The sequence below is a fragment of the Oncorhynchus mykiss genome, chromosome 5, assembly GCF_013265735.2.
Source record: "Oncorhynchus mykiss isolate Arlee chromosome 5, USDA_OmykA_1.1, whole genome shotgun sequence".
Classification (NCBI taxonomy): Eukaryota; Metazoa; Chordata; class Actinopteri; order Salmoniformes; family Salmonidae; genus Oncorhynchus; species Oncorhynchus mykiss.
In genome coordinates this window covers 25,506,084-25,578,172 of record NC_048569.1, presented here as the reverse complement: position 1 = coordinate 25,578,172, position 72,089 = coordinate 25,506,084, and the positions used below count along the sequence as shown (strand labels likewise).

General features: G+C 42.5%; 1 protein-coding gene across 17 annotated transcripts; it reads right to left on the bottom strand.

Annotated features, from left to right (window-relative positions):
* Positions 1–17,159: 17,159 nt before the first annotated feature.
* Positions 17,160–49,264, bottom strand: LOC110523494 (histone-lysine N-methyltransferase EHMT1). Of its 17 annotated transcripts, none has more exons than XM_036977125.1 (28): positions 49,114–49,171; positions 45,177–45,353; positions 38,519–38,599; positions 36,379–36,917; positions 36,037–36,193; positions 35,685–35,809; positions 35,416–35,580; positions 35,138–35,215; positions 34,812–34,923; positions 34,595–34,702; positions 32,636–32,772; positions 32,306–32,449; positions 31,781–32,016; positions 30,819–31,028; positions 30,485–30,567; positions 30,219–30,325; positions 29,821–29,943; positions 29,462–29,563; positions 28,500–28,604; positions 28,198–28,352; positions 27,866–28,024; positions 27,497–27,641; positions 27,043–27,120; positions 26,848–26,963; positions 26,492–26,578; positions 26,265–26,373; positions 25,858–26,033; positions 17,160–19,006 (listed from the first exon to the last, which is right to left on the bottom strand). In XM_036977125.1, the coding sequence occupies exons 2-28, from the start codon at positions 45,244–45,246 to the stop codon at positions 18,829–18,831; spliced, it is 3,885 nt and encodes a 1,294-aa protein (XP_036833020.1). In that variant the 5' UTR covers positions 45,247–45,353; positions 49,114–49,171; the 3' UTR covers positions 17,160–18,828. The 17 variants fall into 17 exon arrangements, with proteins under 17 accessions (XP_036833020.1, XP_036833030.1, XP_036833024.1 ...); XM_036977135.1 differs by lacking the exon at positions 49,114–49,171 and adding an exon at positions 44,686–44,901 and having other exon boundaries at positions 38,519–38,606; positions 45,177–45,318; XM_036977129.1 differs by lacking the exon at positions 45,177–45,353 and having other exon boundaries at positions 38,519–38,606; positions 49,169–49,264.
* Positions 49,265–72,089: the final 22,825 nt, after the last annotated feature.

The following is a 72,089-nucleotide window of genomic DNA, read 5'->3' as shown; positions in this document are numbered from 1 at the left end:
TGCATCACAACTACGGAGATAATTGAGAACAGGAGCAGGTGACTACATTTGAGGGGAGTCATTAACCTTATCTCGCCAAGCTGTTGCAGCAGAGCCTTGTATGCCTTTTCCTCTATTTTATACAGACTCCCAGGAGTCAAAACATCCTTAAGACCGATCTGTGAGCTAAGTGCTGAACAATGTAATGCTATTCTATGCGTGTCCTGACTGAAGACGCTGTGTTGGAGGATTGTGGTGCTGTTTCTCTAACGGCTACGTGGCAGCCCCTCCGGCTTCATTATTTCACAGCTTAAAGTGAAAAGATACCATTTAAGCTTTTTACAGTTTAAACGGTATTGGTTTAATGACTCGACTGGCAGAGTGCAAACGGGGGTTTAAGCTACGCGTGTGAGCAGGTGGGGGAACAAGGGGCCTGTGGAGGAGAAGGGGGGGGGATCAAAGCCTGCTCAGTGCGAGGCTCAACTGACTTACAGAATGATAGCTGGGAGGAAGGGAGACACACCATGCTTCCAGTAACTAATAAGGAAGGGTTGCTGCTCTCCCATGTACTGGAGGTGTGTGAGACTCAGGGCCATCTGGGAGGTATTGTTAGGGCTGACTGGACTGCCTCATCACAGAGTTCAAGTGGTGGAGAGCTCAAAATGAGCAAAAAGAACAAACATTCCACACTTTTACAGCAAACAAACAGAAGGCAAAACTGTATAAGTATATAAATTGTAGCACTAAGTAAAGTTATAGAAAGTGTGATAGGTATTGTTATCATAGGCTGTGTCCCAAATGGAATCCTATTCCTTACATTGTCCACTCTGGCTCCTGCGTGTCGTGTTAGAATGACACCATCTGACGGAAGACAATGGGGAAAAGGGTGCCATTTGGTACACGACCATCCATTTGGGACTCAGTGTGATGAGTGTCTTACCAGACGTTCTGACATGGGGGTCTTGTCATTGGCTGGTAGGTGCTGCTCCAGAGCCAGTACGATGCAGTTGGCGATGATGGTGGCCAGGATCAAGTACTCAAACGGAGTGTGCAGGTTAAGGAACACAAGCCATGACAAAGAATTTCATGCACAGTAAAAAAAAATAATAATAACTCCGACATGTAAGTTTATTAGTCTTAACCCATAGCGGTAAATATCTCTGTATTGACATAGAATAACCTAGATTTTAAAAAAGATAGGCAAATACCCAAATTGTGTAAAGGCTGGTGAGAGTTGCCTCAACAGTGTTTACGTACAATGAGCATCACTAAAACAGTCTCACTGCCACCACCCACCTGAGGTGCCACAGAACAGATTGATCTATTTGGATGAGCAGAACATATATTCAGCTTTAGGAAGTCACTGACTCATTGAGCTCAGTTAACCAATTAATGACATTGACTGAACAGGAGTCCAATAGATATCCTAATTCACACAGCATGGCTACACATGGACATAAATAAAAGATGGTAGGCTAATCCCACACACTACAACAATAGACAATACTCTGCCCATGCAGGGTTGCTAAGAACCTGGGCTGTAGAGCCTTGGGTTACCATTTCAATCCGTTTTCTATGGTTGAATCATTCTACCAATTTTTTTCTGATCATTCGCCGGGGGGGAGGCCTTTGTGGAATAGCGAGTCGGGGAGGAATGGGAAGGTTTTACTGACCCATCGACATATCACCCTAGAATCGTGTGCCCAGGGCCCGCCAGAAGCCTAACACTGCACTTTGCCCTTGCAAACAGGCCATAACGAGCCTTACTCGACTGAGTGGACAAATACGAAAAATTAATGGTGGAATCTGCCCTTTAGGGGAGGCGTTTTACAACAACAGAGCCAGCGGTCTCCAACTCACTGGGCGCTCACCTTACCATGGAAACGGACAAATCGGTGAACAGCAACAGTTGAAAAGACACTGCTAACAAACAGGCAATGTGCAAACGAGACGGAATACGGAAAAGGTGCCTTAAAAAACGAACCCTAATAATCCAAGAGAAGCAAGCGCTGAGATAACTAAAAACATACATACACATTGCAGAGATTAAACTCGCTCATTTACAATTGTAACTGAAAACTGAATCTAGCGAATATGTAGTTGGCAATTGCGAATCACAACCAAATATGTTTGAAGTAAAAAGCAGTCGTGCATAATTCGTGAGTGTGTACACGGTACATAGGACATCTTGCCAAGTCATTAAACTGTATATGCTAACACTATTATTGGATGAAAATCCTTTCTCGTGTCCAATCAGGCAGAACACTGAGTGACAGGTGTACCAGAGGTTAAGCAAAAGGTTTAATGAACTAATAATTTACACCAGAATAGGCTTACTTCCTATAATGTAATAATCGATTGAGTACACTTACAGATGAGCTTCGAAATGGTGACAAAGGGCATACATGTCATGTTCAGTAAAATCATTGAAATAAAATAAAAGCGCTTCACTCCCTGTGTCATGTTTCTAAATGAAAATCTACCAATGCGTGTTTGTCAAATAAGGATATGTGCGTTATACAAATACAAATGTGTAACCTGGTTTTGCGTAGGAAAGGATATGGCCATTCGGTTATTCGCTTAGCATACTTCCTAATGAGATTGTCCTCTCGAAAGATGAACAAGGATCGGTTGACAGTGAAGCAGTTCTGTTTGACAGGGTTAGGGTTGTATATGGCCATTGTCCTGGCTCTCTGAGCCATCGACTGCTTGTACATCCTTTGGCCGCCTGGAGGACCACCAGCCCGGGCGCCCCCTCTGCCTGCGCCGGGCGCACCTCTGCCTCCTCCACCTGCTCCAGCTCCAAAGCGGGTGGGTAGACCTTCTGCGAAGCGAGCCATTCTGGAAACGCACAGATCCAACAATAAAAATCCAAACTGGTGTCAGTGGAAATGGAGGGCAGAAGCATTACAACAAACACACTTAGCCAGACCACAGGTTTGCATTAGTGTATGGCTTGTGTTTTAAGAAAATACATCGATTTTCTTTGGGTAAATCCTTTCCTTTTTGTCCATTCTCAAAGAAATTCGAAATATAATTAAATAAAGTTTGCATTCAATCGCAATATGTGCCAAATGCACTTCAACCTATCGAATGATATATTCTCCAATTCATTCCACATATCACATCCATGTCAGCCTGCTCCAACTAAATAGATAATGCAGCCACGACAGGAAAAATGCCGAAATGAAACACACACGTGTATCTTTTCGGTAGTGGCTACATCTTGTCAATGTTGAAAGACCACAGAAAAAGTATTTTGAGTCTCCAGAAGAAGAGAAAAGTACACAAAACAGTTATGTTTTGTCTGCAAGTGTCAATTATCGATTCCAATAGCATAGCAATCAACCATTACGGGGTTGTTTCCTCCTGATTCTCACTTGATCGCTCGCTGTCTGTACAACGCAACCAATTCAGTAGACTCCGATCCAATAATTTACTGGTCCCTAACTAATCAGCGCATGTGACCAAAATTAGCCTATCGGTACTCGACCTGTTCAGGAGCGCTCTGCGGATGGAGGTGGATGGATGTGTGACAGAGAGTTTCTAATAATTATTTACTCAGGACGCATCAAGAGCCTATATTGAATTTGTGTTTAATAATGTATTCGATTAAACATTAAGCCTACATGAAACATGTATAATACGTTAGGATTTGTTGGTAGGCTAAACATATACAATCATACTGTCATATAGTTTACTGGGTTTGACACCAGTGGGCATCCTTGATATATGACGTCACTACTTGAAGTGAAAATCGTTGTATCTAAGTGGCCTGAAAAGAGTGCCCCTTGTAGGCTATTGTGGCACTACTGATTATAGAAAAGGTCCACATTGTGTGCAACTGTCAACGCAGGAGAGCTCTACTTTTTCTGGACTGAATGATGCGGATTATGGAGCTGCGATCAGAGCATTGAATCTTCTTCATTCCACAAGTTAACACAGCATTTGCCTGCCAAACATTTCAGAAAATTGCACAAAGGGAAGGTGAGACTGTACAACATTTAGCACTCGCCTTAGGCAGGGTGCAAGAGACAGATTTTTCCGGTGATACTGAGAATCAGATCAGGAATGCTATTCTTAGCTAATGTAGCCTACATCAGACCATGCACAAAGTTACTGGAGGACGGCGCAAAGCTAACGCTAGCCGGCATTGGAACTATTTTCTCAGTCTGAGAGAATCGAGGACCCAATGTCAGCCATGTCAATGACCGTTAAAGCTGCAATCTGTAAATTGTTTTATTATTTGTTTATGTTCAAAAGCACTAATAAGTCACCATAGGTCATCCAATGTGATTCAAACGTTACAATATCGCACCTCCCGTCTGCCTGAACCTCTATTCAATTTCCCTGTCTGGTCCGAGTTTGCAGCCATATTTACAGCGGCATAATGAATGGGCAGTTTCTGGAGGCAGTGCCAGCTCAGACAGATTTGAATGGATATGAATGGGATGTAGATGCCCATATAGCAGATAAGGGTAGCAAACAACCTGAACAAGCAGCTCGGACCCCATCTAACCCAAAGAAATGGGAACTGGAGGGCCAACGGGGGGAAACGATAGATATGAGCCAGATAACTGCCAAAAGTTTGAACGTATGTATTATTAAACTCGTAAGAAAATCCATACATAAATTGTTAGGATTGTAAGAAAATCCATGCGTGAAACATGAAAAGTAACCGTTAAAATAGATACGTAAACGTTTAAACCATATGTTACGACTATGAATCAAAATATAATCGTTTAATTCTTACTTACGTCTCGCTTTACTCGGATACAGATCTTTTTTATATGTACAAACTTTTGTCAGGAATGTGGCATCTGCAAAGGACACGAAACAAACGTAGCTAGTCGAAGTTAGTTAGTCAATCAAGCAACTTCTAGACCAGATGATAGTTGCTTTGCATCTTCTGGTTTAATGATCAAAATAAAAGTAAAGAGCTTGTTTTAGAACGGCATTCGATAAAGACGTTATACCAGTAGATGACGTAGTATAGGCTTGGGCCTTCAGCAAATTACTATTGTAAGAATGATTCTATAAAGACAGAGAAGAGCCTTGTCTAGAATAACGGCCTGAGCTGCAAAATAGAAAGTAAATCTGATTTAGGCTAGGCCTATTCCACTATCTTAATATGCCATGCTGTTGTGTGTTATTTAATGGCTATATAATTGCATAATTTATTTTTATAGTCGGTGGGGCTGTGGTGATCATGTAACCTAATGAATCACACTTTTTCAGTATTTAGCAGCATGGACTGCAGGTCTTATATTAGGCATTTTGACTGCTGTATTAGCGAATTCCACTCTGTATGTAGGCTTGTTATAGCCATTTGCATTGCACAACCCCATCACGAAGAGGCTATATTCATATCAATAAATGAGACAAAACAAAATATTGATTAAGTCTGGGCTATAACCTGTCATGAGTGAAATAGCCAAGGGGTCCCAAATGATCAAGACTATCTATAGCCTATAATTGTTTATTTTTTTTATTAACCCATCCACCACCCCCACTCTACGGAGGACAACTATATTTTTAGTTTTTTTACAGCTTTTCTGACATATATACAGTGGGGCAAAAAAGTATTTAGTCAGCCACCAAATGTGCAAGTTCTCCCACTTAAAAAGACGAGAGAGGCCTTTTATTTTCATCATAGGTACACTTCAACCTTGATGGACAAAATGAGGAAAACAAATCCAGAAAATCACATTGTAGGATTTTTAATGAATTTATTTGCATATTATGGTGGAAAATAAGTATTTGGTCAATAACAAAAGTTTATCTCAATACTTTGTTATATACCCTTTGTTGGCAATGACAGAGGTCAAACGTTTTCTTTAAGTCTTTACAAGGTTTTCACACACTGTTGCTGGTATTTTGGCCCATTCCTCCATGCAGATCTCCTCTAGAGCAGTGATGTTTTGGGGCTGTTGCTGGGCAACACGGACTTTCAACTCCCTCCAAAGATTTTCTATGAGGTTGAGATCTGGAGACTGGCTAGGCCACTCCAGGACTGAATGGAGATGAGCCTCCCCCACCAGCTCACTGCTGAAGATATTCCCTAGGAAGTCCTGTGTTTCCCAACTAGGGACTGTGGGTGGGATGGCAGTGGCCTGGTGGGTCTTTCTGTGCAACCATGGTCGGTCTGTCCCCCTGTGCCAAAGACCCTGTTTGAGCTGCTTGGGTGCCCCCTGGTTTAGGAGCTTATCTCCCTCTGTGCCGGCTTGGCATCACTGTCACTTACTATCCTCAAGGACCACTGGAATTCAGGTTTTCATAGCCTATACATCAGACTGGTGGGAGAAGCTATAAGAGGACATAATGGAATAAATGGAAAGGTATCAAACATGGAAACCACAGGTTTGACACCGTTCCAGTAATTACATTCCAATGACTCATTCCAATGAGCCCATCCTCCTATAGCTCCTCCCACCAGCCTCTGCTATACATTTATTGAATGTGTTTAATTGACCTCATCTATGTAAGAGAGCTATTGATGGTATGGTACAAGCTCAATGTTGCAATAAATCCAACAGAACAGCCTCTTAGGTTGATAGAAAGAAACTTTGAGAAATGCCTGTGCGTAAAAGTGCCTAATAACTCATGGCCTGTGTTTGATTTGTAGATATCTAGAGGAGTTGAGTGAGGTTTTAATCCCTCTGGTGGCTGCAATTATTTATTGCAACAGAATGAAAATGCAAATTAATAAGTAACCCTTTCAGTGATATTAGAGACAAAATATCCCTTGCACAAACGCTACTGGGAAGAAAGCCTCTATATCAAAGTTGTCAAAAGTGTTAATCTTCCTCAGGTCATTGCGCTAGCCTAGCCTGAGAATACCATTACTGGGTCATTCGACTTGTTCTATCAATTTGTTTCATTTTGAGATGTTTAACTTGGTGGCAAATACTTTATTTAATAAAATTTTAACATTTTGTCATAAAGAGCTCATGTTTGACTTGATAAAAAAACACGTTTTCCCAGAGAGTAAAAAAAAATACTATTAAAGTGCCTATTAAGTGGAAAATAAACTAACAGGGTTGACAGCTGTAACAGGGTGGATGATTCATCTTAAATCAGGCAGAAATCCCCTTGTGACAGGGGAAATGGAAGCTTGTTGTGTGCAACAGAGTGGCAATTGAATTTGTTAAACATTTCTAGCCTGTCTATCAATGTTGATGTATTATGCTCGACTCACTCAGTTTTCCACCACAAAACACTAGAAAATTGCCAAAAAATAGTAGAACCATCTCAACTGCTTTTACACTATGCTTTGAAGTATTAATGTTCAATGTTTTTTTTTAATTATTATTATTTAAAAAGGAATAGTTTCACCATATTAAAACGAATGGAATGATCAACATTATTATTCTTAAAATTGGTTATGAATCACTAATTACATGATAACAATCTTCAGACATAACTAGTGCTTTATAATGATGGTTAAAACTTTGAGAAATGTTGCGGTTACTTGGGTTTACATGATCCTGGAAGTCACAGAGGGTGCACAGAGGGACATGACAAAATGCTGAATTTTGGCACTTTAGCAAATCTGTATTTATATAACAAATCTAATTTATTTAATTCTCTATGTAGTCTATATTAAAGGGAACTTCATTGAATATCACAGGCTTTAAAATGTCAATATTGGTGCACAATTTCCACTTAAAATATCAAACTATCAACTTTACCTGTTAGACTTGGACCATGGCGTGCTATTGAGTGCTTCGTGTGTACGAATGATGTTATGATTACCACGACTCCCTCCTGAAGCTGCTCTCTCGTCAAGGTGCAGGATGGCATCATATTGTTGAGGAACGTCCATCTGCTGCTCTCTCCATGACGGGTCAATGTCGATGCTGTCCGTTTCTTCAGCATTCTCGCTTATCACTGCCTGTCGTTGACGAAGGCTTTCAGGAGACTGGGCCCATGAGCTGTATTCCGTGCCCAAAGTCAGCATCCTCCACGAGCCGAATGTGGCAGAGCGCATTGCTTGTGGGGTTAACAAAATAAAATACATCTTAACATCACCTTATGGTTTTTACAAGTATACAATTATTCTAGCTGTGATTGTAGGCTACAGTAGGCATATAGGCTAGTTCACATATTGCCTGGGACTCTAATTGAACTGGGATTTTTTTTACTGCTTATTTGTTTTTATGAGATATGGCCTACAGATACTTGTTGCATCATATCTGGTCTTGTAGCTGTTTTTTCTTGGCCTGTCCTATTACTAATTTGAGTCAATCCCATGCAAATTTGCCCCAAACCAGCGAAATAAAAGGCAACTCTAATCCATTATGCCTGCTTGTGCATTTTATTGAATTGAATTCAATGTTAGCCTAATATTGGTTAAAGGCCCAGTGCAGTTAAAATTCGTTTTTTTATTGTGTTTTGTATTATATAGTTGAACAGCTGATGAAATTAACGCTGTAAAAGTGTTATATCCTGATAGTTGCTGGTTGAAAATACAATCTGCACAGGACCTTCTAATCAGCAGGATTTTTGCATGTCATGGGGCAGGTTTTGGCATGCCTCATGACATCATCAGGTGGTAAATGAGTTAATGAACCAATAACAAAGAGAGTTACAAACATCTCTGCCAATAATGGCAATTTTTCAATTTTCCCCTATCCACTCAGACCACTCCCAGACAGTCCAAGCTAAATTCTTACTTCTGGAATAGTTTTTTGACAATTTTAATAGAAAACTATTACAATAAGGTACTTAAAAACTGCTGCATTGGGCCTTTAATAGTGGTTCAATGAGAATGCACACAATGTATTGGCCAAATGTGAGGTGCCAATACATGCTGTAGTGTCCAAATAAATATTTCAAGTACAAAACCAAGTTTTATTTAATAATAAATAATAGAAGGAACCACAAATAGGGTTGAAAAAAAGTGACTCATTGTCTGACACAAAAGCAAGTGGAGTATCACAGTGTTGCGATGTTGAGGAGTGAGTGAGGAAGGCAGCCAGAAAATGAAGAAGCACCATAAACCAAGTCCCATCATGGATGCACCTTCGAGGGAAGCTTTGCAATTTAAGAATCCTCACCTACCATAAACCACAGTGGATCGCCTTTCTGCCCATTTGGAGTAGTTTGGGGCCCTCCTCTCCATGACTGCTCCCTTACTAACCGCTGTGTCTGTAATCCAAGGTAAAAAATGAAATGGCTACAAAAGCAAGCCAACTAACATTTCACTTCTACTGTGTATATGCCTGCTTACAGGGACTTCTCTACGTGGCACAAGGACTGGGGGCACAAAAGGTTTTGCCCCCATGGAATGCGGAAAGGCTGTTTCCTGTTCGGCTAGTTAAGAGCTTTGTTATCAGCCCAAATGTCTTCAGTTCTGAAGGAGAAAATTCTCCTCTGATTCAATGATCAACGCTTCTTTCTCCCTCTTTCTCTGTAATCAGGAAGGGAGCAATCATCGTCTAGTTTATGAGACCTAAAAGGACTGCTGATTCACAATCAAAGTCACTTCCTGATGTGTTCTCGTTGCTTGGTTTCTTCTGGGGACATTTTGAGTTCAAGCATCAGAGGCCTTTCTAAGCCATCAACCAATGCCTATCTCTGAATGCAAAGATATCAGAGAGATAAACAACTGTTTGAGTTCAATGGGATCAACCGTCAAGCATGGTCTCATAGACTAGACATAGCGTAGTAAATGGAAATGGAACACCAAAAGAATATGAAATGTAACATTTGGTATGGTTACATAATACAGATGGTTACTTCAGGCAAAAACGAAAGGATTGGGTGGATGGGTGGGCATATAACGTGAACGCCTATCAACCCAAAGGTTGCGAGTTTAAATCTCATCACGGACAACTTTAGCATTTTAGCTAATTAGAAACGTTTTAACTACTTACTACTTTTGAGCTACTTTGCAACTACTTAGCATGTTACTAACCCTTCCCCTAACCTTAACCCTTTAACCTAATTCCTAAACTTAATCTAAACCCTAACCCCTAGCCTAGCTAACATTAGCTAGCTAGCTAGCTAACGTTAGCAACCTAGCCACCTCGCTAGAATTCGTAACATATAAGTTTGCAAATTCGTAACATATCATACGAAATGGGTGATTGACATCCACAAATCAATATATACCATACGAAACATATCATACTAAATTAAGTGTCGTGGATTCATCTGCAGAATAATATGAACATGAGACCAGGTTGCAGCATCAGGTCCTGGCCTATATGCCACCCTAGGCCAGACAAAAAAAATATTGCAACCTCCTATCCCGCAAAGTAGAATAGTAGCCTAGGCTATACAGTGAATTCTTCTTGTCTCAACATTTCTAATTATACTCAAGACTTGCTGGCTTCCCAACTAGGCATAGGCCTATGCTCTTGTAATTTGAAACAATCCACAGCAGGAGTAATTAGATAATTTTGACAAATGTATTTCAAACGCACCATCTAGTCTATTGTATCTGATATTCAGAGCTTGAATAGCCAAAATGATTCATCTTAAATCATTGTCAGGTATCAGGGCTATAAGCCAATGCAACTACAAACCACATGTATAGAGGCATTCCCAATAAGTGCATTGCAGGCCGACACTGAAGAGGGGAGGGGTGGGTGGCGAAGATATAGGCGCATCTCTCCAGAATGCGCTCAGCTGTCTCCCACCAATTCCTGCTGCATTAATTGTTTCATTGTGTGTATTGCTTGCCCTTTGATTGTTTATTTTTTATCAATTCCCCATTACATATGTCACCAGTAGCCTAGTAAATGTACCGTTAATCACCTCATTTGGTTAGGCCTACAAATGTTAATTTAATGCATGTATTAATCACATTTACCATTCTCCAGTGGTGTAAAGTACTTAAGTCGTTTTTTGAGATATCTGTACTTCACTGTACTATTTATATTTTTAACAACCTTTACTCCACTACATTACTAAAATGACAAATAAACTATGTACGTTTTAATCCATACAATTACCCTCACACCCAAAACTAATCGTAATGGTTAGCAGGACAGGAAAATGGTCCAATTCACACATTTATCAAGAAAACATCCCTGGTCATCCCTACTGCCTCTGATCTGGCGTTACTCAAACGAATTGCTTCGTTTGTAAATTATGTCTGAGTGTTGGCTATCCGTAAATAAATTAAAACAAGAAAATTGTGCTGTCCGGTTTGCTTAATATATGGAGTGTGAAATTATTTATACTTGTACTTTTACTTTGGATTATACACCCTCCTGTTGTGTTCGTTTCATGTTAATGATTTCTGTGTTCCCTGTCCAAAATGACCGCCTCATTATAGCTGATTATAAATCCATAATACATATATTATCACCTAATATTGTGTTAGATCTTTTTATCATCTTAAGTTCTTGTGAACATTACAAGTTTTGAACTTCTGTTTGCTATTTATAACCTGTAGGCCTCATTGACCTGAGCTCATACAACTCGTTTTTGAGAAAATAAATAATAATGTATGGATCATTTTTACTATAACAAATACTCAGATGAAACATATTGTGCTATATTTATCACAGACGACTTTGTGTCAAAGTTTAACAAGGACTCTCTCCTTAACAGTGTCATGATCAAGATATGATCAAGAGCCTCACATACATTTCTAACCTTTCAATGTCTTTCTTGCCCTACTACAGCCTTGTGCATGGCCATTTTGCATATTCAAAGCGGTCTGTCTGACATGTATTATCTATCTATACCACAGAGGAATGATCTTTAATGGTAAACTCACCGCAGATGTTGAGATGAGCGTGATGAAAGGACTGCTCTCAGAGTATATTGAGCATGTGCACAGGTGCGCTTCACGCTGCTACGAAATGGAAGCTACAGGACCAAAACAGAAAAGTTTTCCTTCCTATCGTTTGGTCATTATGCTGCCACAGAATTAATTGTGAGCAAGGCCTCAAAAAAGCTTTATATGCCAAAGCTGCGAGAAAAGTTCTATATGTTATTGAAACAATGTTGCGATTGTTTGTGAGAATGCCAACAGGTGTGGTTCCCGTGGGGGAAAGATTCTGTTGGGGAAAGGTTCCCTTGGGGATTGCCATGGAATCCAGGAAGGGGAGTGAGGTGTGTGCTCAAACACACATGCATGTGGGGGTCTGGGAGAGGAAGTGTGTCCATCTGATGAATGGGCTTGTGCCTGAACTCAATTTTATACACTAATTGTAGTCTCACCCATTCATGTCTAATGAACCGTCATTTTTGACTGGGGTACACCACAGGTGTACAAAAGTTAAACAAAAAACCCAAAATTCAATGAAAATCATCTAAATGTATTTCTGTTCAGATGCCCTGTGCGGACAAAGTCATGGAACCTTATGACAATCAGATGCAGTGAACTACATTTTTCAGAGAGATAACTTAGCAATTACATTTACTTTTGATACTTACGTATATTTAAAACCAAATACTTTTAGACTTTACTTAAGTAGTATTTTACTGGGTGACTTTCACTTTTACTTGAGTCATTTTCTATAAAGGTATCTTTACTTTTACTAAAGTATGACAATTGGGTACTTTTTGCACCACTGCCGTTCTCATTCTCGGAGAGGAAACATTGTTTGCAAAGTTCACAACCTACTACACTTGTGAGGAACACGTTTTGCTTTATTTCATACCATCGTATAAGCCCTACGAGTTTTGTACATTTTTTTATGATCTTATGTTAGGAGATCTCCATGTGAGCATATGTCTGGTCTGGTTTATTTCTCTGTCCTGTTAATGTTAACGTAGTGCGCACACCTGAGCACGATAATGTAGGCTACCTGGCTTGCTGCGCACAAATGTTGGAAAGTGCACATTTGTGGATGTCTGATTTCTCACAACCACTAATAATCTGAAATGTTCAGTCATTTTTTCTTCACCTCATACAGTATGTCAACATAAAAACATAAATTGCGAATGTTAGGCTAATAGGCCTAGTTCCTCGAAGTATTAAAAAAAAACATTTCCAACACTCCCTCCCCCTCGATAATAACCAAGCCTCGGTGTGAAAGAGCAAAATGTTATGCTCTGATGATCCCACATATCCTGTAGAAACATCAAAAATGCCTGAACACTTTTCCCTATGAGGGCCCGGAATAGGCTAGTTGATACAATGTTGCAAGTTGGCTAGCAACGAGCTTCAGGATAGGCCAGGTTGATTGATTTGATACAATGTTGCACTTCACTAGCCATAGCTCAAGTCGAGAAAGATAAAGAGAGGCAGACAGGCTGAGTAGATAGATGTATGTGATTGAAAGAACCTGAATTTTCATCAGGATATTTTCTACAGTTTTATTTTTGAAGTGTATGTATTTTCACTTAGTTGACAATGGCCTACTGCTGAATTGTCCAATTGTGCCTATAGGCTATCTCTGAGTTCCATGTGCTCATTTCTTTAGCCGCCAATGGCTCACCTTGTAGGCCTATTAATGTGTCAATAATGGCAGAGGCTGGTAGGACTACTCTCGCATTAGCTGAATGTTAACTTTGAGATTTTTACCATTTTAATTCAGATTTTTATTATTAACCACGTGACAATGATGTTGAGAAACGGAAACGTTATTATTGAAATTAAACTGTTCCACGATAATGCGAATACGAAAATCATAATTGAAGCAGATTGGTAGAAATGGTAGGACACATTATTTTAGCTTCCCCAAACATGAATCTCACGCGTTGTGCCGCCTATGACTCCTATAAGCCTACCTACCAACGTTTATCAGGAGTTGCGTTATCTTGGATAATGCAGTTCTTATTTTCTGCTTTGCCATGATCAGGACAGAAATTGAGGAATAGCAACACTTTAAACACTTTAAATCGCAAATTATCATACAAATTTATCCCACTGAGTGAAACTCCCAGACAGCATTCAGTGCATAGGCTATTGTCCATTTTACTTTGATATCGTGTGTTTGTTAACATGTTAATTCATATTCACATCGAAGCCATTTTTTTTTTGTTGATAGTGCCATTTAGGCTATTTCATCCGAGACACGCATGCTGTAAAACGTGTCTGTGACAATGTCATAAATTAAATGTAGACTACAGAAAAGGCCACAGATGCCACGATGCCTTCAGAAAGTACTCATACCCCTTCACTTATTCCACATTTTGTTGTGTTATAGCCTGTATTCAAAATGGACACACAATACCTATAATGACAAAGTGAAAACATGTTTCTAGAAATTTTAGCAAATTTATTGAAAATGAAATACATAAATATCTTATTTACAAAAAAATATTTCAGCCCTGAGTCAATACTAGAATCCCCGTTGGCAGCGATTACAGCTGTGAGTCTCTAAGAGCTTTACACAACCTTTTTTTTTTTCTTCAAGCTCTGTCAAATTGGTTGTTGTCATTGCTCGACAGCAACTGTAACTAGGCCACTTTGGTAAGTCTTCTTGGTAAGACCCTACAGTGTATATTTGGCCTTGTGTTTCAGGTTATTGTCCTGGCCCTGCTGAAAGGTGAATTTGTCTCCCAGTGTCTGTGGGTAAGCAGACTGAACCAGATTTTCCTTAAGGATTTTGCCTGTGCTTAGCTATATTCTGTTTATTTTTATAGTAAAAAAAACACCTTAGTCCTTGCAGATGACAAGCATACCCATAACATGTTGCAGCCACCACCATGTTTGAAAATATGAAGTGATACTCAGTGATGTGTTGTGTTGGATTTGCACTTTGTATTCAGGACATGAAGTTAATTTCTTTGGCATTTTCTTTGCAGTTTTAGGATGCATGTTTTGGAATATTTTTATTCTGTACAGGCTTCCTTCTTTTCACTCTGAAATTAGGTTAGCATTGTGGAGTAACTACAATGTTGTTTATCCATCCTCAGTTTTCTCCTGTCACAGCAGTTAAACTCTAACAATTTAAAGTCAACTGAGTTAGGAAGTACACCTGTATTTTTCTCATGACTGGGTGTATTGATACACCATCCAAGGTGTAATTTATAACTTCACCATGCTCAAAGGATAGGAAGGACGTCTGTATCTTTGTAGAGACAGTCTATTCATTACATATACACAATATAAAGTGTAATGAATAACTTCACCATGCTCAAAGGGATATTCAATGTCTGCCTTTCTCTATTTTTACCCATCTATGCTGGGGTTAAAGAAAAAAAAATCCCATGACTGAAATTTATAATTGTTCTCAGACCGATTGTCTAGGGCTAAATTAACCTCCCCTTTCATTTTTTAAATTTTACCTTTATTTAACTAGGCAAGTCAGTTAAGAACAAATTATTATTTTCAATGACGGCCTAGGAACAGTGGGTTAACTGCCTGTTCAGGGGCAGAACGACAGATTTGTACCTTGTCAGCTCGGGGGTTTGAACTTGCAACTTCCGGTTACGAGTCCAACGCTCTAACCACTTTAAGTCATGACCATCATGCTTTTAGGTGAAAGAGGATACTTTTTTACAAGTATTAAACAGCAAGTTTGCCAATTCCAGTACCCTTGATTAGGGGGTCCGGGGTCCTCCCCAGGAAAATTGGACACAACACCCTGATTGTTATTGTTAATTATTATTATTTTATAAATATGAATAAACAATTATTAATTCGAAGGAAAAAAGTAATTACAAGGTGTGTCATTGTCCTTTTAAGACAATATTGCACCTTTTAAGAGCTCTGTTTAGTACCTGCGCCTAAACCATGCTTGAAGCTCCGGTTGCAAAACTGCATTTGTGAAAACAATGCCACACGTGCAATTGAAGCAGTAGAATATTAAACGTGGTATGAATGCAAAACTGGGGCCGCCCTCTTTTTTTAAACAAGGGCAAAAACTACTTTCAAAATACATTTGCCGAAACTGCTTTTCCCACGATTGCATTAATAATAGTGCATTGTCTGATAACTTGTTTTAATAACAGCTAAAGTAGGCTACACACCACTATCTGAGTTGAGCGCTGCTGTGGTGCGCATTAAAGACCTTAATTCCCTTCATCTGAACATTGGAATGTCATCAACAATCATGCATGCCAGTTCAGCGCACACATCCTAACAGAAAATAAAATATTGGAGAATACATTTCTTTGGGAATATAGTATATTTCGTAGAACAAATATGCTTGTCTGTCTGTATTAGGCTGTCATCTCCAAACCATCACCCCCCCCCCCCCCCCCCCCCCCCTTGCGGATCTACACTGATCCAAAGATTATGGATATACTGACAATACACTGTACATCTGCCCAAACAATGGGAGTCGTTGTCCACATAACGGCACGCGGGTTGTCTTGCTCCCGCCTTTGATGAGGGTTGTTGACATCAACCGGCTGTATACTGTGGAGAGAAGATGCTGTGCTACTAGCCTCATACCTCATGAAATAAAATAAATATATAAACAAAATACCATGAATATGCATAGCCATCTCGAGGCAAATCCGATAGTGTTTCGCTAATAGTTTCCGGGATGTCACGTGTCCTACTTATCAGTACACAAACTCCTCAAGCATTACGTCCCTTCTATTCGATCAAATAAACCTCACCTAGGAAATAAGCCAAATTCGACACTAATTGACCTCCATATAAAAAGTAATTGCTTGGTGGGAAAAAACGCCACCTGCTGGACACAGATTTTCCGCCGAGTTGGGCTTCTCAATTCAATTTCAAATCATTGAGGGCTTTATTGGCATGGGAAAAATATGTTAACGTTGCCTAAACAAGTGACGCAGATAAACGGTGAAATAAACAGTAAACATTCTTTTGGAACTTTGTGAGTAAAGACATTTCAAATGCCATACAGTGTTGTAATGACATGCAAATAGTTAAAGCACAAAAGGGAAAATAAATATGTTGTATTTACAAATGGTGTTTGTCTTCACAAGCAACTGAGCATTTTTATGCTTGCAATAACAAAGTGGTTGAATACTTGACAAGATATTTCGTCTTTTCAGTTTTAATTCATCTGTAAACATTTCTAAAAACATAATTCCACTGACACAGGATATTGGGTGTAGGCCAGTGACAAAACAAAATCTAAATGAATTTAAAATGTATTAAAGACTAACAACAAAATGTGGAAAAAGGTCATATACTTTCCGAAGGCACCATCTGCCTCAAGCTTCTGTCTCCAGGTGTTTCTCAGGCTTCCTCTTAAATCTTCTCTTCCAAAAATCCTCATCCCCCGGAACCTGTCTGGTGTGGCCCACCGCACTCATAATGCTCTTAATAAAACCTGGCAGCCATATCCATTAGTAGTAAATTTATTGAAAAAGAAAGATACAACCAATTAGATGGATGTTTCACGGTCCAGAAATATGTAACAGAAAGTAAATCATTTTGTATAACCTTTTTATATTCATACCTTTGAAAATGTGCACAAGAGTCACTACTGTACTAACCACATTAAATACATAGGAATAATGTGTAGGTTTCCATCAACATGAAATGGTGTAACAAAATTGATACAGGCTAAACTACAGTAACTACAGATACAAAACTGAAGTTAAATGTAAAAAGAAAAATAATTTGTAAAATCAACAAAAGGAAAAGAAAACATTGGCAGCAGAATTTGCTTGCATCTCACCCCATTAACAGTCAACCCCAATGCAGTCCCTCCAGAATTGTGTAAAATGTATTTAAAACTTAATATTCAAGGTGTCAGCCTTAAACATGCTTAAAAATCCTGCAGATAAAAAATAAAAAGCCACCCGCTTTAATTTTGTAGGTACAGTATAGTACATAACTGTACAGCTTAGTCAACTCCCACCTCAACCCTTTTGCAATCTTGACACCCTTACAGTTGGGCAATTTGATGTCACACCACCTTTCACATACGCACATACCGCTTCCAGAAGAAAAGTATTTAATAGAAAAGGACCATTGTGTTGAAGAGAAATTCATGCCAGAACTGACAGAATCTGCCACTCGTTTGTGGTCAAAACAGATTGCACCTGCCTTTACTGGTCAGTGTCAACTTTACTTCGCCCATCGAAACAGAACAGTGAGATGATTGGTTAGTATTCTCATCGACTTCAAATGTTGTACTCATGATCATTATCAAAAGGTCTTTCCATAACCTGATTCTGCATACAATACACTTGACTAAATGTAACAGAATATAACATTAGATTTCAAATTAGATTTGAATATAAAGTTAATTCAAAAGTATTTTTTGTTTTCATAATTGATATGTAGCACTGACAATTATTTTCCTGTAGAAATGCTCAAGAGAAGAAATCCAGTAGAAACATACATGATTGTGACCTAAGTCCTCTGTCCCCTTTGCAATCAAAACTATAGCATGAGGTAAATACATCAAACGTCTCAAATTGTGCATGAACATTTCTCATTTCTGTGGTATCATGTGAGAGGGTAAGGGCACTCCTATGCTACAAATGCCTTTCGCACAGTGGAAATATTTTTCATGGATAGATATACATTGTTGCTTAGTACAAACTTAATTCAGACCAAGGGCCAGGAAACACTATTACCCAGAACAGAGCAAAGCCGGTTTGAGAATGACAATGGGAAACAAAACAAGAGCCAGGCTCATAGTAGTGTTTTTTTCTTCTCATGAAAGTTGTTCATAGTGCCTTCGGACACATGTCAACAAACAGACTGGCTTCCTGTCCAATATGTCCTGCTCTGAGGGTGAGTTTTAGCAGAAGTTCAGAGTTTGTGCTGGTAAGGAGGTGATGTTAGAGCTGGTTGAAACATGAAGCAGGTGGGTTTTCTGTGGGGTTGATTTTAGGTCTCAGTGATGGGCTCCACAGGCCTGAAGGTGATGATTAAACTGGGGATGGAGGTGGGGCGTCTGGGGACGTACGGCCTAGGGGTGGAGGTTGCTGTTTGGGGGAATGGAGACATATCTCCACTGGTCTGGAAGTCCTTTTTGTGGTGGTGGGAGAGGGGGCTCAGAAAGGGGTGGTGGAGGAGCTGGTGTCAGGGAGGGCGCTGGACTGCTGGTCCAGGGGTGAGCTGTCTGCCTGGCGCAGGGCGATGGTCGCTTCCGAGTGCTTGCACTTGGGAGAGCCGCACTCACAGCTAAAGTGCTGTCCCTTAATTTCCCAGAAATTGTCACCGTAGTCAAACCTGAGAGATGAGGGGTTGGAGAGAAATCTTAAATCAAGCAACCTAATCTTGATTTTAGGGGGAACAAAATTATTAAAGGCCAAAAAAAAACAAAAAACAGAATTAAACTTAAATATGCTTACAGGGTAATAACTTGACCGTGTGCCAAGTAAAACATATTAAAGTGCCTTCAGAAAGTATTCACAAGGTGGGATTAAAATGGATTTAATTGTCATGTTTTGTCAACGATATACACAAAATACTCTAATGACAAAATGGAAAACTTCAAAAAAACAAATCCTTTCACACCCATTAAACCCTAACTGTTTTAAAGTCACTATTGGCCTCATGGTGAAATTACTGAGGTTACCTTCCTCTCCGGGCAACTGAGTTAGGAAAGACGCCTGTATCTTTGGAGTGACTGGGTGTATTGCTACACCATCCAAAGTGTAATGAATAACTTGACCATGCTCACAGGGATATTCACAGTACCCTTCTTTGCGAGGCATTGGAAAACCTCCCTGGTCTTTGTGGTTTAAACTGTGTTTGAAATTCACTGATCAACTGAGGGACCTTATACAATTATCTATATGTGGGGTACAGAGATGAGATTGTTGAATTACTACCATGTTAAAAACCTCTTTGGGATAGACGTGCCGCTAGCACCCCACCTCGACAACATCTGGTTGAAATTGCAGAGCGCAAAAGTGTCTTACATTGTTTAAAAGCTTAATTTCTTGTTAATCCAGCCACTCTGTCAGATTTCAAAAAAGGCTTTACGGCGAAAGCACACCATGTGATTATCTGAAGAAAGCACCATGCACACAAAAGCATTACATACATTTTCCAACCAAGCAGAGGCATAGCGATAAAATAAATCACTTACCTTTGAAGATCTTCCTCTGGTTGCAATCACAAGGGTCCCAGCTACATAACAAATTATCCTTTTGTATATCCCATAAAAGTCAGTTTAGTTGGCGCGCTTGACTCAGTAATCCACCAGTTTCCCTTGTTCAAAATGTATATAAATGAATCCCGAAAGTTACTAATGAACTTCATCCAAACAAGTCAAGCAACGTTTCTAAATCAATCCTCAGGTACCCTAATATGTAAATAAATGATAACATTTAAGACAGAATAGTATGTTCATTACCGGAGATAAATAATGAAGTGCACGCCCTCACTGACGCGCACCACAACACTACAGCCAAAATGGGAGCCACTTAGAAAAACTACAAATTCCAGCTAATTTTTCAAAAAACAAGCCTGAAACTCTTTCTAAAGACTGTTGACATCTACTGGAAGTCCTAGGAACTGCAATCTGGGAGGTATTATATTCATATTCCCATAGACAGCCATTATAATGAGTGGTGACCTCAAAAAATTCCCGGACGGATTCTCCTCGGGTTTTTACCTGCTATATCAGTTTTGTTATACTCAGACATTATTTGAACAGTTTTGGAAACTTTAGAGTGTTTTCTATCCAATATTATATGCATATCCTAGCTTCTGGGCCTAAGTAATAGGCAGTTTACATTGGGCACCTCTGTTCAGGAGTAAAAATGTGCTTACTTAGGCTTGTCATCACAAAGGGGTTGAATACTTGACTCAAGAGATTTCAGCCTTTCATTTATGAATTTGTACAAATTTCAAAAAACATAAATCCACTTTGACATTATGGGGTATTGTGTGTAGGCCAGTGACACAAAATCTCTATTTAATACATTTAAATTCAGGCTGTAACAACAAAACGTTGGAAAAGTGAAAGGATGGGAATACTCCTTCCTTTTTCCACATTTTGTTATGTTACAGCCTTACTCAAATTGATTAAATACCATATTTACATAAGTGTTCAGACCCTTTGCTATGAGACTCAAAATTGAGCTCAGGTGCATCCTGATCATTTCTATTGATCATCCTTGAGATATTTCTACAACTTGGAGTCCACCTGTGGAAAATCCAATTGATTGAACATGATTTGGAAAGGGCCCACACTTGTCTATATAAAGTCCCACAGTTGACAGTGCATGTCAGAACAAAAACCAAGCCACAAGGTTGAAGGAATTGTCCATAGAGCTTCGAGACAATCTTGTGTCGAGGCACAGATCTGGGGAACGATACCAAAACATTTCTGCAGCATTGAAAGTCCCCAAGAACACAGTGGCCTCCATCATTCTTAAATGGAATAAGTTTTGAACCCGGCCAAACTGAGCAATCAGGTCAGAAGGGCCGTGGTCAGGGAGGTGACCAAGAACTCGATGGTCACTGCCAGAGCTCCTCTGTGGACATGGGAGAACCTTCCAGAAGGACAACCATCTCTGCAGCAATCCACCAATCAAACCTTTATGGTAGAGTGCCCAGACGGAAGCCACTCCTCAGTAAGCTCCCGAGTGGCGTCACTACAGACCCTGGTTCGATTCCATGCTGTATCACAACCGGCCGTGATTGGGAGTCCCATAGAGCGGCACACAATTGGCCCAGCATCATCAGGGTTAGGGTTTGGCCGGGGTAGGCTGTCATTGTAAATAAGAATTTGTTCTTAATTGACTTGCCTAGTTAAATAAAAGGTTACAACAACAAAAAACAATAGGCACATGTCAGCCCGGTTGGAGTTTGCCAAAAGGCACCTAAAGGACTCTCAGACCATGAGAAACAAATTCTCTGGTCTGATGAAACCAAGATTGAACTCTTTGGCCTGAATACCAATCGTCAGGTCTGGAGGAAACCTGTGACCATCCCTATGGTGAAGCATGGGTGCAGTAGCATCATACTGTGGGGATGTTTTTCAGTGGCAGGGACAGGGAGACTAGTCAGGATCGAGGGAAAAATTAACGGAGCAAAGCACAGAGAGATCCTTGATGAAAACCTGCTCCAGAGCGCTCAGAACCTCAGACTGGGGGTGAAGGTTCACCTTCCAACAGGACAACGACCCTGAGCACACAGCCAAGACCACGTAACTTCCGGCGCCGACAGAGATGGCCGCCTCGCGTTCCTAGGAAACTATGCAGTTTTTTGTTTTTTTACGTGTTATTTCTTACATTAGTACCCCAGGTCATCTTAGGTTTCATTACATACAGTCGAGAAGAACTACTGAATATAAGATCAGCGTCAACTCACCATCAGTACGACCAAGAATATGTTTTTCACGACGCGGATCCTGTGTTCTGCCTTACAAACAGGACAACGGAGTGGATCCCATGCAGCGACCCAAAAAAACGACTCCGAAAAAGAGGGAAACGAGGCGGTCTTCTGGTCAGACTCCGGAGATGGGCACACCGTGCACCATTCCCTAGCATTCTTCTTGCCAATGTCCAGTCTCTTGACAACAAGGTTGATGAAATCCGAGCAAGGGTAGCATTCCAGAGGGACATCAGAGACTGTAACGTTCTTTGCTTCACGGAAACGTGGCTTACTGGAGAGACGCTATCCGAAGCGGTGCAGCCAACAGGTTTCTCCACGCATCGCGCAGACAGAAAAAAACATCTTTCTGGTAAAAAGAGGGGCGGGGGCGTATGCCTTATGACTAACGTGACATGGTGTGATGAAAGAAACATACAGGAACTCAAATCCTTCTGTTCACCTGATTTAGAATTCCTCACAATCAAATGTAGACCGCATTATCTACCAAGAGAATTCTCTTCGATTATAATCACAGCCGTATATATTCCCCCCAAGCAGACACATCGTTGGCTCGGAATGAATTTTATTTGACTCTTTGCAAACTGGAAACCATTTATCCGGAGGCTGCATTCATTGTAGCTGGGGATTTTAACAAGGCTAATCTGAAAACAAGACTCCCCAAATTTTATCAGCATATCGATTGCGCAACCAGGGGTGGAAAGACCTTGGATCATTGTTACTCTAACTTCCGCGACGCATATAAGGCCCTGCCCCGCCCCCCTTTCGGAAAAGCTGACCACGACTCCATTTTGTTGATCCCTGCCTACAGACAGAAACTAAAACAAGAGGCTCCCACGCTGAGGTCTGTCCAACGCTGGTCCGACCAAGCTGACTCCACACGCCAAGACTGCTTCCATCACGTGGACTGGGACATGTTTCGTATTGCGTCAGACAACAACATTGACGAATACGCTGATTCGGTGTGCGAGTTCATTAGAACGTGCGTTGAAGATGTCGTCCCCATAGCAACGATTAAAACATTCCATAACCAGAAACCGTGGATTGATGGCAGCATTCGCGTGAAACTGAAAGCGCGAACCACTGCTTTTAATCAGGGCAAGGTGTCTAGTAACATGACCAAATACAAACAGTGCAGCTATTCCCTCCGCAAGGCTATCAAACAAGCTAAGCGTCAGTACAGAGACAAAGTAGAATCTCAATTCAACGGCTCAGACACAAGAGGCATGTGGCAGGGTCTACAGTCAATCACGGACTACAGGAAGAAATCCAGCCCAGTCACGGACCAGGATGTCCTGCTCCCAGGCAGACTAAATAACTTTTCTCGCTTTGAGAACAATACAGTGCCACTGACACGGCCTGCAACGAAAACTTGCGGTCTCTCCTTCACTGCAGCCGAGGTGAGTAAGACATTTAAACGTGTTAACCCTCGCAAGGCTGCAGGCCCAGACGGCATCCCCAGCCGCGCCCTCAGAGCATGCGCAGACCAGCTGGCCGGTGTGTTTACGGACATATTCAATCAATCCCTATACCAGTCTGCTGTTCCCACATGCTTCAAGAGGGCCACCATTGTTCCTGTTCCCAAGAAAGCTAAACGACTACCGCCCCGTAGCACTCACTTCCGTCATCATGAAGTGCTTTGAGAGACTAGTCAAGGACCATATCACCTCCACCCTACCTGACACCCTAGACCCACTCCAATTTGCTTACCACCCAAATAGGTCCACAGACGATGCAATCTCAACCACACTGCACACTGCCCTAACCCATCCGGACAAGAGGAATACCTATGTGAGAGTGCTGTTCATCGACTACAGCTCGGCATTCAACACCATAGTACCCTCCAAGCTCGTCATCAAGCTCGAGACCCTGGGTCTCGACCCCGCCCTGTGCAACTGGGTACTGGACTTCCTGACGGGCCGCCCCCAGGTGGTGAGGGTAGGCAACAACATCTCCTCCCCGCTGATCCTCAACACTGGGGCCCCACAAGGGTGCGTTCTGAGCCCTCTCCTGTACTCCCTGTTCACCCACGACTGCGTGGCCACGCACGCCTCCAACTCAATCATCAAGTTTGCGGACGACACAACAGTGGTAGGCTTGATTACCAACAACGACGAGACGGCCTACAGGGAGGAGGTGAGGGCCCTCGGAGTGTGGTGTCAGGAAAATAACCTCACACTCAACGTCAACAAAACTAAGGAGATGATTGTGGACTTCAGGAAACAGCAGAGGGAACACCCCCCCTATCCACATCGATGGAACAGTAGTGGAGAGGGTAGCAAGTTAAGTTCCTCGGCATACACATCACAGACAAACTGAATTGGTCCACTCACACAGACAGCATTGTGAAGAAGGCGCAGCAGCGCCTCTTCAACCTCAGGAGGCTGAAGAAATTCGGCTTGTCACCAAAAGCACTCACAAACTTCTACAGATGCACAATCGAGAGCATCCTGGCGGGCTGTATCACCGCCTGGTACGGCAACTGCTCCGCCCTCAACCGTAAGGCTCTCCAGAGGGTAGTGAGGTCTGCACAACGCATCACCGGGGGCAAACTACCTGCCCTCCAGGACACCTACACCACCCGATGTCACAGGAAGGCCATAAAGATCATCAAGGACATCAACCACCCGAGCCACTGCCTGTTCACCCCGCTATCATCCAGAAGGCGAGGTCAGTACAGGTGCATCAAAGCTGGGACCGAGAGACTGAAAAACAGCTTCTATCTCAAGGCTATCAGACTGTTAAACAGCCACCACTAACATTGAGTGGCTGCTGCCAACACACTGACACTGACTCAACTCCAGCCACTTTAATAATGGGAATTGATGGGAAATGATGTAAATATATCACTAGCCACTTTAAACAATGCTACCTTATTAAATGTTACTTACCCTACATTATTCATCTCATATGCATACGTATATACTGTACTCTATATCATCGACTGTATCCTTATGTAATACATGTATCACTAGCCACTTTAACTATGCCACTTTGTTTACATACTCATCTCATATGTATATACTGTACTCGATACCATCTACTGATCTGCCTATGCTGCTCTGTACCATCACTCATTCATATATCCTTATGTACATATTCTTTATCCCCTCACACTGTGTACAAGACAGTAGTTTTGGAATTGTTAGTTAGATTACTTGTTGGTTATTACTGCATTGTCGGAACTAGAAGCACAAGCATTTCGCTACACTCGCATTAACATCTGCTAACCATGTGTATGTGACAAATAAAATTTGATTTGATTTGATGTAGGAGTGGCGTTGGGACAAGTCTGAATATCCCTGACTAGCCAAGCCAGAGGCCAGACTTGAACATCTCTGGAGAGACCTGAAAATAGCTGTGCAGAGACACTCCCCATCCAACCTGACAGAGCTTGAGGGGATCTGCAGAGAAGAATGGGAGAAACTACCCAAATACAGATGTGCCAAGGTTGTAGCGTAATACCCAAGAAGACCCAAGGCTGTAATCACTCCCAAAGTACTGAGTAAAGTGTCTGAATACTTATGTAAATGTGATGTTTTTTATTTGGAATATATTTGCAAACATTTCTAAAAACCTGTTTTTGCTTTGTTATTATTGGGTATGGTGTGTAGATTGATGAGGGGGAAAAAAACAATTTAATCCATTTTAGAATAAGGCTGTAAAATGTAACAAAATATGGAAAAGGTCCAGGGGTCTGAATACTTTCCGAATGCATTGTACATGACCCTTACCCTAGCTCTTCCCCAGCCTTGATGGTCTCGCAGGCGAAGAAGGCGATATGGGGGAAGCGCAGGTCCTGGTGTGCCGTGAACACCCGGCAGGAGAATAGGTTCGGCTCGCACATGTGGTTGATGAACCGGCTGATGTTGCCATAGAAACGGGCATCTATGCAGTACACGTCACCCACCTGCAACCAAAGAATACCCATAAATGGATGATAATGAATAAAGCAGGATCTGCTGTGGTAGAGATAAAGAGAATAACAAAGACAATTATCAGAAGAATAGAGTGTTTTAGAATCCCCACAAGGATAGGCCTCAAGCGACAGGAATATAATTAATTTTTGATCACTGGGTAACAGATTGAGTTGAGATAACGAGTTACATTTAGGATTTGTCCTAGTAGCACTGATCCCTACCTTGCTATCCAGGTTGAACAGGTAGGAGTCGTTTTCCCTGACATCTGCCTCTGCATCAGAGATGATCTCCCCCACGTACCTGTGGACAAGAAGTGGGGCCCGGACCCACCAACACCACAAATATCAATGCAGCACTACACAGATGACATTGCATGGGAAATCATTAAGAACTTGCAGCAAAATAAAGCTGAACTATGCATTGTGAAAGGGGTACGTCTGGGACTCACTCGCACACAAAGGTCCCCTGAGGAATTTCCTGCAGTGTCCGGACCCCCCAGCCCATCCGACTGGTCCGGAACAGCTGGAGCCGGACCCTGAGAAAAACAAACTTTTTCAGCATTGATGTTCTTACAACACACTCATCTCCCAAACATCATCCTCACATGGATTTGGGAAGTCAAATCCATGAAAACTTTCACATGAAGGACTGCTGATTGACTGTCATTAAAATACATTTTTTTGATTTAGATGTTCTTATCAATAGGGTTGACAAGTGTTTGCTTGGTTTCATAAATATGGTAGCATGTATAGACAGGAAATTTGGCCGTCAGTGTGGCCATGTGAGGCGGTCTTGGTACGGTACCTCAGTCCGTTCTGGACCACACGGTTCTTGCAGGTTCTCCAGCAGGAGCAGGCGTGGTTACACTCGAAGATAAGGGGCGGTTCCTCACGATAGAACTCGGGGAGCAGACGACCATTCTGAGAACAGTCACGGAACAGACATGACGATCATGCAAGATCATCACTTTGTCAACAATAGTGAAGTACTCGGCCTTACCTTGTCATACCAACAGCGTAGGCTGAGCTGGCCACACATGCAGCTGCTTGAGGAGCAGTTGTCTTTACACACACAGTACTGTAGACAGTAGGGATGAAAAGAGATGGTCATTTAATCTTTCATGACATGCTATCCCAGGGGTGGGCAGTAAAAATTGTCTTGAGCAACACATTTTTGAAATCCCATTCAGCAGTAGGCCGCAAATATTTCTTCAAACAGATTTGTTTGTCAAAAGCAATTTGCGGGCCAGAAAAAAAAAAAAATCATTTAAAAGTATAGGTTCCTTATAATTCGACATACTTAATCTAGTTTTAGACAGGATTTTTTTTTGTTTTGCCATTTACTTTGTTTACCCAAACCTCCCACGGGACAGATTGAATGGGTATGTTGCCCACCCCGGTGCTAGCCTGTAAGCATGATCAACTATGATGGTCTATCCAGAAACATTACCCACCTGTAAGTGTGTGATGTTCTTGTCTATGTTCATGGGGGAGGTGACACAGTTGTCTGGCACGTATTTATAGTTGTCCGGACAGGGCTCACTATCCACCGAGTTGACACAGGGGACTGGAACTCTCTCATACCCCCGGGCTATGTCTCTGTAGTGTGGAGGGAGATGGAGGTTCAAGTCCCAGTGGACTCAGTGTTAGACTATCAATGCATTATTATCAAATTATCAAAACAAAGGAGGTAGCCACAAGTGAAGGAGAGATAAAAGGAGAAGAAAGGGTACCATGCATGGCCGACGAGAGAAAAATAATGTCTAAGAGCGTAATGCAGGAGATTATTGTGAGAGAAAATGAGAGAGAACAAGGGATTCTACCTGTTGAGGACCTCCTCCCCCTTGCTGCTCCTGGCCTCCCTAATCCTCCTGTTTGTTTGAAGGGTGAGCCACACCCTGGAGCTGCGGCTGCAGCAGTCCGGCGGGGTCTCCCCCTCGCGGTTCTTCAAGTTGACATCCACCCCACGAGACAGCAAGAGTCTGAGGGACCACAGACTTCAACACATCACTTAAGTGTACTAGATGGAATAGTCCTGATATGGCTACAGCCTTGGTTATAATAATGGAGGCTACATCCATACCAGTGCTGTAGATGGCGATTTTATTACTTATTGCTGAATCACCAGAGCCATTTCCCCTCAACCTTTACTCACGTGACACATTCAAGCCTGTTCTCCCGCGCGGCGATGTGCAGAGGGGAGTCTCCATGGATGTTGACAGCGTGGAGATCACACTTGGCCTCTAGGAGGAGCTCAGCAATCTCCACACTGCCAGAGAACGCAGCCCAGTGGAGACAGATGTTCTCCTCCTTCAAAACGACAGCAAACAGCAGCAAATTCACAAGTCAGACAAAACAAAGCCATAACAGTCATAGACATAAGTCAGACACAAAGCCATTGAAACAATTTGGCTTGGGGGAGGTCATGAGGACCTTCAGTTGCACATGGTTACTGACCTTGTCCCTGATGTTGATGTCAGCCCCTTTAATGAGAAGCAGCTTCACCTGGTTTAGGTGCTTATACTCCGTTGCCCAGATCATGGCCGTCCAACCGCCATCGTCCTAGAGAGTAGCAACATCATAGCTTTAAGAATAAGCCCCTACAGTACAGGATTGGTTTAAATGACCTGGATATAACGATGAGCAAGTTCACTAACCTTCTCCAAGAGATTGTATTATAAGAGGGTGAGGATGTATTTCTATTCAAGAGCTCAGAGACCAAGCTTAGGTGGCAGGGTTACCACCACAAGGACAAAGAATGCCATAATCGCGCAATACCTGTAGCAAGGTCAATCACTTCAAATACTACACTGGGGTTCTAAACTGTGCAGTCCCACAGGCATATGGCGTCAGAGGGCCTTTGATGGTGGCATACAAAGGACGAAAGATATCTCCTTTTGAAATGCTAAAGCATCCCTGCCACACGTCATTGATATGAGATACATTTTTAGAGGCAAAGAGAAACAACCGTTTTGGAGAGATGGCCAGAATAGAGGTCAAAGGCAACTTACTCGGCAGTGTATAGCTTTACACAATCAAATAGGTTATCACACAGCAGGAGAGCTGCAATCCTAACTAATGCATGCTGGGAAAGAGCTGATAATTCCGCAGCGGCTGCAAAGTAAGAGAATACCATTAGGGACACATGTCGAGTGGATGGGGGCAGCACACCCACCGGGAGGAGAATCAGACCTCTACAGAAAGGCCACTTGTGAGAGGATGACACACAGGCCAGAGGAAAATAGAACTGGATCAACATGAAAGCATTCTTGGTTGTGGTTGACTTCAGTAGTACAACCAACATGTGCCATCCTAAGCCATAACCTTCTTGAGGGACTAAACTTGATTGTGCAGAATTCCAATTATGCTCAAATAAACTTGGATTTCACTGGTTTATGACTGAAAAGGACAGAACTCACCTGACAGTTGATGTCTATGAGTCCTGTGGAGAGGAGATGCTCCACGATGTTGTAATGGCCAATCTTAGCAGCTAGGTGGAGACACGTGAACCCCTCCACATCCTGGAGAACAGAGGGAAGTCAACACACATTGCTCCTGTCATAAGATGTGCACTGTAATGCAATGCAACCATCTAATAACCAACCAACAGTGCTTGCATGCTATCAAAATACCCTTACCTCGGCCTAAAACAAGAGCGGCACCTACATACAGCAGCATTAAATCCACTACGCCCCATGGAGCTATACATCAATAAAACAAATTTGGAGGATGATGTGGAAGTGATATAGTGGTGGAAAGAGGGGGTTGGTTGACCCACCTTGTGGCTGGCGATGGCTCCTGCACTCAGTAGGTAGCGGACTGTCTCCAGGTGGTTGTTCTCACAGGCCTCCATCAGGGGTGTGCGCTGGTCCTCATCACAGATGTCCAGGTTAGCACCAGACTGGTAGGTAGGGAGGGACATCCAAACTGGATCAATCTACTTATCAATACTATGGACATGTCCTTATACAATGTCAAAATATGAAAATATTGTCTGATCAAAATTAACACGAGTCCATTATAAGATGTCAATCTATGTTCAACATGATAAGCTGGTGAGTCACACGACAGATACCAGTGAACCCATTCTGAAAAGCTCTATTCTGCATGTCCAAGTAATGCATTGTCTCCCCCATCACTCATCCACTGCCAGGGGGAACCATAGCCAACCATCACCTGAACCAGCAGGTGACAGATCTCCTGGTGGCCTGCCGCAGCTGCTACATGGAGGGGGGTGCGTCTGCTCTGGCTCTCCATCTTAAAGTTAGGGTCCATCCCATCCGCTAGTGGACAGAGATGCAGAAAGATATATATATTTTTAATCACAAAATCCCAGCCACAGAACCAGTTATAAAGAGTGAATGGCCAGATAATGACTTTTGTTGATTGATTAATATAAACATCCTGGCCCACTGAGGTTTTACTGAAGGCATCTCCCTCACCCAGCATGAGAAGGACCTTCTGTAGCTCGCCCTGTTTGGCAGAGATGAACAGCTGCTTGGGGTGAAACCGCAGCTTCTTGGGTCTGATGCACGACACATGGAGAAAGTCAGTCAAAGGAATACACACACCCTCACAATAACAGGAAAATCTTGATAGAAAACAGATAGATAATTGAACGTGCATAAACATGAGCAAAGCACACAAGAACGTCAAAAGAATGTACTGTACAATGCACTTTTCACAATACTAATAACAATCTGAAACAATTTAGCCTAACAAGTGCATAGTAGAGCAGCATTCTTCTCTCAACCCTGAGTGTTGGTAGTGTCTTACTTCTCTGTGTCCAGTGCCAGCAGGATGCTCTCCAAGGTCTCTTTAGGGGTGGTGCCCACTCCTATGCCCATCCCAATCCCCACCGCAGGAGGCAGTACTCCGGTTCTGGAGCCCCCAGGGAAGGAGGTGTCCAGTGTGTGCCCAGGGGGGATGGAGAGAGAGCTGTCTGCTCGGCCACTTATATCACCTCCCACAGAGAAACAGGATAGACTGAAACACACACAGAATGCCTGACTACTACAACAGAAGAGTGATACGGTTCAAAGTACCAGTGAGCTCTTCCCAGACTGAAAGGGAGGTGTAATAGGAAACCCCCTCTTTCCACCACTATATCACTTCATCATCCTCCAAATATGTTTTATTGATGTATAGCTCCATGGGACGTAGTGGATTTAATGCTGCTGTATTGAAGTGCCACTCTTGTTTGAGGCCGAGGTAAGGGTATTTTGATAGCATGCAAGCCTTCTTGGGCCACAACAACCCAGAACAGCTTCAATGGACCTTGGCATATATTCTACAAGTGTCTGGAACTCTATTGGAGGGATGCAACACCATTCTTCCATGAGAAATTCCAGAATTTGGTGTTTTGTTAGAGGTGGTGGAAACCGCTGTCTCAGGTGCTAGAATCTCCCTTAATTGTTCATTTGGGTTGAGATCTGGTGACAGACGGCCATGGCATATGGTTTACATCGTTTTTATTCTCGTCAAACCAATCAGGAACACTCATGCCATGTGGATGGGGGCATAGCCATGGTAGCCAAAATAATGGCCTGCCCAGCATTTTTATACATGACTAAGCATGATGGCACCACACCTGTGTGAAAGCACCTGCTTTCAGTATACAATGTATCCCTCATTTACTCAAGTGTTTCCTTTATTTTGACAGTTATATGTATTGACGAAAATGCTATAGACTGCAATGGATCCCCCCCCCATTACTCCAAACAGTGCTGTGAACCTACCCCCCAGTGGTGGTGTCTGCCCTGCCCTCTGTAGCCCCGGGGGTGGCAGGGCCGTGTGCAGCATGTGTGGCGGGCATGGTGGAGGTGGTGTCGGCCTTGGCAATGGTGACCTCCTTGGCCTTGCTGGCCTCCTCTCCACAGTGTGGACAGAAGGTTTGGCCCTTCAGCACCGAGGCACAGGCCCGGTGGAAACGGTGGGAGATGTTGACATCCAGTTGGCACTCCATGAAGGTCCCCTACAACCCAAACACAGGTAGGTCAGTTTGACTACAGCTGGAAAATCCCAGTAGAACTGTTACGTTTAGGAACTTGATCACAAAATTAAGCCCATCGATAGTTCAGTGGTTTACATAGTGCCAGGGGTTTTTCCTAAACACAGGACATGACCAGGAAAACATATTGGTGCCCTAACAAGAACCATCACTATAACCAAAGCTTTTACTGGCTTACTACAAGACACTTTCTACTGACTCAGAATTAGATGGTGTTTTCCCATTCCCACCCCAGGGAGGTTCCAGTACTTACAGCCCTGCAGAAGAAGCCACAGCCGGGGCAGCACTGGTGTTTGACCATGCCGGCCCGGTGGTCCTCACACAGCACCAGCAGCTGCACAGAGTTCGAAGGACGCATCATCTCATGCTTTAGAACCGCACTCTGACATCTGCTTAGCTGTGGGGAGAAGGAAAGAGATTTGAGTGAGAAACAAAGGCTGCACCCCAATTTCCCAGCATTTTCCCAGTGTAGAAAATAATGGAGAATCAGGATGCAGCCAAAGATACAGGGAGAGAATGTGGTAAGTGAACATACGGAATGGAATAAGTATAAAAATAGGATGAGGCCAAGCGTCAGGCTCACCTGTCGGTCAAAGCTCTCCGTGGCCATGCATTTCCTGTCGGCCAGTGTGAGGATCTCCCGGCTCTTGGGTGTCTCCATGCGACAGCTGCAGAGGGGTAGCTCCTGCACCATGTCTTCCTCCACACCTCCAGTAACTCCTGCACAGAGGACCATCAACTCAGCTCAGCTCATCTCATCCAACAGATGTCAATGTGACCCTTCCTAGACACAGGTTTCCTGCTCTTTCCAAGAGTTTATAGAGATTCATTTGTAAAGACACAAATATACCGTAAAGAGCAAAACTCGTCCCCTTTTCAGGACCCTGTCTTTCAAAGATAATTCCTAAAAATCCAAATAACTTCACAGATCTTCATTGTAAAGGGTTTAAACAGTGTTTCCCATGCTTGTTCAATGAACCATAAACAGTTAATGAACATGCACCTGTGGAACGGTCGTTAAGACATTAACAGCTTACAGACGGTAGGCAATTAAGGTCACAGTTATGAAAACTTAGGACACTAAAGAGGGCTTTCTGCTGACTCTGAAAAACACCAAAAGAAAGATGCCCAGGGACCCTGCTCATCTGCGTGAACGTGCCTTTGGCATGCTGCTAGGAGGAATGAGGATTGCAGATGTGGCCAGGGCAATAAATTGCAATGTCCGTACTGTGAGACGCCTAAGACAGCACTACAGGTAGACAGGACGGGCGGCTGATCGTCCTCGCAGTGGCAGACCACGTGTAACACCTGCACATCCGAATAGCACAGGTACAGGATGGCAACAACAACTGCCCGAGTTACACCAGGAATGCTCATTCCCTCCATCAGTGCTCAGACTGTCCGCAATAGGCTGAGAGAGGCTGGACTGAGGGCTTGTAGGCCTGTAAGGCAGGTCCTCACCAGACATCACCATCAACAACGTCGTCTATGGGCACAAACCCACCATCGCTGGACAAGACAGGACTGGAAAAAAGTGCTCTTCACTGACGAGACGGTTTTGTCTCACCAGGGGTGATGGTCGGATTAGCATTTATCGTCAAAGGAATGAGCGTTACACAGAGGCCTGTACTCTGGAGCGGGATCGATTTGGAGGTGGAGAGTCCGTCATGGTCTGGGGCGGTGTGTCACAGCATCATCGGACTGAGCTTGTTGTCATTGCAGGCAATCTCAAGGCTGTGCATGATAGGGAAGACATCCTCCTCCCTCATGTGGTACCCTTCCTGCAGGCTCATCCTGACATGACCCTCCAGCATGACAATGCCACCAGCCATACTGCTCGTTCTGTGATTTCCTTCAATATAGGAATGTCCGTGTTCTGCCATGGCCAGCGAAGAGCCCGGATCTCAATCCAATTGAGCACGTCTGGCACCTGTTGGATCGGATGGTGAGGGCTAGGGCCATTCCCCCCAGAAATGTCCAGGAACTTGCAGGTGCCTTGGTGGAAGAGTGGGGTAACATCTCACAGCAAGAACTGTCAAATCTGCTGCAGTCCATGAGGATGAGATGCACTGCAGTGCTTAATGCAGCTGGTGGCCACACCAGATAGTGACTGTTACTTTTGATTTTGACCCCCGCTTTGTTCAGAGACACATTATTCCATTTCTGTTTGTCACGTGTGGAACTTGTTCAGTTTATGTCTGTTGAATATTGTTATGTTCATACAAATATTTACACATGTTAAGATTGCTGAAAATAAACGCAGTTGACAGTGAGGACGTTTCTTTTTTTGCTGAGTTTACAATAATGTTACAGTTCTAGACTCTACCATCTCGTCACATATTTTGTATTTCTATGACAGACATCACCAGCAGGGGGGGGCTCAGCACTGCTCTGATGAGTCATCTGGCCCAGTGAGGGAGGACAGAGGCCTTGTCCCTTAACATAAATAGAAACTCTTACCAACAGGCAGTTCAGTTCTCAACTATACCACTAACTACTTCTCTTACTCCCCCATCACCAACTCCTATAAGGCCTCACTCACCTGTGTGCTGTGGGGAGAGCAGCATTTCCTTGGCTTTAAGGTTGAGTGAGTGGAGGGGAACCTCTGTGTAGTCCTTACTCAGGCCTGCCTGGCCCTGGGGCCCTGTGCCTGAAAGGGGAGGAGAGTTAGCTAGCACAGGGAGCAGAAAGTCAGGGGTAAGAGATATCTTCAAGTCTTTATTATAGTCCTCATAAGGCAGAAAGATGGGTTTCTGTACCAGGGAGTCCCTCAGTCTTGGGCTTCCTATTCCGTTTCCTGGATGGCCGGAGCAAGAAGTAGTCTCCCTTTGATTTCTTTTTCAACCTCTTCTTCACGCTGGATTCCGAGCTCTGTGTGAAAGCAGATCAATTGAGATGTGTAAAGTTCTATTCTCTCCAATGACCATCAATATATTCTTCACTCTGATGGTGAAACAGACAGAGAAAATGACTGTTCATTGATAATGTTTGGGTTCAGAAAAACACTCCTTCATGCCATTGGATGATGGTCTAATCAGCGGACTCAAAGAAGGTTAAATTGTTGTCAATGATTGTGTGTTCTTACCAAGTCTGACTCGTTCCCCTCTTCTTCACCTTCCTCCTCAGCTGATTCCTCAGAGTCCGGCTCCTCTCCCAGCTCCCCCTGAACAGACAAGTATCACAACACACAATGTCAAAGAGGTTTGGCCATTTGGAAAGGGGGGTGGGGGATTTAATGGTCTACATTATTTGTGATTCGATACCTGTGATACCTATGAATGTAAAAGGAGCATCATTTTATCAAAGTTATCAGCTGGGGTCCAGGTAAAGCAAACTAAGATAATGAAGTCAATAGGTTCCCACCTGAAGGGCAGGGCCTGATGTTTGACTCTTCTCCAGGGCTGTGGGGACACCTTCCTCTCCACCCCGCTCCACCTCTTCCTCCCACTCCTCTCCATCCTCCCACCCTTCCTCCTCCTCCGACTCGTTCTCCACCCTTTCCCCGTTCACGTGTGATACCTCTTTAGACTACGAGGAGGAGCAGAGTAATATTACAACATGACACATAGCTAAATCTCATAATTACAATACATTTATTCTAAAACAGTTAAGATAGTCTACAGAAGTGAGACCTGTGCACTTTGAGTTGATTGAAGTTGACTAAACACCTGCAGCACCGTCCCCTGCCTCAGCACTTTCGTTTTCTTCCTGGGGACCAGACTGTATGTTCCCATCTTCCGTTTCTTCTTCCTCGATGCTGGAAGAGAGCGTTCAATTGAGCTCAAGGAGCCATGAACCTCTTTACAGAAGCTCTCATTCATACTCCTCTGGCTTTTGCAGCCTTGAAACAAGTAAATAGCCTTCAGTAAGCAGTAAGTCCTGCCATTATATAACTGCATTTCCATTGTTGTGTGTGGACTGTGATGATTATTTGGCTTATACCCCTGTCCCTCCCCTTCCAGGGCCCAGTACGGTCTGTCTGACCTGTCTGGGACTTGGCCGTTGCTGCAGCCGGCACAACGCTTTGGCTCGGAGGTAACTGGTTCTGGGAGGGGGACGTCTGCTGGGACTTCTCCTCCTCCGGTCCATTCTGACTCTCCTCGTCTGCACCGTTTGGTTCTGTTAATTTCCTGTTTAGAAGCTATGGGGATAAAAAAAACAAACAGCAGTGAATCAAGTGGTGGCTATGCTTGATATTGTTGTTGCGCTTCCCTCACCAGTTGCAGAACCAATAAAACATGCAATCACTGTCCAATGTGGACTATGTCTCATTCAAAGACGAAAACAATTAATGGACTACCTCTTTACTAGGCTAAAGTTAGTTACCTTTAGTGTCTGGTTGGATGCTGGGATGGACATGGTTTTGCGTGCTCGGTGTATGGCGATGGACTGCGGGGAAGGGGCGGGGGAGTCGTTAGCGGACGTGCCGTTTTTAGTCTCTGCGTCTGAGGTCCCCTGTCCCGACGGGGACCCGGCCTGCTGGGTGTCAGTCCTTATTGCGCCCAGACTGTGGCCGCACCCGTCTGCCAAAGACGGGAAAGTTTTGGCGGCGTGTCCAATCATGGTGGTGCCTGAGGGCAACCAGCTAGTCCTGTGTGGGGCAGCCGTCGAGCCCGTCGAAGACCCCCCCTCCTGCTGCTTGCTGAGGATATATCCGTTACTACCGGTGGTGGAGCCGTGAGGCAGGTCCGTCTCCATCATCCCATTCTCTGTAGCCGCCTGTGACCCGTTGGCCTGGGAGACCAGGGGGGTGGGGTTCTTGTGTCTGTTCCCCAACTCTGCACTCTCATAGGTCCCATTTTGCTCCGCCTCTGCTCTGGGACTGGACTGCAGTCTGGCAGCTACCTCCTCGTCTCTTGATGCATCTATAATAGTAGATATCAGTCACTCACAGTATGGCCTTACAGTGCCTTGCGAAAGTATTCGGCCCCCTTGAACTTTGCGACCTTTTGCCACATTTCAGGCTTCAAACATAAAGATATAAAACTGTATTTTTTTGTGAAGAATCAACAACAAGTGGGACACAATGATGAAGTGGAACGACATGTATTGGATATTTCAAACTTTTTTAACAAATCAAAAACTGAAAAATTGGGCGTGCAAAATTATTCAGCCCCTTTACTTTCAGTGCAGCAAACTCTCTCCAGAAGTTCAGTGAGGATCTCTGAATGATCCAATGTTGACCTAAATGACTGAGGATAAATACAATCCACCTGTGTGTAATCAAGTCTCCGTATAAATGCACCTGCACTGTGATAGTCTCAGAGGTCCGTTAAAAGCGCAGAGAGCATCATGAAGAACAAGGAACACACCAGGCAGGTCCGAGATACTGTTGTGAAGAAGTTTAAAGCCGGATATGGATACAAAAAGATTTCCCAAGCTTTAAACATCCCAAGGAGCACTGTGCAAGCGATAATATTGAAATGGAAGGAGTATCAGACCACTGCAAATCTACCAAGACCTGGCCGTCCCTCTAAACTTTCAGCTCATACAAGGAGAAGACTGATCAGAGATGCAGCCGAGACGCCCATGATCACTCTGGATGAACTGCAGAGATCTACAGCTGAGGTGGGAGACTCTGTCCATTGGACAACAATCAGTTGTATATTGCAAAACTGATAGAGACATACCCCAAGCGACTTACAGCTGTAATCGCAGCAAAAGGTTGCGCTACAAAGTATTACCTTAAGGGGGCTGAATAATTTTGCAAGCCCAATTTTTCAGTTTTTGATTTGTTAAAAGAGTTTGAAATATCCAATAAATGTCGTTCCACTTCATGATTGTGTCCCACTTGTTGTTGATTCTTCACAAAAAAAACAGTTTTATATCTTTATGTTTGAAGCCTGAAATGTGGCAAAAGGTCGCAAAGTTCAAGGGGGCCGAATACTTTCGCAAGGCACTGTATGTTAGTTCAAGAGAAGACATACAGGTAACTGCCAAAATAATGAAAACACTTAAGTGAATGAGGGATACAATGTGTATTGAAAACAGGTGCTTAGGTGTGGTTCCTGACTTAATTCAGAAATTCAAATCACATCACGCTTAGGGTCATGTATAACATTGCTGGACATCCCATTATTTTGGCTACCACGGCTATGCCCCCATAGGTTGACAACGTCCCCACCCACAGGGCATGAGTGATCACTGATTGTTTTAATGAGGATGAAAACCATATGCCATGGCCGTCTCAGTCACCAGATCAACCCAACTGAACACATGGGAGATTCCAGAGCAGCGCCTGAGTGTTTTCCACCACCATCAACAACAAAAAAAGAATTATGGAATTTCGAGGAAGAATGGTGTTGCATCCCTCCAATAGAGTTCCAGACACTTGTTGAATCTATGCCCAGGTGCATTGAAGCTGTTCTGACTTGTGGTGGCCCTATTAAGACACTTTAAGCTTCCTTTATTTTGGCAGAGTACACCTTGCCATGTTTAGCTGTGATGACTTAAAAGATGAACTCACCTCCCTCCTCCGCTCGGTCCCCAGGTGACTCCATCCCATCCTCCATGGACTCCCCTTTAACCACTCTGCCTTTGGCCAGACCTGTGGGCTGACAGCACACATATACACTTAACGCCATACACAGCGTCAAGAACACAACTATGGTCAGAGAACGTCCTATACAGCAGCATGCTGGAAAATAAGCAGCCCTGCTATGCACTAACAGAGCCTGTCTCCACATACACAAGTTACAGACTAACATAATGCACTCATTAACCTAACCTAAGTAGCCAGTCCTTTACAATTTCACCTGATCTTTTAACTTAGCCTGAACATTTCAAAGAATGCGGTAGGTTGAAGTATTATTGGAAGCGTATGATCCCCATGGCTGAAATAGCATACAGCAGTAGGAAATTAATCAAACAGTGTCTCCACCTCCAGAGAGCTGAATTCTGAAAAGCTTTACCTACAATGTCTCAAACCTCCAGAAGAGGAATCTCATGCTCAAACAACTTATCGGAGACCTAAGACAATGTGATTGGTAAGGTTAGCACCAGGACCACACATCAAATATGATGGTTATGGTAAAGACCTATTCAGGGAAAACTATCCATCTTCTGTTCTTGTTTGCCTTGCATCATTCTGCCTCGTTTCAGTGATGCACCTGGCCTCTCTTTCAATACAAGGTAATGCAATTTTCCATCAGCACCAGAAAACAGCAATGGAAGGAAATTCACCATCTTCCCCTCCCCCGTGACAACCCAGGCCGGCCCCCAGACAGCATTGGCCATGGAGCATTTATGGTGATAGGGCCTCTGCAGAAGTCGGGGCAATATTGCGCTTCATGGAGCAGCGCAGAACTGTTGTGAAGGAAGTGAGTTTGTGTTTATACAGGACCTCCTGCCGACACCTAGCATCAACCAATCATGTCAATGCAGAGTTATAAGGAGCCCTCCGCAATGTTACAGAATTTGAGAGGTGCACAGTGATGCGCTACAGAGTTCATTTTGGTCTCTGCATGCCTCCGGAGGCTCTGCAATTGCGTCACACCATCCATATGGCGCCTCCGACCACATTTTCAGATCAACCATGAATTGGCTTTAAAACCACTACAAAATGTCTACTCTTAAAGCACCCTTCTCTCAGTCTCCAGCAGGGGAGCCACTACACAGAGTCTTATATTAGCTCAAGTTTGTGCTTTGGTTTTGGAGGACATAGCCTAGCCTAGCATTAGCCTTCTTCACCAGCTGTCCACGGCCACCCTCCCCCAGTCACCTCAGCCACAGAACGGCCCCCACCTTTTGGCACACAGCTATCAAAAGCTGACGAGGACTGGATCTATTGGATCAGTTACAGAGGCCTCTCGTTTCAATGTGTCCTTCAGGATTAGCCTGGCCAATGCCTGTCAGAATAAAAAAAAAGACACCTCAGCCTAGCTGCTAGATTTGAGGGAAGAGGTTTTTGCCATGAGACCCTGCTCTCGTGACCTGGATGCATCTCTAGAATCTACAGGGAGCATCACCTGACAGAGAACATGATGCTAAGGCTGATAATTCACCATAGAAATAACAAGCAATATAATTTTTGAAGGTAACCCAACCAATAGGCTAATTTCTTAAGGTCTGAGCAAAGGGATATGTGAATTGCCTATGACCACTGACACTCCAGTGGACAAAGACACTGGTGTCCTTTGCCAGGCTTTTGACAATGTAGTGATCTGTCTGTAGAGCAACACTTGTAACTCAGTGGTTCTACAGACAAATCTATTAATATTCGGAGCATTCTCTAACTTGTATCCTCTGGGTTATGAGAGAAATGCAATGAAGAAATGAAGGGATGCTCTTTGACTTAGATGTTTTATGAAAAATCACAACCATATAAAAACTAAGTCTTCCGACATTAAAACAGATGTACATTTAGCTTTTTCAACAGTTACAGGGTAAATGTGGCTTACTCGTCTGAGTGACTAGCAGCACCCAAGAGCAAGCTGATAACTGTCAGACTGAGGCACCCAAAGAAGAAGGATCTCCAAGGTATTCAAGGAGTTCCAAGGTGTGTGGTTCGACACACATCTATATGGGAGGAGGAAAACCCTTTAGTCTTCCTTCATGGTATCAAGAAACCTTCTCTAATCGTGCTTCTCCATGTCCTTAGTCCTCCCCCTAGTGGGTAAAAAGGGAACGTGCCCATTGGAGAGAGAAGAGAGGGGGAGGGGAGAGCTGTCTGCAGAGCTCCGCCATTTCCTAACCAGATTGTTTACTGACACAACGTGGCCAACGCTGCATTTTTCCACTAGGTGGGGGACATAGTCAGGATTTGCGTGGGTGGGGGGGGATGGGAGCTCAAAGGCAGATCCACCTATGGGTACTAAAATAATTAGCGCACATTAGAAAAGACAGATCAGAATCATTACAAATGTAGGCTACATAATAAAATCCTGTACAAAAATATATAACTAAACCCAAACAAATTCTGAGATATTGTAAAAAATATAAAAAATTTAAGACAGGCTTTTAAAATGTTGATATCAGAGTCAGACACTGTCATTTAAACATGACTGTGCTTCTATCTGCCAAGTATTTCTTGCCAAAAATCTATCTAATTGCAGTGAGGTCAGTGCAGCCTATAGGCCTAGCTATCTTGGGTTGTTTCTGATGCCAGACTCCTGAATTATGCTCGTCTAGCTAATGAAAGGTGGTGAACGAATAGAAAACATCTACTAACACAGTCCAGCATAGTAAACAACAATTAAGCCTTCTCCTATTGCAGGTGTTAGACTGCCCATGACAGCAACACCCTAAAGGAAAGTTGGTAGCATGAACAAACAGTGAGGATTTTTCAGTTTGGTGTAAATCCAAACTCAACTATTGTTACAAAGCCATTTTGAGTGTAAAATACAGGCACCATCACACTGTAGAGTGAACATGGTACGGGACAGCAGAGGCTAGGCTATTATAAAGACCTGGGTCCCAAGGCTGTCCATTGCACAGAATTATCCTGAAGTCATTCCTCTTTCTTCTGTTTCTATCCAATGTCATTGACCATATGGGACATTTTCCCTGCAGTACCTTATTGGCCCGTTCCTGAAGGAGAGGGTAAGGCTGCAGAGGGAGAAAGAGAGGATTGAAAAGAGGATGGGTCTCAGTCCTAGAGTGCCTGCCTGGCAGGAAGGAGAACCATTCGAGATTACCAGGAAGTCCGATCTCTGCCCTGCACGCAATCATCTCCAGCCTACTGTAGCCTGCTCCTTTCCCTTGTGTCAATGATCCAAGCACAGCTAATGAGTCCCTTTCGCACAATACGCAATCAATCCATGGAGATTTCTCAAACAGCAGGATCGGCGAAACACCTCGGTGAGACAAAAAATACATTTTCCTAACCCCTGACCCAGGTGAACACAGTGCGTTACTAACCATTTCACCACAGGGTAGTAGAGGTTTGCTTCCATATGAAATGTTGCAATCAAAGATCACATAAGGCTGAAAATTCCTTGATTACTGATCAAGCGCTCTGTTCAAGCCCTCTGTCATGGACTCTGGCTGCACCTCCCAGGGGCCAAAGAACTGCCTCCTTTGAGCAAAGACCAGACCAAGCAACCAATGACAGACTAGCAGCCTAAATGTCAATGGCAGAGACGACAAAGCCACAAAAAAATACATGGAAATACAGAGCAAGTTCAATGTGTCTCGACAGAGGACGATTCAAAAGCAACCAAGGGGAAAGTGTAGGCTAACGTCTCCTTCCCTGTGGTAAATATGCGCTTGCAGCAAGCATCATACCTGCTTTCTCCTGATGGGCTCCATTGAGGAGAGTGGTTGAGAGGGACAGAGAGAGCGAGCAAGAGAGAGAGAGCGGGAGTCTCGAACGGATTATTCCTCTTTTCCTTGTCCTCCCCACTTGCACACATTAATCTTGTTGGTCATGTGACCCAGCAGCTCCCTCTGTTGGTCTCTCTCTTAAGAGGGCTTCCGCAGAGCATGCTCAGTCAGTTCAAATTTCAGTGGCTCTTTTTTCCCCCGTCTCTCTCGCTCGCAACCTGTTTGCTAATGAATGCGCGCAGCCATTTCAAGAACAGCAACAAAAAATGAGGAAAGGTAGCTAGGCAAGGGGCCAAAGAGGAGAGCTGCATGTGAGTCAGAACCCTAAATACCCAACATATGCTCTCCTTCACAAGGACAAAGAGCCCCAAATGTAACCAACATGGGAGCGACTTTCAACCATCTTACCTCTGTCAAGGCATTGGTCTCCACAGAGCCTCAGGGCAGGAAAAGGAGAAGATAACAATGATATCAGGCCTAACCAACTACTGTAATGCACCTGTGAAATAGCCTAATGATGCCCACATCACTGTATAGGCTAGGAGAGAACAGAAAAGGCCTCTAGCTCCCACTGTTCTCTGACATGAATCAGACAGATCTCATGTTAATTCTATTGAACAAAATAATGTAGCAATGATCAGGGGCATTAACAGAAAGGATAGCTCAAAGATGAGGACAATCTCTGAAACATGACCATAACCCCCCCAAAAAATCTGTCAAAAGCATGGGCACTGCCGATGATCTGTTGCTACCTTGCGGCGCAATAATTTTTCAGTTTGTGTATAATGCATAACACCAAAGCTTATTCTAGGATCTACTTCAATGCCATTGATTCACACTGCTGGGTAACTGGTCCACCTCTCGAGAGATGAAATGCATTATCCGTGCATAGTCAGGATCTCTCCCTCTTCCTACTCTTGCTTCCTCTCCATCTCTAAAGGGTGGGAGGCATCAACACTTCCTCTCTGACTACGGAATTCATTTCTTATCTTCAGGCTGAAAACCACAAGGCAACACCACACAATACCTCCCAGAAGAGCTGGGGAAACTAGCATATATCACAACAACACAGGGTCTTCTTCTGATTTCAAATGCACATTTGTTTTCCCCATCCTCTTTTTGACCTCTCCAGAGTAAAGTCTTTTCATTTGTTGTGGTAAATGAAAACACCAAAACAAATTGTTTCCCGCCAAGCTGATGTGAAGTGGAAAGTATTTCAAGGGAGGATAATATGGAAATATCTCTTTTCTCAGAGATAGTTTGATAAGGACACTCAAGATCTGGCACACGGGCCTAGTCTTTCAGAATGTCTAATGGCTATTCTGGGATTCCCTGTTATGAGTGGAGTGGTTGGAATTTTTCCCAAAAAACTTTACTAATAACAAACCTTTCTCCAGAACATGAAGATAATTAGCCTAGATAGGCTGGGAACTCAACGGTGCTCAACGCTTCTGCCCTCTGTGTTCACGCTTCTCTATTTCCATGGCGGTTTCAGGCTGTCAACATGGCACCACAAAGCAGAGTGAGAGTCAGTCTACTGCGCATGCTCAGTAGAAGGCATGTCAGCCATTTTGAAGCTATGAACTAGCCAAGTGGCAAGCGGTGGAATAGGATCTGATAAACCCTGGCAGTCCCTTCTCTCAAAATAGTCCATCTTTACACATCGCCGAACAAAAAAAATCTGTTTCCGTTTTCAGTTGACAGGAATCAACTTGTTTTCTTCTGCCTCGATAGAGCAAGAGGGGGAGAGAGAGAAAGAGTGCATGAATGAGAGCAAGAGCGTGATGGAGAGAAAGAGGGAGCGAGAGAGAGAGAACGAAAGAGCACGAGAGAGAGAGAACGAAAGAGCACGAAAGAGTTGTTACAGGAGCTCTGGCCAGGATAGGATCTCTGTCAGTCTACTAGCAGCAGTGTATGCTACCACACACCCACAGAAAGCAGGGGGCCCACTGCCAATGAGACATTTAGTCCTTAGCTCTTCTGGCTAAAGCCACTACAATGAGTAGAACCTATGCACATGCATGGCAATTGAGGCTACCAGACATCACTAGTACACTAAAATAAACTATGCTAAAAGCCTTGAAGAAAAGGACTTCACAATTACTCTTCTACATTCGGAGAGTTTCTACTGTACTCGTCTGCCATCACACAAGTTATCATATTTTAACACCCCATCTGCAATAAAACATAGCACCATTAGTTGCTGAGATTGGAGGATTCTCAGGATTACATGCAATGTTTTTAGGAGAGCATACAAATCAGCTAGATTTGGAAACATCAATGCTGTTCATTGGGAACAAAGTCCTTTCCCAGATCAGCCCCCATTAATTAAATCAATGAGTCAGAGTGGAACACAGGACTTCTGCTAACCTGTCCCTGCTGAGCTGAGCTCCTGGGGTGGATGTGGATTTCAGGCCCCTCTACATGGAGTATTCAGATGATAGTCCCTCAGTCTTTACCACAGGAATGTGGCTTAGCAATAGCCACATACTAGGCATAGGCAGCTGATCAAGTCTTGCTGGTGATCTGGTTCCCGTGATTGATACTAGAGCATGTTTGGTCTACAGGTAAAAGACATGGCCCAGTCTGGAAAGTTGACAGAATTACATCGATTAGCCTAATTAGCCAATTAAATATTCCATTCGTCCATCATGAGTTTTCGCTTAAAAACAAAGAGACAAAGGAAGGATATTCAATTCCCAAACTGGTTGTAGAGAATACTTAAAAAGGACAGAAGTCAGGCAGTGAAAGACAACACGATCCATGTGAGCAAGCTGCATTTGAAGATACTTGAAAATTGAGATTGTTATAATGCTGTCCTTTTTTCTTTAAGTTGAGCCCCCAGGCAACCATTGAAGTACCTGGATAAAGCAGTGAGTGTCCAATAATGGGGGAGGAAGAGGGCGAGAGTTGAGCTCCACACTCCAACATCTAGCGTCCCACACATGCAGCGTCCCAGCTCAGGTCACATGACCAACTCTCAGTAGAAAGCTCTGCCATGGCCCTTACTGGGCATGCTCAGATGGAGCCCTGCTGTTCTTCATGGAGAAGGAAGAAGAGGAAAAAAAACATTGCAGCCATTTCGTGAAACAATATCAAGAGACAATGGGTAAACTGTCAAGGGGTCTAACACTTCAGAATGTTCATGTCTAGTCATGAAATCATACATTTTTTACGCAATCAATCGGTGACACGCAATCCCAAATATTATTTTCTGTTAATAAATCACATCAACAATATTTTCCAGAGGATTTAGGATTAGGATGGCCAGAAAAGTTTTTGGGGTTGAATATCAGGGTAACATCTGACCAAGTCCTTCCTACTAGATCTAGCATACATTTGCAGAGAGACAATAGCCTCTTCTGAAAGAGCCTAAATCTTGTTCATTTACCTAAAAGAAAGATCTTCTTGGAAGTGTACCATACTGTAAGAGTAGGATATCACCTTAATGGAAACAATGACAATGCACATGTCTAAAAATACGAATTATACTGCCCTATGTCCATCTACCCTATTACACTACCCTACATAGCCTAACGCAATAATCACTTTCCAGTCACAAACTTGGACCCCTCCAGGGGCCAAGAAGTTCACAATTCTTTATCTGGATAAACTATACTGAGGTAGGCCTAAAACGAAGAGTCCAGATGGGTCATTGTCGGCTGTTTTTTTACAGATTAACACTAACAGGATATATCGCCCAACAACCTGAATGGTGTTGATAACTGCCTTATGATTAGTTGACAGCATCTAGAATTACATTGATTAAATTGCAATGCAAATTATCTGTAGAACACAGCTATACTCACTTTACATTAAATCATTGTACTGCTGCTGGGTTTATTTAATCAAAAAGTAGCCTGAACAACAAAAAAAATAGGCCTCCCCATTAAATAAATGTTCCATCAAAAAGAGGCATTGCATTTTTTCCATTTAAGAGTAGGATCTGTGTAGATAAGCTGCATGCTCTATCATGACCCAAAAAACAGGAATAGGAGGCTTTTTCCATCACAGAGTCTTCAATCCAAGCAAGATCGATAAGATGCATCCCAAAAATCACCCAATTCACCCACTCCTTTTGCCACTTCAGATATCAGTGGAAGGCACTTCAGCCACCGCGCCTGAATTAGCTAAACCCACACACATCCTACCTGCACATCACAGGCTACAATAGGTTTAGGCTACATACAGCTTGTGGCCTGATTGATAAAACAATGATTTATCAGTTACCTGACAAATCTATAAGATAGAAGGAAATAGTGTGATAACCACAACATGAGTGAATATTTTGAGAAATAAAGACCAATAATGTCCCCATTCCACCAAAACAGAAGACTCCCAGTATAAGGTTGCAGTAATATAGAATGTTTACACCCCACCAGCCCAGCCCACCCCACAGTGCACCATACCTTTGTCTGTCAGCAACAGAGAGGCCGTGCCTTCAAGGAGCTGAGCTGACGCCATAAGAGTGGGTCGTTCCTGTGAAGGCCAAAGAGGCCAGGTTGTCTGCTCTGATCAGTACCCCCTCTATACAGCAGGAGCAGCAGAGCTCAACTCAGTGCTGAGCATGCTCACTGATGCCCAACATCTGTCAGTCAGAGGGAAAGGGAAGGCTGCAGGGAAGAACTAGCTTTCCTGGCTAACAATGAGCAAGAGGTGAAACTCTCCAGGGGTGTCCCTGTTTACCCACACCACCAGTCTGACTTTCTTGTATAATCAATACACTTCTCTTTAGCAAATGTTTTACATCTGTAAATAAATCATTTGTTGAATAATCATTTTAAGATTAATCCCTCGACTAATGTTTTTTAATGCTCTCATCCAAAATGCCGGCAAATGGCCGAAATTAGCCAAGTTAGGTCAGGCTCGCTCTCTTTGACAGTCTTTGCCCAATAGAGATCTTTGTCAATCAACAAAGAAGCCTCCAGGGCCCTTCTTTTAGGGAGCCACCACCAAGGCCTTTAATGAGAATTTAAGCCTACACACTAACCTTCAAAGCCAGGTAGGATAAGGAAACATATCAGTAAACCATCAAATGTCTTCTCGATTCACAGAGAAACCAGTCTAAACAACATTGACAACATCCACTCCTCTGTATTCCCTGCCAAAACCGTCTCCATGGGCATGGCATGTGGTTATTACTGGCATGTGTAGGATATTGTATGCATGAAAAAAAACGTGTTGCCTATGTGGCTCTGGACCAATAATTAATGGATTTTTGGGTGCAGAAGACAACTGAGGATTTAGAAGATTAATCCCTTTAAACAAGCTAGATGCACGTTGTCCCTCACAAAACTGACATTCAAGTTCTCAAACAGATGAAGATGGTACAGAGAGCTGCCCCTGTCAATGTAAGGAAGCTGTCAGGTGCTGGGGCAGACTGTACCCGAGTGACACGTCATTCGAGCTCCCTCTGTCGGATAACAGCGGATTATGACAAAATTGCAAATGTACATGAGAGTTTGAGTAGACGTCACCCAAATCTGTTGACATATTGATCATATTACTTTTGTACGGCCCATATCAGCTGAGCATACGACATTGTTGGTTAATAAGTCAACACAGGGTGGTGGAAAGTGCGTGCAAGCTATCTATCTACAGTAATCACGTCTGGCTACACTATAGCGATCTAACAAATCCCCATGCTTCCCTGTGCATACAAGCTTTGCTATTCTGAAGCGTTAGCGATTCTTTTAAAAGTCACCAGTTTACTATCTTGTGTTATATTGATATCAAAATGTTTCGTTACTAACCCCCACAGTTAGCTAGCGAGTAGGAGTTCCACGCTAGATGGCTAGCTATATTCTACATGCTCAATATGTAACTTTTGATGTCTCGTGCAGCGAACACCAGCAATACTACTGGAAGTTTGATTTGAGAGGAACCATGGCTTTATTCGATGTTCTTAGGTACAGAATACACTGACCAGAATAATGTCGCTTGCTACCTACCAAACATACGTGAAAAACCGTAGCTAAGTTATATAAATTGTGGTTAACTACATCCTTTACCGAAAGCCTTGCTTGGACCCAATATACCGATGACTGTACACATCCTGCATAACTACTACAGTACTGTACACATTTTATACTCATATACTGTCTATACATAACATAATATACATAGCTATACATTTATTTTCCGAACTCTGACATTGCTCGTTCTGATATTTCTTAGTTCCTTTATATTGTTAGGTTGGGTATTATTGCACTGTTGGAGGTAGGAACATAAGCATTTCGCTGCACCTGCGATAACAGCTCCAAAATGTGTACGTGACCAATCAAAATTGATGTATAGTTATTCCCAGCCATGGCTACTCAGGTTCGCTAACATTAAAACCAACGTTAGCTAGCTTGCTAAGCGAATCTGCTGCCTAGCAGGTCCCAGCATGTGGGCCAACGTAGAAACAGACTGCTCTTGCAATAGCATATGCAAAAAATTCAGTTTAAATACATTGCAAGAGTTAAACTAATTACAATAATGTAATGTGCGTGTTTTGCACAGGCAAACCAGACGCGAAGAGACGGATAGTAATAAAGCCCTGACAATTGTATGACTGATTCCACAACGACAGCGCTGGATACATCAACTTGCACAATTCAGATTCAAGGGCCGCGCATCCTCCCAACGACACAAGCGCATTCAATCGCCATACCAACACAAAAGCTCAGGATAGAGCCGGGCGGGCAGTTTGAAATTGACTGCAAGCATAGGTCTCACTACAGTTACCCAAGTTCCGCTTTCTTTCCCTAAAATGATTACATTTGTTGTAAAAGCTGCACACATATTCATACAAACCCCCACTCCTCATCTGATGGAAATCAATCTTGATGTAAATGTGTCTCTCGCTTACCTCGGCTTGCACGGAAGCCATGGCTCTTTTTGCCTAAACAGTCTCCGCCCACTTTACTATATACGTCATCACATTCGTTTCCCTGACGTGCAGAGGAGGGTAATGGTTAGAAGGGATACAGCTTTTGTCGAATTATTAACGTAAAAAATATACATTAGGGGAATTTTAGCTTACTCTAATCCTTTTCATAACCTTAACCTAATTCTCCTAACCTGCAACGAATTCAAATGGGGCGGCAGGGTAGCCTAGTGGTTAGAGCGTGTGACTAGTAACCGTCTGACTAGTAACCGGAAGGTTGCGAGTTCAAACCCCCAAGCTGACAAGGTTCAAATCTGTCGTTCTTGAACAGGCACTGAGCTAGGCCGTCATTGTAACCGTCTGACTAGTAACCGGAAGGTTGCGAGTTCAAACCCCCAAGTCTGACTAGTAACCGGAAGGTTGCGAGTTCAAACCCCCAAGCTGACAAGGTTCAAATCTGTCGTTCTTGAACAGGCACTGAGCTAGGCCGTCATTGTAACCGTCTGACTAGTAACCGGAAGGTTGCGAGTTCAAACCCCCAAGCTGACAAGGTTCAAATCTGTTGTTCTTGAACAGGCACTGAGCTAGGCCGTCATTGAATTTAACTGACTTGCCTGGTAAAAATAAAATATGACGTAAATTTATATATAAAAAAAAATTTATCCAATTGGTAGTTACAGTCATCACTCAAAAACTGAAAAATTGGGCGTGCAAAATTATTCAGCCCCCTTAAGTTAATACTTTGTAGCGCCAACTTTTGCTGCGATTACAGCTGTAAGTCGCTTGGGGTATGTCTCCCAAAAAACATTTCCACTGCATTTAAGCCCTGCCACAAAAGGACCATCTGACATCATGTCAGTGATTCTCTCATTTACACAGGTGTGAGTGTTGACGAGGACAAGGCTGGAGATCACTCTGTCATGCTGATTGAGCAAAAGGTGGCGCTACAAAGTATTAACTTATGGGAGCTGAATAATTTTGCACGCCCAATTTTTCAGTTTTTGATTTGTTAAAAAAGTTTGAAATATCCAATAAATGTCGTTCCACTTCATGATTGTGTCCCACTTGTTGTTGATTCTTCACAAAAAAATACAGTTTTATATCTTTATGTTTGAAGCCTGAAATGTGGCAAAAGGTCGCAAAGTTCAAGGGGGCCGAATACTTTCGCAAGGCACTGTAAAAGTGGTCTAGTGATAATTGTTTGTGTTTCTGTTGGGCAGAGGAGAATGTGCTCGAAGTAAAATGTGAATTGTTCTCAAAAAAAGGGCACCAATTTATTTTACTATGCAAGTCAGTTAAGAACAAATTCTTATTTTCAGTGATGGCCTAGGAACAGTGAGTTAACTGCCTTGTTCAAGAGCATAATGACAGATTTTTACCTTGTCAGCTCGGGGGATTTGATCTTGCAACCTTTCGGGTATTAGTCCAACACGCTAACCACTAAGCTACCTGCCGCCTCTCCTGCACCAATGAAAGGAGTGATAACTGGGGTAGCAGTAGATATAAACGTTGACCAGCTGAGGGCAAAGATTCCCGGTACATGTGATGCTCGATGCAGACAGGGTGGCGAGAGTGGGGAAACAGAAGAGTCATTGTCTGTTCTTTTGAGTTTTGAAATTGAGTCTGCCTGACAAAGTGAAGTTAGGATATATAAGTTATCCTGTACGAGCGTATGTGCCGAATACATTAAGATGTAACAGGTGTCAAGCTTATGGGCATGTGGCAGCAGTTTGTAGGAGGGAGGGTCCAAGGTGTGAGAAAGGGCATGAGACAAAGGAATGTGTAGTATTGGAGAAAGTAGTGGAATGTGTTAATTGTAGAGGTGGCCATGGAGCTGGGGATCAGACATGTCCCGTGCTAGAAAGGCAGGTTGAGGTTTCCAGGGTTAGAGTAGAGCAGTAGAGCAGAAGTTGTCATATGCTGAGGCAGTGAAGAAAGTATTGGAAGATGGGTTAAGCAGTAGGAGTGGTGAGAGTAGTAGAGATAGACCAGTACAGAGGGACAGGCCAAAAATTTAAATACGTTTCTGTAAGATTGGATTTGTAGTAGTCTCAGAAAATGGAGGTTGTGGTGACAGCTGCAGAGAGATATTTGGGTGTGTGAGACTTGACAGCAGAAGAGTTACAGGATATGTTAAGTTGTGTTGTCCCATCCTTTCAGGGTGATGGCATAGGGTAGGAATAAATACATTTAATTAGTGGAGTAGGGGGGTGTTAATTTTATTTTATGTAATTTTGAAATTAGTGAGTATAGTGTGCAGGGTATTTATTTAGTACATTTTTATTTTTCAAGTAAAGTATAAGTGAGTTGTACTCCAGTCTAGTAGGTGGCAGTAATGCAACAAATTGGCTGCCAACTGCGTTAAACCTCATAGAAGGGCAACACTGGCAGACAAGTTGGTCTCAAATGTTTCTTCCATTAGAACATATTCAACAATGTATAGCTTTTGCATATGGACATGAAAACAAAATCAGCAAACAACACTCATACCAGCATAGGAGAAGCTATTCTGCAGTGATAATGCATATATTGTGATGTTCCTTTTTCTATACTTTGTCCATGGCTGCAAAGTAAAGATACACGTTTAACAGTTTAAACCATGTAATTGACGGCTGGATTTTAGTCTTGTAGAAATGGTTTTGAAGCCTATTTTCTTTTATGTCAAAGTGAGTGATTCATTTGACATGTGTCAAAATTGGGCGGCGCTATAAATCCGCTCACAGCGTGTCATCATAGTGCAATGCCCTGCATGAGTTGGTCTCTTCCTGATACTGTCTCCAACCGAGAATAGTGACGACCCTCTGATGTCCCGCGTACCTAAGAAAGAAATATTCCACTATTAACTTCTCAAATATTTTATTAATTATTAATTTGATTAATTTCTTATAGCCTAGTTAGCTAACTGGTAGGTTACTGTTGCCAGTGGTGTGTGTCTTTTACGCATCTGTATCATAGGATTTGACATAGTTGTGTTCACATAGTCGGCCATTACAATGTTTTGCCAGTCAGGTGTCAAGAACCACGGTAGCAAAGGGGTCGGCACAGGATCTCGAAATACGACGATGGGGACATTTCAACAGTCTTATCGACACGGTACAGTTGAGTGGAGGGTAACATTTCGCTACACAAAGCGCTCCTCCCGCACAGTGAGCACGGTTACATGCACACATTAATGCGATTATTGTGGATAGTCACGTTAATATAATAGTTCGTTTAAAATATTTACATACTTTGCAAGAAGAACGATTTCCTTAATAGATCTGTTTACATGGACACATCTGAAATCATGCTCCTGATGGGACTTTTGATAAATGCAGAAAATCGCCAGTCAAAAAAAAAAAAAAAAAGAAAGTTATTTATTTTGTTCAGACAAAGTTTGTATTAGAAAACTATTTATACGTGTGAGTACAATTTGTTTAGTGCTGTTGAGGCTGTTTCTACTAGATGTTGGAACATTGCTGCTGGGACTTGCTTCCATTCCATAAATCACGGAAACCGTGAGCGAAAGACATGTGTCACAAAACAAACAATACCTCACAGTGATGGGGTGCAAAGAACTAAACTAAATAGTGTGTGATAGTGACATACAGGTGTGTGAACAGGTGATTAGAATTCAGGTGATTGGGATCTGGAGAGTGAGCTCCGTTCAGGGGATGTAGGTTTTAGAGAGTGTGAGCTGGAAGCAGACATTACAAGATCATCTGTAGGTAAATTTAAGAAAGAAGGAAGGGAAAGAGGAGGGATAGAAGGGAGACAGACACACACACACACACCTGACCTAAGGCCAGGGAGTGGGAGGAGAGCAGATCAGACTGTGACTATCATTACTCAAGTGCAATAAGTCCAGACAGTTCCAGTGTGGAGGATTGCTACTGTAAATTAGTCATCCAGAACATGTCTATAACTATGAGATCAGACTCATACAATGGCTGATCTGAGGGCAGCTTCGTGTTTTCCTTTTGAATCATGCTGATCAGTTTGTCCCAGCCTGCAGTAAGTGAGGCTGCCATTGGCGAAACCACCTTTTGTAATAATATTGACATGATCATTTACGTCAATGTGTGATGTTCACTAGTTGGTTCCAGGCTCAATTCCTTTTGGGTCATGGCTTAAGACATGGGTATTGGATAAAAACCTTGTTTGATTATAAATATAACTGAAAAGTAGAAACATAGGACAAAACATATTGGAACAACTCATCCAGAGGGTTATCATGGGTCATAGATAAACTCTGACCTGTCCTTCTGTGCAGTGGACTGACCTTAGATCAGTAGGCCAGAGTGAACTAGCTAGCTCTACAGCCCATTGTTGAAGGTCTGTATAGTGCTGTAGGGGAGAGTTCCTTGTCAATACTGTGTCTTCTCCCAACACCAGACTGGACCGCATTCCATTGTGGTTTTATTGACTACTTATCCACTAGACCGTCCAAACCCTTTATAAAATATTGGCCCCAACACTCCCCCTCAGGAGCTGAATGGATTTGACAATGCTGTCACCCTCTGCACGGTCAGTGTCTGAGGTCTGCAACCATGCACTCAATGAACTACGATGTGTAAGAAAGGCCGTTGGATGTAGTAAAAAATAAATCCAGGAGAGGGCACTGTTGTCACAAATGTGCTTGTATGAATATTATAGTACAGCAGGGGTCCCCAATTACATTCAGCTGGGGCCAATAAATTTTAAAAAAAAAAATAAGACTATTACATAAAATAAAAAATAATACATTCATAATACGTGTGCATAATACGCTTTACATTTTGGAATGGATGGTCAGGGTGCTGGAACATAATTAAGCAATAAGGCGCAACGCAGAGTTCTTGGAAACAGCCCTTACATGCTGCCCCTGTCGCATGTGTGAGTATTGGAGTATTTGGAGGATGGCCTGGTGTCAAGAAGGGCAGCAAAGAAGCCACTTCTCTCCAGGAAAAACATCAGGGACAGACTGATATTCTACAAAAGGTACAGGGATTGGACTGCTGAGGACTGGGGTAAAGTCATTTTCTCTGATGAATCCCCTTTCCGATTGTTTGTGGGATCCGGAAAAAAGCTTGTCCGGAGAAGACAAGGTGAACGCTACCATCAATCCTGTGTCATGCCAACCGTAAAGCATCCTGAGACCATTCATGTGTGGGGTTGCTTCTCAGCTAAGGGAGTGGGCTCCCTCACAATTTTGCCTAAGAACACAGCCATGAATAAAGAATGGTAGCAACTTCTCCCCACCATCCAGGAACAGTTTGGTGACCAACAATGCCTTTTCCAGCATGGTGGAGCACCTTGCCATAAGGCAAAAGTGATAACTAAGTGGCTAGGGGAATAAAACATTGGTATTTTGGGTCCATGGCCAGGAAACTCCCCAGACCTTGATCCCATTGAGAACTTGTGGTCAATCCTCAAGAGGCTGGTGGACAAACAAAAACCCACAAATTCTAACAAGCTCCAATTATTGTTTATGCAAGAATGGGCTGCCATCAGTCAGGATGTTGACCAGAAGTTAATTGACAGCATGCCAGGGCGGATTGCAGAGGTCTTGAAAAAGAAGGGTCAACACTGCAAATATTGACTCTTTGCATCAACTTCATGTAATTGTCAATAAAAGCCTTTGACACTTATGAAATGCTTGTAATTATCTGAAAAAAATATCTAAAGACACTGAAGCAGCAAACTTTGTGGAAATTCATATTTGTGTCATTCTCAAAACTTTTAGCCACGACTGTCGATCCCCTGAATGCAGCTCACTTTCCAGATCCCAATCACCTGAATTATGATCACCTGTTCACACATGTATGTCATTATCATACACTATTTAGTTCAGTTCTTTGCACCCCATCATTGTGAGGTATAGTTTGTTTTGTGACACACTTCTATTTGGAGCGCTGTTTTTCCCATAATTTAATCCTCCCGTGAATGATAGTTTTTGCCTGCCTCACTAACGTCGCCTTTTGCCTATTCCCTGCCTGTACTGTTCCCTTTTTGGACCCCCTGTGTATGACCCCCTGCCCCTGGACCCAGCTACCTGCCTCCTCTTGTGGTCCTTTACAAATAAACACCTGCTGTGCCCTGTGCTTGAAACCAGCTCTCTGTCTCCCATCGTGTTCATTACAAAGCCAAACAGAGCATTCTAACTTTTTAAAATTAAGCACATTAATCTGCTTTACAATGTGTGTAGAGCCTAACTGGCATACATATGCAGCGGTGGAGTTTAACGTTTGGGGAAAATCATTTTCACCATAAAAATGCACCTTAATAATAAAATATTACATGCATAATCGCATTTGTGGTCACTTTTGAGAATGGTGTTTTCCTGCTAATGGAACATTTGCGCTTACTGCCGTGTTTGCATTGCTGCGCTTATAATGTGAAGAAACAGACTAATAGTTTATCAACATTTTAAGCTGAACATTCTCATCTGTTGCGTCAGGCTCATTGCTTAAAACATTTTTTTTTATGTCAGTGGTTTTATTAATTTGGGATCTATCGCATCCCACAATTGTTCCATACCTTTTCTGTTCATTAGACCTACTCATCTTGTTGGCTGACGAAAAGTAAATGTGGACAGTTCTTACAATATCTTCAATATGCGCCTCGGAATTGAATAAGGATGCGCGCAGTTGCGTCCCCGATGTGTCTGTCTTCACTTGTGGCCTGTGAGAAAGACCCGATCACGATTGACAGCCATGTGAGTGAGAGGTGCTTCGGCACACAGCGGGGAGAAGGGAATTATAATTATTATGTTCAGCCCAAGGGCATAACGGCTACTGGCCGCAAAAGGCATGGATTTTTTTAGTGGGATTATGGTCGCACAAAGGGGATGCAGCCGGGAATTTTGAGGCATTATCAAAAGCTTGTCAAATTGTGAATGACAGACTGATGAAGTGTGTACAGCCTGCGCAAAAAAAACAAAGCAGAGCTCATGCCTTTCATGCAACTGTTTTAAACTTTTTTCAAATCATCATTATTCGCATCATGCAACCTTAGAATGTATTAGAAGCATATAGCCCAAGATTTCTATCATAATTAAAGTTACATAACTCTAAATTAAGCATATAAATTCAGCAAAAAAAGAAACGTCCTGTCACTGTCAACTGCGTTTATTTTCAGCAAACTTAACATGTGTAAATATTTGTATGAACATAACAATATTCAACAGACATAAACTGAACAAGTTCCACAGACATGTGACTAACATAAATGGAATAATGTTTCCCTGAACAAAGGGGGGGTCGGGTCAAAAGTAACAGTTAGAGTCTGGTGTGGCCACCAGCTGCATTAAGTACTGCAGTGCATTTACACCTCATGGACTGCATCAGATTTGCCAGTTCTTGCTGAGAGATGTTACCCCACTCCTTCACCAAGGCACCTGCAAGTTCCCGGACATTTCTGGGGGGAATGGCCCTAGCCCTCACCCTCCGATCCAACAGGCCCAGACGTGCTCAATGGGATTAAGATCCGGGCTCTTTGCTGGCCATGGCAGAACACTGACATTCCTGTCTTGCATGAAATCACGTACCCAATGAGCACTATGGGTGGTAGCATTGTCATGCTGGATGTTCTAGCTGTGTCTGAATCCTGGCTTAGGAAGACCACCAAAAATTCAGACATTTTAATTCCAAACTACAACATTTTCAGACAAGATAGAACTGCCAAAGGGGGCGGTGTTGCAATTTACTGCAAAGATAGCCTGCAGAGTTCTGTCCTACTATCCAGGTCTGTACCCAAACAATTTGAACTTCTACTTTTAAAAATCCACCTTTCTAAAAACAAGTCTCTCACCGTTGCCGCCTGCTATAGACCACCCTCTGCCCCCAGCTGTGCTCTGGACACCATATGTGAACTGATTGCCCCCCATCTATCTTCAGAGCTCGTGCTGCTAGGCGACCTAAACTGGAACATGCTTAACACCCCAGCCATCCTACAATCTAAACTTGATGCCCTCAATCTCACACAAATTATCAATGAACCTACCAGGTACCTCCCCAAAGCCTTAAACACGGGCACCCTCATAGATATCATCCTAACCAACTTCCCCTCTAAATACACCTCTGCTGTCTTCAACCAAGATCTCAGCGATCACTGCCTCATTGCCTGCATCCGTAATGGGTCAGCGGTCAAACGACCTCCTCTCATCACTGTAAAACGCTCTCTGAAACACTTCAGCGAGCAGGCCTTTCTAATCGACCTGGCCGGGGTATCCTGGAAGGATATTGACCTCATCCCGTCAGTAGAGGATGCCTGGATATTTTTAAAAAATGCCTTCCTAACCATCTTAAATAAACATGCCCCATTCAAGAAATTTAGAACCAGGAACAGATATAGCCCTTGGTTCTCCCCAGACCTGACTGCCCTTAATCAACACAAAAACGTCCTATGGCGTTCTGCATTAGCATCGAACAGCCCCCGTGATATGCAGCTGTTCAGGGAAGCTAGAAACCATTATACACAGGCAGTTAGAAAAGCCAAGGCTAGCTTTTTCAAGCAGAAATTTGCTTCTTGCAACACTAACTCAAAAAAGTTCTGGGACACTGTAAAGTCCATGGAGAATAAGAACACCTCCTCCCAGCTACCCACTGCACTGAAGATAGGAAACACTGTCACCACTGATAAATCCACCATAATTGAAAATTTCAATAAGCATTTTTCTACTGCTGGCCATGCTTTCCACCTGGCTACTCCTACCCCTGTCAACAGCACTGCACCCCCAACAGCAACTCGCCCAAGCCTTCCCCATTTCTCCTTCTCCCAAATCCATTCAGCTGATGTTCTGAAAGAGCTGCAAAATCTGGACCCCTACAAATCAGCCGGGCTAGACAATCTGGACCCTTTCTTTCTAAAATTATCTGCCGAAATTGTTGCCACCCCTATTACTAGCCTGTTCAACCTCTCTTTCGTGTCGTCTGAGATTCCCAAAGATTGGAAAGCAGCTGCGGTCTCTTCAAAAGGGGGGGACACTCTTGACACAAACTGCTACAGACCTATATCTATCCTACCATGCCTTTCTAAGGTCTTCGAAAGCCAAGTCAACAAACAGATTACCGACCATTTTGAATCTCACCATACCTTCTCTGCTATGCAATCTGGTTTCAGAGCTGGTCATGGGTGCACCTCAGCCACGCTCAAGGTCCTAAACGATATCTTAACCGCCATCGATAAGAAACATTACTGTGCAGCCGTATTCATTGATCTGGCCAAGGCTTTCGACTCTGTCAATCACCACATCCTCATCGGCAGACTCAACAGCCTTGGTTTCTCAAATGATTGCCTCGCCTGGTTCACCAACTACTTCTCTGATAGAGTTCAGTGTGTCAAATCTGAGGGTCTGTTGTCCGGACCTCTGGCAGTCTCTATGGGGGTGCCACAGGGTTCAATTCTTGGACCGACTCTCTTCTCTGTATACATCAATGAGGTCGCTCTTGCTGCTGGTGAGTCTCTGATCCACCTCTACGCAGACGACACCATTCTGTATACTTCCGGCCCTTCTTTGGACACTGTGTTAACAACCCTCCAGGCAAGCTTCAATGCCATACAACTCTCCTTCCGTGGCCTCCAACTGCTCTTAAATACAAGTAAAACTAAATGCATGCTCTTCAACCGATCACTACCTGCACCTACCCGCCTGTCCAACATCACTACTCTGGACGGCTCTGACTTAGAATACGTGGACAACTACAAATACTTAGGTGTCTGGTTAGACTGTAAACTCTCCTTCCAGACCCATATCAAACATCTCCAATCCAAAGTTAAATCTAGAATTGGCTTCCTATTTCGCAACAAAGCATCCTTCACTCATGCTGCCAAACATACCCTTGTAAAACTGACCATCCTACCAATCCTCGACTTTGGCGATGTAATTTACAAAATAGCCTCCAATACCCTACTCAACAAACTGGATGCAGTCTATCACAGTGCAATCCGTTTTGTCACCAAAGCCCCATACACTACCCACCATTGCGACCTGTACGCTCTCGTTGGCTGGCCCTCGCTTCATACTCGTCGCCAAACCCACTGGCTCCATGTCATCTACAAGACCCTGCTAGGTAAAGTCCCCCCTTATCTCAGCTCGCTGGTCACCATAGCATCTCCCACCTGTAGCACACGCTCCAGCAGGTATATCTCTCTAGTCACCCCCAAAACCAATTCTTTCTTTGGCCGCCTCTCTTTCCAGTTCTCTGCTGCCAATGACTGGAACGAACTACAAAAATCTCTGAAACTGGAAACACTTATCTCCCTCACTAGCTTTAAGCACCAACTGTCAGAGCAGCTCACAGATTACTGCACCTGTACATAGCCCACATATAATTTAGCCCTATCAACTACCTCTTTCCCAACTGTATTTAATTAATTTATTTATTTTGCTCCTTTGCACCCCATTATTTTTATTTCTACTTTGCACATTCTTCCATTGCAAAACTACCATTCCAGTGTTTTACTTGCTATATTGTATTTACCTTGCCACCAAGGCCTTTTTTTGCCTTTACCTCCCTTCTCACCTCATTTGCTCACATTGTATATAGACTTGTTTATACTTTATTATTGACTGTATGTTTGTTTTACTCCATGTGTAACTCTGTGTTGTTGTATCTGTCGAACTGCTTTGCTTTATCTTGGCCAGGTCGCAATTGTAAATGAGAACTTGTTCTCAACTTGCCTACCTGGTTAAATAAAGGTAAAATAAATAAAAAAATAAAATGCTGGGGGGTCATGTCAGGATGAGCCTGCAGGAAGGGTAACACATGAGGGAGAAGGATGTCTTCCCTGTAACGCACAGCGTTGAGATTGCCCGCAATGGCAACAAGCTCAGTCCGATGATGCTGTGATACACCGCCCCAGACCATGACGGACCCTCCACCTCCAAATCGATCCCTCTCCAGAGTACAGGCCTCGGTGTAACGTGCATTCCTTCGACAATAAACGCCAATCCGACCATCATCCCTGGTGAGACAAAACCTTGACTCGTCAGTGAAGAGCACGTTTTGCCAGTCCTGTCTGGCCCAGCAATGGTGTGTTTGTGCCCATAGGCAACGTTGTACATTGTAATTTATTGCCTGGTCACATCTGCAGTCCTCATGCCTCCTTGCAGCATGCCCAAGGCACATTCACACAGGTGAGCAGGGACTCTGGGCATCTTTCTTTTGGTGTTTTTGAGTGTCAGTAGAAAGGTCTCTTTAGTGTCCTAAGTTTTCATAGCTGTGACCTTAGTTGCCTACTGTCTGTAAGTTGCTGTTAGTTGCTTAACGACTGTTCCACAGGTGTATGTTCATTAATTGTTTATGGTTCATTGGACAAGCATGGGAAACAGCGTTTAAACCCTTTACAATGAAGATCTGTGAAGTTATTTTGGATTTTTACGAATTATCTTTGAAAGACAGGGTCCTGAAAAAGGACCGTTTCATTTTTTGCTGAGTTTAGGAGTGAGTACCTGTTTCATTGTTAACTGTTCAACACAGAATAGCCACATGTGCGCACTCCCTCAAATCGTTTGGAGAAAATATCCTTTATATTTTACTCAGCTACGTCCAATTGTATTCTTCATACTATAAAATAATTCAATGTAATTCTAAACAAATCTTGTCTCCTAAATTAACTCATGTAGCCCACAGCCATATGGCATAGCCAGATCAGGGCCTAACATAAGGACAACATAAGGACAACGCAGAGTCTGCTATTCTGTGGTTTTGAAATAGACTACACTTTCTTCCTATCATTTCTTCCTAGACCTGTCTAAAATAATTAATTGATTTATTGTGATGGTGTAGGCTATATTACATGGATTTTACTTTTTTTTTTACATGTAGATGTTCCAACGATATTCATCAGTGGCTTGTAAGCTATGTGTGGAAGACAGGAGATGCTAAATGTGTTGCTGTTAATTTAACTGTCAATTAAAGTGAGACCGGCAGTTATTTGCTTGACAATCTCCGAATGACAAAATGTAATGACTGCCACAGCCCTAGTATTGATACACCATCCAAAGTTTAATGAATAACTTCAGCATGCTCAAATGGATATTCAGTGTCTATTAGGTGCCCTTCCTTGAAGGTTTTCCAATGCCTGGCATGGTCTTTGGTTATATTTGTTCTAAGATTCACTGCTCGAATGAGGGAACTTACAGATCATTGTGTGGGTGGGATACAGAGGTGAGGTAGTCATTCAACAATTATGTTAAACATTATTGCACACTGAGTGAATCCATGCAACTTATTATGTGACTTCTTACGAAAATTTTTACTCCTGAACTTAAGGCTTGCCATAACAATAGTGTTGAATACTTGTTGACTCAAGACAGTTCAGCTTTTCATTTGTCATTTGTTATTAATTAGTCAAATGTAAAAAAAACACAATTCCTCTGACATTATGGTGTATTGTGGAATTAGACTCCTTTTTACAGATGCACCATTAAAAGTATTCTGTCGGGCTGCATCACCAACCGAATGGCTCTCCAGAGGGGGGTGCAGTCAGCCCAAAGCATCACTGGGGGCACGCTGCCTGCCCTCCAGGACACTTACAGCACACTCAAAGAAAGGCCCAAAAATATCATGTCACGGTCTGTTCACTCTGCTACCATCTATCAGACAGAGACAGTACAGGTGCATCAAAGCTGGGACCAAAAGACTGAAAAACAGTTTCTATCGCCAGGCCAACAGACTGTTGAACACCCATCACACAATCTCCTGTAGTACGAGACTCACTTCTGGGTGTAGATTGTGGCTTCCCCCCCCCCCCCCTCTCTCTCTCTCTCCTAAACCCAGGTTTTATTGCCCATGTCATAAATTGCTTGTAGAGACTCTCTCACCCTGGTCATGCAGAGAGAGGATGAGGATGGCGCCGACAGAGATGGTCGCCTCGCTACGCGTTCTTAGGAAACTATGCAGTATTTTGTTTTTTTTACGTGTTATTTTTTACACTGTTACCCCAAGAAATCTTAAGTCTTATTACATACAGCCGGGAAGAACTATTGGATGTAAGAGCAACGACTTTCCCGAAGCGGATCCTCTGTTTGGACCACCACCCAGGACAATGGATCGGATCCCAGTAGGCGAACCAAAACTACGGCACCGCAGAAGGGGCAGACGAGTGGTCTTCTGGTCAGGCACATCGCTCCCGAGTATACTACTCGCCAATGTCCAGTCACTTGACAAAAAGGTAGATGAAATTCAACCAAGGGTTGCCTTCCAGAGAGAGATCAGAGATGGTAACATTCTCTGTTTCAGGGAAACATGGCTCACCTGACATATTTTTAAATGTTATTTTACCTTCAAGTAAGTTAAGAACAAATTCTTATTTTCAATGACGGCCTAGGAACAGTGGGTTAACTATATCTTTAGTTATATTTGGACAATTATAAATGTGTAATCTGAAGATTTTTCGTGGTCCTCTGAGTTCCCACTTAATTAAATTGACATGATTAGTTTAATTACATAATAATAATTAGAGAATTGATTTGATAAAATAAGTGTTCACATTTCATGATAGCCAGCGACACGACACTAGCTAGCTAACAAGCTTGGGTTTGCAGAGCGGCATCTGCATTAAAAACACATATGACCTTTTTTGTTGTTAATAACCATTGAAAAAGTGAATCCATTCTTCTCCAATTAAAAATCTCTCTCCCCATCTTCTGAATCACACTTGTAACGTCAGTAGGCTACAGCTATGCTTCGGAGGAGGAGGGGCAGGTAGCCTACATGCGCGTGCACACACACTGGTAAAGATTCTCAGCTGGCAGGCAGACGCTGGAAGAAGTTTCTGATTGACAGAGGAAGGGCTTTGCATAGGTGATTTGTTGCAGTTTTTTTTTGTGGGACTGGTAAAAACTACATGCAAAGTAAAATAATGTTAACTGTTTCCTGTGCTTTTAAAGTAACTGTTCTGTTCCGCAACCATATACAATAGATCACTTTTGTTCTAGGTTTCAATTCTGTTTCTTGAAAGATTTTGTTATTTTCTGGTTTTCGGTTCTGTTACCTGAACTGGTTCCAACCCCTTCTGCCAAGATGATATTTTATACTTATTCATTGGTCTGCGTATGTTTTTCCACAGCTCAACCTTTATGCTGGGTCGCGACTCAAAAGATGTGTCTATTGGTGGGTCACGAAGCAAAAAGGTTTGGGATTCCATGGGCTAGAGGATGATTGACTGACACTCTGCACATAGTTAATTGATAGTTGAGGAAGAGGAGTGACAGGGCATTGTTTTGAACATAACATTATGAGGTTCCCGCTGTGCCTATGATAAAGGAAGCAATGTGAATATGATGTACTGCTGAACCAAAGTTAATGTAAGATGGGACTTTCAGACCAGTCTTACTGATTGAACTTACGTTAACTACATTTAGTTAGAGCTGTGGTATTGACTAATTTATTTTCTTTAAAGGGGCAATCTGCAGTTCCTACATACATTTTTGGACTTGTAAATTAATGATCCTGTATAGACCCATTGATTCCTGAAGAATATAACTTTTATAAATGTGTTTGAAATGCTTTTGGCAGGTTCCAATCGCTCAAAGGCCCTAGAATACAAGTGGCCAGAGGTGGTCAGCCAGTCACTGGGACGACAATCCAACTTGGGATGGGGAGAGGTTTTAGCAGGTGGAATAGTGGAAAACAATTGGAGGTTTGCTCAGAGCAGTGCACATATGGACACTCAATCATTATGATATTTTTTTATGGTAAGTTTAGAAACATACAGTGCCTTCAGAAAGTTTTCAGACCCCTTCACTTACTCCAAATTTTGTTACATTACAGCTTTATTCTAAAATGGATTTATATTTAAAAATAATCCTCAGCAATCTACACACAATACCCCATTAATGATGAAGTGAAAAACAGGCTTTAGAAATTGTAGCAAATGTATTAAAAATCAAAAACAGAAATACCTTATTTACATAAGTATTCAGACCCTTTGTTATGAGACTTGTAATATAGCTCCTGTGCATCCGGTTTCCATTGATCATCCTTTAGATGTCTCTACAACTTTATTGGAATCCACCTGTGCTAAATTCAATTGATTGGACATGATTTGGAAAGGCACACAACTGTCTATGTAAGGTCCCACAGTTGATAGTGCATGTCAGAGCAAAAACCAAGCCATGACTTGTCCGTAGAGCTCCAAGACAAGATTATGTCGAGGCACAGATCTGGGGAAGGGTACCAAAAAAAATTCTATTCTTAAATGTTAGAAGTTTGGAACCACCAATTATCTTCCTAGAGCTGGCCACCCGGCCAAACTTAGCAATCGGGGGGGAGGGCCTTGGTCAGGGAGGTGACCAATAACCCAATGGTCACTGACAGAGCTCCAGAGTTTCTCTGTGGAGATGGGAGAACCTTCTAAGGACAACCATCTTTGCAGCACTCTACCAGTCAGACCTTTTATGGTAGAGTTTCTAGATGGAAGCCACTCCTCAGTGAAAGGCATATGACAGCCCGCTTGGAGTTTGCTAAAATGCACCTAAATGATTCTTAGACCATGACAAACAAGAATCTTTGGTCTGATGAAACCAAGATTTAACTATTTAGCCTGAATTCCAAGCTTAACATCTGGTGGAAACCTGTCACCATCCCTACGGTGAAGCATGGTGGTGGCAGCATCATGCTGCAGAGATATTTTTCAGCAGCAGGGACTGGGAGACCAGTCAGGCTTGAGGGGAAAAATTAACAGAGCAAAGTACAAAGAGATCCTTGATGTAAACCTGCTTCAGAATGCTCAGAACCTCAGACTGGGGCAAAGGTTCACCTTCCAACAGGACAACGGAAGCCAGTCTTCAATTACAACGACCCTAAGCACACAGCCAAGACAATGCAGTAGTGGCTTCGGCACAAGTCTCTGAATATCCTTGAGTGGCCCAGCCAAAGCCCGGACCTGAACATAATCAAACATCTCTGGAGAGACCTGAAAATAGCTGTGCAGCGACGCTCCCTATCCAACCTGACAGAGCTTGGGGGCAATTTAATCAATTTTAGAATAAGGCTGTAACGTTTCAAAATGTGGAAAAAGTCGTGGGGTTTGAATACTTTCTGAATGCACTGTATATTAGAATGAGGTGTGTTTGTGTGTACGTACGTGTTTAACTATACTTGTAGTGACTAGACATTTTGTTTGTACCTCCACGGAAAAGGCTATTTCTTGGAAGTTTAGGGTTAAGGTTATAGTGTTAGGGTTAGGGGTTAAAGAAAATACGATTTTGAAAGGGAATCAATTGTGTGTCCACAAGGTCATTTGAACACGTGCCTATTTGTGTGTGTGAGAGAGAGTGAGAGTCAGTGTTGATAAGACTAATTCATGTCATCTAAAGGAAGCTGCTGAACCCTGCATAGTGACAGTTGCTATTTATGACATCCATGAGATGAGTATCCCTTTGTGGAGTGGCATACTACCACAATGGAATGCAGCCTTTTCATATTTCCCACGTGTAATGTATATGGGCTGGTTTAACCTTATGGGCTTGGTTTAGCCTTATGCTTTTTGTAAATGAGAACTTGTTCTCAACTGGCCTACCTGGTTAAATAAAGGTGAAAAAATAAACACAACGATTTTACTATCTGCCAGGTTAAATAAAGGTGAAATTTAAAAAAGAAAGTTAAATAGTTGTGTTTATTTCTATCTGGCACATCATACATGAGCTTTTTGATACGTATATTGTCCATTTTTACTTTACACTGAGATAAATTAAGACTTGAAACGATGCATGTACCCTCGTGCCTCTTTGAATATGTTCAGGTCTTAAAGCTGTTGATGACGAATTGGCTTTGAGAATTAAAAAATGTTCTTTCAGATCCATGGCAGGACGTGTGGAATTGCAGGAGATTAGCTTTGAAACGGCAAAATTGTCTCTATGCTGACAAGATGTACATATTTTTTACTTATTCTTTGTTTGGGGTCAATTTCACGCCATGTGTATTTTAATTCAAAATAAAATAAATCGTGAACATAAAGTTGAGAATATAAACATATTTTCGAGGACGGGTGAAATAATGGAGGTTGAAATCAAAAACCAAACAATTGAAAGCAAAATGTATAGAATTGTAAACACATAAGACATCAAAAGCTAAACTCCAAAATTTGTAAGCAAATAATTTTCAAGCGAGAGCAATCTAATAATGACAAACCATCTATCTACTTAGGTAAACATATGAATTACCTGTTGCACAACGTTCAGTACAGGTGTATGGCGAATCAGTTACCAACACCTGCACCGAACGTTGTGCAACAGGTAATTCATTTTACCTAAGTTTACCTAAGTATTCAATAGGATTGGTTGCTGGGAATGTTTAACCGAAAACTATTTTTGCATTTGTTTTAAAAAATCAAATCAAATCAAGTGTCAGAGTTTTGCTCTCGCTTGAAAATTATTTGATTACAAATGTTTTGGGTTTTGCTTTTAATGTCTTTTATTTTTGTTTACAATTCTATACATTTTGCTTTCAATTGTTTGGTTTTTGATTTCAACATCCATTATTTCACCCGTCCTCGAAAATATGTTTACATTCTGAACTTTATTTTTCCTAAGAATTATTTCTTTTATTTTGTATTCAATACATATGGCGTGAAATTGACCCCATATCTTTGGTCCGTGTATGTTTTTTCACTGCTCTACCATTAAGGTGTGTTGCGTCTCAAGACAACTCACTTGGTGGTTGACAAAGCAAAACAGTTTGGGAATCCATGGGCTAGAGGATTATTGACTGACACTCTCCTAACTGATAGTAGAGTAGAAGGAGTGACAGGGCATTGTGTTGTTGATGAAACCAATTGTGAACATGAAAGTATAAAGTTCCCTCTGTGCCTGTTAACTACATTTAGTTAGAGCTGTGGTATTGACTCATTTAGTTTCTTTAAAGGGGAAATCTACAGTTGCTACATCCATTTTTGGACTTAATGAATACATTAATGAGATATATATATATATCTCATTAATGTATTCATATATATATATATACAGTGCCTTGCGAAAGTATTCGGCCCCCTTGAACTTTGCGACCTTTTGCCACATTTCAGGCTTCAAACATAAAGATATAAAACTGTATTTTTTTGTGAAGAAACAACAAGTGGGACACAATCATGAAGTGGAACGACATTTATTGGATATTTCAAACTTTTTTAACAAATCAAAAACTGAAAAATTGGGCGTGCAAAATTATTCAGCCCTTTTACTTTCAGTGCAGCAAACTCTCTCCAGAAGTTCAGTGAGGATCTCTGAATGATCCAATGTTGACCTAAATGACTAATGATGATAAATACAATCCACCTGTGTGTAATCAAGTCTCCGTATAAATGCACCTGCACTGTGATAGTCTCAGAGGTCCGTTAAAAGCGCAGAGAGCATCATGAAGAACAAGGAACACACCAGGCAGGTCCGAGATACTGTTGTGAAGAAGTTTAAAGCCGGATTTGGATACAAAAAGATTTCCCAAGCTTTAAACATCCCAAGGAGCACTGTGCAAGCGATAATATTGAAATGGAAGGAGTATCAGACCACTGCAAATCTACCAAGACCTGGCCGTCCCTCTAAACTTTCAGCTCATACAAGGAGAAGACTGATCAGAGATGGAGCCAAGAGGCCCATGATCACTCTGGATGAACTGCAGAGATCTACAGCTGAGGTGGGAGACTCTGTCCATAGGACAACAATCAGTCGTATATTGCACAAATCTGGCCTTTATGGAAGAGTGGCAAGAAGAAAGCCATTTCTTAAAGACGTCCATAAAAAGTGTTGTTTAAAGTTTGCCACAAGCCACCTGGGAGACACACCAAACATGTGGAAGAAGGTGCTCTGGTCAGATGAAACCAAAATTGAACTTTTTGGCAACAATGCAAAATGTTATGTTTGGCGTAAAAGCAACACAGCTGAACACACCATCCCCACTGTCAAACATGGTGGTGGCCTGCTTTTCTTCAGCAGGGACAGGGAAGATGGTTAAAATTGACGGGAAGATGGATGGAGCCAAATACAGGACCATTCTGGAAGAAACCCTGATGGAGTCTGCAAAAGACCTGATACTGGGACGGAGATTTGTCTTCCAACAAGACAATGATCCAAAACATAAAGCAAAATCTACAATGGAATGGTTCAAAAATAAACATATCCAGGTGTTAGAATGGCCAAGTCAAAGTCCAGACCTGAATCCAATCAAGAATCTGTGGAAAGAACTGAAAACTGCTGTTCACAAATGCTCTCCATCCAACCTCACTGAGCTCGAGCTGTTTTGCAAGGAGGAATGGGAAAAAAATTCAGTCTCTCGATGTGCAAAAGTGATAGAGACATACCCCAAGCGACTTACAGCTGTAATCGCAGCAAAAGGTGGCGCTACAAAGTATTAACTTAAGGGGGCTGAATAATTTTGCACGCCCAATTTTTCAGTTTTTGATTTGTTAAAAAAGTTTGAAATATCCAATAAATGTCGTTCCACTTCATGATTGTGTCCCACTTGTTGTTGATTCTTCGCAAAAAAATGCAGTTTTATATCTTTATGTTTGAAGCCTGAAATGTGGCACAAGGTCGCAAAGTTCATATATATATATATACAGTGCCTTGCGAAAGTATTCGGCCCCCTTGAACTTTGCGACCTTTTGCCACATTTCAGGCTTCAAATATAAAGATATAAAACTGTATTTTTTGTGAAGAATCAACAACAAGTGGGACACAATCATGAAGTGGAACGACATTTATTGGATATTTCAAACCCATTGATTCTTTAAGAATATAACTTAGAAATGTCTCATGAGCTTAGTTTAACTGTCAAACCCCATCAGAACCCAATTATATAAGATTGTAGTAAAACAATGTAAATGTAAACAAACACTGGATAGCCTCAAAACATGACTAAAAAATATAATGTTGAAATCCTGGATGGTCAGTTGTTGCATCCATGGCTCTGTCTGAATTTGAGTGTGGTTACATTTCTCCAGCCCCATCCCTGAGCTTTTTACATCACACAACATGGTACAAAAATGTGCAGTACATATTGTTATTTTCTCTTTTCTATAGCGTGCGCAATGATGTCTTTGGGGAAAACAGTTTGTCATTTTCTGTAACTTCTTTGTTATTCTAATATCACAAACTGATGTGTCAATTTCACCATTAAGGATTCCAGCTTTAAATGACACCACAGTCCTCACAACAATTTGTACCTTTTTTGATAACTTTAATGGTTTTAAGTGACTGTTATTAACTTCAGTATCACTGCAATATTGTATTGAGCAAAGGTTTGTGGTAGGATAGGCATATTAATTATAGGTGTGGTTGTGCCTGTCTGTCGGATGTCTGTCTGTCCTCAGGTATTCCTCCTTATTGTCTGACGCTGAAATACTTGTTTTGGACATGAATGGTGTCTTATCTGAATGACCGGCATGGTTAGAAGACTGAGAGTAGGGCTCAGATATAGGGAAGAGAGAGCATTCTTCTTTGACTTAGTTTTTAAAGGGACAATCTGCAGTTCAAACAGTTTTGATAAACTGGTGAGGGATGGGGCTCATGAGGCATTTCTAAGTTATATTCTACAAGAATCAGTGTCTATATAAAATTATTAATTTAAGTAAAACAATTGTGCCGATTGCAGGTTGCCCCTTTAACCCAAGGTCCTATTTCTGACAGGTCTTACGGGTTTCCTCCCTGCGTTCCTGCTCAACCATGTTGTTTATTTTAAGAACATGATACCAATGAAAACAGGAAAATAGCTATGATGCCTGAAGGCTCTGAAGAGTGCAGGGTCGTACAAAAACCCTGGTGATGTTCTTATTTATGTTGTGGCTGTGAAACATCTATAAAAATGTAAATCATAAAAAAGCAACCTTTATCACCTCAATCATTCTGGAGCTGGGCATTCTTCTGAATACTGCATACACCTGCTCTCCTCCTTTAGAAACAGTGCTATTCAGTTGGAGGGTGTTATTAAAGACACTGAATTCTCTGCTACATGTATAATGACAGGTGTTGAGGTTTGTGTCTTAATGTGCTGACAGAGGTCTGACATCTGGAATACATCTACTGATTTATGACCAAGGGGTAACACATGTATAAGGCCATGACAATGCAACCTGGTTTCTACTGAAATGAATCTCCTTGTCATACTACTCACTCTTTTGTATTTAAATTGGGTGAGGGGTACATTTCACCAAGATGATGAACTGAACATATGCAAAACAAATTATAATAGTAACTTTTCAATTAAACACATTTTACAACGACATGTCTACTTCGCATTGCAGGTCAGTGGAAGCAGTTTTGTGATGACCTGATAAAGATCAAGGTGCCCTCACCCAGGAAATCAAATTTGGTCACAGCGAAGCAGGGATTCGCTTTACCACAAAATAGGTAATTATTCAATAACACACACTCCCATCACATATTTCTACACACTCACCTACACCGTTTGAATGATTTGAATATAAGCCTGCAGACCTGCTATAATCTTCTCTAAATTCTTAAACAAATTGGATGCTTACGCAACCGTCGGAAACAAAAGATTGCTCTCAAAATATTTTTTTGTAAATCTTTCTTTCGTGAATCTTCTGAACTAACTTCCCCACACATTATAAAGAAGTGAAAATACAGTTGCTCACCATTACCACTAGTTCTGGCTACAAGATTAAGCGAGGCATAAAATAAGTATAAAAAGGAGGATGGACTGAAAGAAACCTGCTCTGATGGAGCCTGGGACATTAAACCTGTTTCAAGAGCAACAGCGATATAAAGAAAAGGTGTCATTTTATTACTTAACCTGAGACAACAGCATATAGAAGCACAATGGCTGCATTATCTACAACACCTGTTATGTATACCGCAATGACTCAGATTTAAGGCTCTATTCAACTCTAGTTTCTGTAATATGTACCTTTGCAGCCAAGGGAAACCAGAATACAATACCTATCATGTGGTTAGGGAACTGTGGCAAGACCGCTCTTTGAAGAAACATTCCAAACGTTCAGGAATGAGAGCGAGAGAGACAGAATGTCTGATGGACTCAAGATGAGTAGAGGAGAGGAATCAGGCGTGAAAGATGAGGTTAGAGAAGAATGGAGAAAGGAGGCATAAAGGAAATGGTATAAGAAAATGGATCCGAATTTCCCCCCATTGTCCCTCCCTCATGCCTGAATCGACCAGCAGAATGTGATCATATGTTTCAGGCTATGTTAAGAGATTCACTGGAGCATCTGTACGTAATGTGTAGGAAAAAATCTTTCTTCACCTCTTTCCACCTACCCCATTCTCTCTCCTCCTTCATTATTCTCCCTTCCTCCTCAATTATCCATCTATCATATTGTCCATTTTCATACATCTCTATCATACCTCTCTAAACACATCCACTCTACTTATCTTCACCCTCCCCTCTTCTTCATCTACTCCTCCTCAGTCACTCCATATTCCCCAGGTGAGGTTGTGGTGATAAAGGATAACTCTGTCTGCTGATGTGCAGGCATGCTCTCATCCTACAATAACAGGTAAAGTATCACCAACTGTACCAGCATCCCACACACACACAAGACAACACAACACAACACAAAAGCCCATAGACATCAACTTCACAATATAGTGGGAGTGTAAATAATGTGCTGCCAACAATACACAACTTTCCTCTGTCATGCCATCCATGGCAACCACAGACTTACTAGATTCGAACCACAAATGGGTGATTATAGTTGGGAGTTGTGCTCATATGGAAGTGTATTAAGGTAGGGGAAACCTGTCACGACAGAGCTACATTACAACACTCCATTGACTCAGACATCCACAAACATATTGATATGAATACATTTTTATAAACCCTGCTGATCTATAGTATCAGCCTAGTAAACTCACACTAATCTCTATTATATTAAGTTTAAAGGTTTATTAGTCGTAGGTACAGGATACACATGGTATACCCCATCCAAGGAAATTCTTGCAGGTTACTTCTCGACAATGCAATAACAC

Coding starts and splice junctions, on each gene's coding strand:
- LOC110523494 (XM_036977121.1), bottom strand. CDS start 49,189: ATGGCTTCCGTGCAAGCCGAGGTAAGCGAGAGACACATTTACATCAAG. Junction 34,703..34,811: donor CAAGACTGAGGGACTCCCTG/GTACAGAAACCC, acceptor CTCCCCTTTCAG/GCACAGGGCCCCAGGGCCAG. Junction 30,326..30,484: donor GAAGGTCCTTCTCATGCTGG/GTGAGGGAGATG, acceptor TCTGTCCACTAG/CGGATGGGATGGACCCTAAC.